Genomic DNA, 72,089 nt, shown 5'->3' on the forward strand with positions numbered 1-72,089 from the left:
ATAGGGTATTTAATCCTTTGAAAGAACAGTGTCTCCAGGGCAATACAGTGACAATACAGTGAGCTGACATTAACATCAGATATTTTATGGCCAAAATTTGGTAAAAGAATGCTATTTAGTAAAGGGTGCGGATTTTCCTGGCAACTTGTTTTGCTTTAACTTTCATAGGCCAGTAACAAGCAACGAAAGAGAAGTCTGCCTGTTTTTTCCAGTCTTTGAATATTCACACACACATATATATATATATATATATATCAGGAAAGTACATAGTTTTCATCAGGGAGATTTGTCATTTTTAGCTTTCGAAAACCAGGAAGTTTTAAGAAAGACTGTGTTCCCAAACAAAAGTAAAAAAATCCACAATTGGTAAGGTTCACAGGTGGCTACATACATTTAGGTATACCAGTAACTCAGCTGGAGAAAGCTGTGCACATGGCAGAACTGTGTTTGGAAGAGTTAAACAGCAATTTTCATTTTTTTGAGTGATACAAGCATAACATTTTTGCTATGTTTGGTTGTACCATTTCGAAAGAACTTACCATCACTGCCGTAATCATAATATTAAAATATACTGTGGACCCTGAATTTGTGAAAGGATAGACAGGCTACTTTAAAGGGAATGTAAATTCTCTGTTTGGCTTTGCCTCATGCAGTACTGTTTTACAATCCTAAAAAAATTGGTCAAAAGACTTCATTTTGAAGAAGGAACATATCATAGATAGTTTAATAAGAAATTTGTTGGTATAAAATGGAACCAACTGCAGCACTAGGTCATTTTTCAGACATTGAGAAAGAAGGTAGAAACTGGGTTTACTCACCAGAGTTGTGACAGTATTGATTAGGTGTTATCATAAGCAAACATTATGTTGTCAAGGTGAATTGACAGTCCTCTATTTTGGCAAGTCCTGCCTTTAGAAAGGCAAGTATTTTAGATTGTGGTCTTTTCCAGAGCTTCTAACACCTGCCAAACCTTCTTGAAATGTGATGGAATTAACACTGAAACAAAGAGAGAGGCAATAACATACCATAATGGGTTAAGAGTGATCCCTTAGAGAGTCATTTGGACTGGAGACAGTAGAAGGCTTCGATCTTCTCAGCTGTATGTATATAAACAGGCACCAGTGTTGGTGGAGTGAAGAAGGTTTTCTCTGAGATTTTTTGTGTCTAGTCTGGTTGAAGTATTCAAGACTGACATCCTCTTTCAGGACTCTTCTGGTCTTTTGTAAAAACATGTTGAAAAGTTGTATTACTTTGAAGAAAGAAAAAACTAAAGCCTAAAGTCAACAACACGACACAATTTGGCAGGTGAGGTGGAAGAGGTGGTAGGACTCCAGCTGCTGCGTGATATTGTTAATCTTCAGAAAAGAAGCTTTCTGAGACTTCTGCACTTGTATAGCATAGTAACTCATAAGTTTTACCAGCCTTTCCTGGTGTCATGTCCGGGGTAAATGATACAGTTTAGGAGCACATTGTGTCCTTTTGTATGTTCCAACAAGAAGCCTTTCTGTGAGCAAATGACAGACAGGCTTATATAAAAGATCACTAAATTTAAGTGGCTTCTCATCCACCTTTCTGTCTGACCTCTTCCTTTCTGCATTAAAAAGCTGATCTCGTGTGTTCCTTTGTGGCTGACACGCCAGAAGGCTGTGCTGCCATCCAGTGGGACCTGGACAGGCTGGAGAGTTGGGCTGATGAAATTTAACAAGGGAAAGTGTAGAGTCCTGCATCTGGGCAGGAACAACCCCAGGTTCCAGTATAGGTTGGAAATTACATATTAGAGAGCAGTGTAGGGGAAAGGGACCTGGGGGTCCTGGTGGACAACAGGATGACCATGAGCCAGCACTGTGCCCTTGTGGCCAGGAAGGCCAATGGCATCCTGGGGTGTATTAGAAGGGGGGTGGTTAGTAGATCGAGAGAGGTTCTCCTTCCCCTCTACTCCGCCCTGGTGAGACCACATCTGGAATATTGTGTCCAGTTCTGGGCCCCTCAGTTCAAGAAGGACAGGGAACTGCTGGAGAGGGTCCAGCGTAGGGCAACAAAGATGATTAAGGGAGTGGAGCACCTCCCTTATGAAGAAAGGCTGAGGGAGCTGGGTCTCTTTAGCCTGGAGGAGACTGAGGGGTGACCTTATTAATGTTTATAAATATATAAAGGGTGAGTGCCATGAGGATGGAGCCAGGCTCTTCTCGGTGGCAAACAATGATAGGACAAGGGGTAATGGAATCAAGCTGGAACACAAGAGGTTCCACTTAAATCTGAGAAAAAACTTCTTCTCAGTGAGGGTGACAGAGCACTGGAACAGTTTGCCCAGGGGAGTTGTGGAGTCTCCTTCACTGGGGACATTCAAAACCTGCCTGGACATGTTCCTGTGTGACCTCACCTAGGTGTTCCTGCTCCAGCAGGGGATTGGACTAGATGATCTTTTGATGTCCCTTCCAATCCCAAACATACTGTGATACTGTGAACTTGGGCTACTTATAGTAACAGCCACCAAATCCTTATTGGTCTCTAGTTGCTTGGCTCTGATCATGGGATCAGCACCAAGAAAAAGAGGTCTGCTTTTTGTTCTTCTGAATTTGCCTTGATGACATTTTTTTTTAAATTTTCAGAAATACCAGTTAGCACAAACTTCCCACCAGTATCAGGAGAGTATTCTTTGGTTTTGCTATGACGACTTAATTTAAAGCCTATTTGATACCCTCAGGTTCTTAATTTGCTGACAGAAAAGGTCACTGGGGAGGTACAGTGTTCTGACTGTGCTGTCAGAGTGCTGAATCCAGGATGGAATTCTGTGGGCTGTCCTCTTAGCAATCTGAGTTTGTATGAAGACAAGAGAAAAATGCCTTCCCAGTCTCAGTTCAGCTACTGGAATCAGTTGCACAGCCTACTTTAAAACCCTAATTTTATTTTCAGCAGTTACAGAGACCATATTAATGGGGTATGGATGCAGATCCTGGGGAAGCTCTGAAAAATAATAGGTGTTTTAAGAGATTAAGGACAAAAAGCAAGCCTGTAACTCTATCATGTAGAAGATGCATTTAAAATACTTTGCTCTCATGATTTCCAAATAATTTCTCAACACCTTAATCATCCCAGATCCACCCTGGCTGTTTAGGCCTTCGTTTATACAGGTCTGCTCAGTTTCTGATCCTTCTATTTAAAATACTACCCAGTGCCACCAGGAGGTGTCCGTGTGCTATTTATTCATTACTTTCCGGGCTGCTTGCATTTTCTTTTTTTGGGGGGGGCAGGAGACCTCCATACCACCACCACAATAATAGCAATTTTCGTTGGATCATTATTATATAGCATTGGTGTTTGCACTTCCAAACAAATTAGGGTGTTGTGTTGGGGTCCGGAGAGAGCTTTTAATTCTTTCCCTGGATGAGAGGAATTATAGATGAGAAAGACCTGTTAAGTCATCCATCATCTTCCCTCACAGTATGCCCTGTTCTCTGAAGTGTGCTGTATAATGTCTTAAAGGTATCAGTCTGTTGCTAGGGAAATGATGACTATAATGAGATGTTACACATTCTACATTTTGACCGCATTGCAGGATCAAAGATGAGGCTGTGCAAATGAAGATTTTTTACTGAAACATGTAAGTTGTGTCCTATTTGCACTTCTGTGTAACTTTCAGGATTAGTAAAAAGAGATGAGTATATACTACAAAAAGCTAAATATCACACAGTATTTTTATATTGCTTATTCCCATTTGGTCTGTGATATTTAATTGGAAAATATCTAGTGTATTTTCAGTGTAAAATAAGCAAAATTATGTACAGATCCATAGTGATCCGTAGGACATCACAAATTACTACAAGACATCCTATTGCACTAAAGCCTAAAGTATTGTGGTATTTATTACCACATGGGTATTCAGAAGCACACATTAGCGTAAATAGTAAATCTGATTTCATTTTAACATCAGATAGGAAGAAGTAATTAATTCATAACATATGATCAGCCCTGCCTGGTGATATAATGTATGGTTTAGATGTATTCCACAGGGTCTCTTGAAAATCCTGTTCCAACTAAATTAAAATCCAGTGTGTTGCAGCAGTCACAAGTACTATCTGCAGAAGCTGTATGTGAGGGAGGGCAACGTGCAGCAGTGACTCTTTTTTCTTAGCTGTATAGTCAGACTGACTAATTCTGTTTTCTATTGCATCTTGCGATCAACATGTGTTTTGATAAAGTGCATGCCATCCTTGTCAAGGTCATTAGCCTGAAAAAGATTTCCAAATACAGTGACGTGTTATGTGGGTTATAACCAAATTTCTTAGAATGTTGAGATTTATAAGTTTGCCAAATCTAATTTAGTAGTCACACTTCACTGAGGATATGGTTTTCAGGCTATCTGTGTAAAACTGCAACCTTAACCTTCCCCCTCAAATTTACTTGTAGTCTTAGTCTTTATTATAATTTGTCTGTAACTGTAACACTATTTCACTAAAAACCTGGCAAGGTCTCTTCCAAGAGTAGTTATTGGATTCGCACCAGTGACAGCAGTCCCAGGATGTTTCTGAGTAGTTCCTGACCACAATGACTCACATATGTCCTGTTCTATTGATAAAGAGAAATATTAAAGCAGCAGATAGATATCATTACTGTATATGAGTTTTTGACTTACACAGTACACATCCCTACATGTATAGCCAGCTAAATCACTGAACTGAAAAGAATGTGGGCAGTAGAAATCATTTTACAGGGAAGTAAGTCAAATGAACTAGCAGGAAACAGTGAAATACCACTGACAATGAACAGTAAAACATTCCCACATCAAAGATATGGCTCATACATTGTCTATAGATACTTGCCATTTGAGGTCCCAAGTGACAACAGAACTCTATTCAAGCAAAAGCATGGTTTTGCTGACATGCATATTGCAATACTGAGTTTCTTTGCACAATCACATCTGTGTTCTTTTTTTTTAGTGAGAAAAGCAACATACAAATAGAAGCACACTAGTAGCAGAATGGATCCGTCACCACGCTACATGGTAAAAAAAATCTTGTTTTCATTTAGCTGCCTTGGAAGCCACCATTTATGTGTTAATACTTAACTGCTTCTATATATCTGTTTGCAATATCCATGTTTGAAGAACATAATGAGACTTAATTTACATGCTAATGCAACAAAATACATGCAGAATAGATCAACTCACCTGCTAACAAATGCATTATTAGAGCCACACTAGTACTGACTACTGACAGGTAGCTTTAATACCCCAACAGTGGTTTGCAGAGCTGCTCAAGGTTTGGTCTCCCTACAAATAACTCCCATTCAGCTCTCAGATGATATGTCACTATTTCCTATAAATTACTGCCGAGTTACTTTTTAAAATTTCATCTCTCATCCTTTTGTATGTTAAAAACTAATATTTCAAGATCAAAAGGTGTTCTTTTTTTCATGGAAGTAGATTTAAGCATTAAATGGTTAACCCTTGATAGGTTTATTATTTAACAAATACAAAACATCATTATCATATGTCTTTGCCAGTGCAAGAAAGTAGTGCGGATATTTTGTAAACGTTTTTGTCTCAAGATATTTTGGGAGCACTCAAGAGGATCTGCCTTGGTCAAGCCTGTGTCAGGCTATCACCTGTTAAACTACACTCATGGATCAGCACCACAGAATTTCTTAATAGCAAACGGGATTAAAAATGTATGTTGTTGGCTAACATGTTAAAAGTTTACTTGAGGAACCCTAAGCAAATCATCACTAGCATTGGTCTTTTTATAAACACTAGGTTTCAGGGTACTGAAGCATAATGTGTCGCCTGAAAACACTGAGAAATCATTTGTACGCACATGGCATGAGTTAACAACCTGTCCCGTCCTCCATCCTAAAACATCAGCAACTCCAAGCCATAATGTAAGAATCAATGTAAGAGTATAGAGTGTGAAGTCCTGCTGCTTTCAGAAGATGGGGATGCTTTTTGTCAGCTGGAGCGCACTCTATTTGTGGTTAGCTTTACTCTCTGCTTTCAAGATGTGTTCACATTTTGCTAACTCACAATTAGATTTATTAGTCACACACAACAACAGGAAATGATTCTGTACTCTGTTATCCTAATTTGACCATTATTTTCTCTCAGATATTGGCACTACATACATAAGTAATAAAATAGCGGAGATGTACCAAACATCCATCGTGACCATCTCTGTCCTTATTTTCTCACATTCAGTACAGTATCCCTGATCATGAGGAAAAAAAGCAGGAAAGAACAGAGTTCACCCTGGGCCTGCAGAGAACAGTCAGAACATTCTTGCTACTACTTTGACTTCTATCCTTTTCCTTGATGTTAAAAGTTTCTGCTTTCCAGAGAGTATCCTGTATTCTAAGCTATCTAAGAAATCTCTTGTTAAAACCTGATGATTCTCATTTGTCTCAAGGGTAAGCTACACAGATTTTTATGCATGTTTCTGTTCTAGAGCACTGTTGAAAACAAGAAGTTGGTTCTGAAGTCAAAATATCACCCAAGTTGAACAATTTCTCTCCCTTTTTTTTTTTCTAAAACCAATACATCCTGACTGTTCATTAGATGATGGAGGTAGCTATTTTCTGCCTTGAGCTCCACCTGCCTTACTATTAAGAAAATACATCCTCCTTATATTGCTGGCCTGTCTTATTGAATTTATGTTTCCTTCCTGGCTCTATTTCTTCTGTCATGTTGAGAAATTTGAAGTAGACGCTTCTCATTGATGAAAAAGATGAAGAGGTACAACCTTTCCACTGCAAGACTTTAGTCAGTTAAATATACATAAAATCCAATACAGGAGTCCATATCTATATATTTCTAGGGTATTATATTACATAAGGGAAGCACAGGACAGAAAATAAACCAGCCAGGAAGACAAGAGCAAAACAAAGAAACATGTCAGGGCAAAAATACAGCAAATTAAGATAGGAATACTGCTGAGGTAAGGCAGACTTTGTCAAAGTTGAGGTTACATTACTTGTGCTCAGTCTCAACAGAAGTTCTCAGTCTTTTTTTGTAAAAAAAATGATGTTTCTGAAACATAAAATATAACCATTAAGCACATCTGGCATTCTTCACTATTTAGCTGAAGAAGGCATTCATACTACAGAAGTTCCAGCTTAACCACTTTGGTAGTTGCTCCCTCCTGGACACCAGATAATTTCATTACCCATTTGCAAGAAATCTAGCTCCACAAGATCTATCACTCATACCACAAAACACTTTTTCCTACTTTAAAATTGTGGAAAAAACATGGCAAGGGCAATAGCAGAGATGAGCAGCAGGTATACTGGCTTTTTTCTTATCTAGTTAATAACTGTTGTGTGGAAGGTCATAGTGAACTTTCGGCTTTAAATGATAGTTTGAGGAAATAATGGTATGTGTGTGCTTGCTGCTGTCTTTTAATATAAGATTTTTCAAGCACATGGACAACACTAATGGAAATAATAAGAAGAAATGCCAATACCTCTGTCCAGTTCTAGTTCTGTATTATTTGTGTTTCAACTAGATGAAGAATCTAAACCTTGCAAGTGCAATGCTTGTGCACATAGACATAGACTTTGTTACGGGCAACAAGAACATGAGTACAGAGCCTAATTTTTAAAGTGACAGGGCTGTGCCCTGGGTGCCCTGGGTGACAGGGTGAAGGAAGCACTAAAAGCATACAACTAAAGAGACAGTGTAAAAAAACCCAAACAAACAAACCCCCAAAACAAACAAAAACCCCAAACAACCAACAAAATAAAAACCCAAAACAAAACCAAAAAAAAACCAAACCCAAAACTTAAGGAGTATTCTATTAAGCTGATAGTCCAGACCTGACTTTGTTAGGTTTATGTAGGTTTTGGAGAGATTTTTCTAAGAAACATTGAAACATTTTACCCATCATGAGAACAATAAAACATGAAGATGATACTGGAACAGAAGCCACCGTGGCAGGCTTACAGAAAACAATAGCTAGCAAAGGGAAAAATAACTCCAAGTCTGACTCTGCCATCAGTATCCCTGTTATATGATGCAATAATACAGAAATAAAGGTGCGACTATACTTGAACTAGCTTTTTTGTAATTGCTTAAATAGTGCTCAAGATGATTTGGCACAGACTACCTACACATTTACAGAAAGTGAGGCCTGCTTAGAGATGCTATAGAAACACCCCAAATAAAGAGATCCAGCAGAGTTCAAGTGATAAAGCAAGCACTTGTACACTTTTAGGGGATGAGGAACACAAACAGCCTTTTACCCTAAAATTAACAGCGCTATTTTCCATCACAAAGAGATATGTTTCAAAAACCAGCAAAGGCCTCCATAATTTTTTTAAAAGCTAAAGAAAACAAGAGGAGAAATAGAATAACAAACACAAATTAGAGGAAAGGCTGAAATGAATTTTATTTCACAACACAAAAATTAAGAAGGAAAGTGTATTGAAATCAAGGAAAACACTGAAGGAAAATAAGGAAAACCAGCACTTTACTGCAATTACCTATTCCACTATTACCTTTTCCCATGACATTTTATTCATGTTGTTTCATGGGTCATCAATAAAGTAACATTATAAAAAGCCCTAGAATCTTATTTCCTTCTGGTGTTTGTGCTAGATTGACAGTAACTAGTCCATTACAAAGGGGGAACCAGTTCAGCTTGAAGACCAGATGCAAGAGCAAGGAGGAGAAAAATAATTAAAAAAAAAGTCAGTTTGTTAACTTTGAAAGGAACACCAAGTGAAACAAATGAATAAATAATTAATTTAAGGGTAACAGTATTTTCAAAGCAAATGGACTGTTTCTGTTACCAAGAACATAGGGTGCTTGGCAGCTAGTAAGACAGAGGCATTTGGCTTCCAAACCATAAAAGGTGAGAGTTAATATTACACTAATGAGTCACAAGCAGACTGCTGGCCTGTTTTTTATTAACACTAATAAATGAGCTCATAATACTGATCAGAAGTGTTTTGTTTTGTTTTTTCTCCACGCATCTCACAAAAGAATTTCAGGTGACAAATACTATGATACATATGGTAGAAACAAACAGCTGTGGCCACAAAGATGTTTTGTTAACTGATGATTAATATATTTAGGAAGCAATCACACTATTCATTAGTAAAAGTTTACAAACATTAAAAAGTGCATAACATTTGAAACCAACAACAACACAAAAATATATATAATATATATACTATTTATAAAGAAAGTGACATCACCACCTGTTAATAGAAGAAAACAAACCTTCTGACTTTGTGATTGGTGCTTGTGTGATTGCCACGGCTTACTTGTCAGTCACTCTTTACCTTAGTCACACAGCAGTGTGGCTGCCCCATTTTGCAGGATTCGGCCTTGTCTGTTGGGGCAGGACAGGGGAAGGAAATCAGTCAGCATAGCTACTGCAGAATAGGTTATTAATTTGTAGCTATTTTAAGTAGTCCTGTAGATGGACAAGTTATCCTGGTGTTTCAATGAAGGTCCAGTGTGGGCTGTCATTTTGGAATAGCTGAAATGGGAAAAATACAGTCTTTTGGGTGCTAGATGCCAAGTCTCTCACTCCCCTCTTCACATCCCAGGGAAAACGCTGCTGTAGCAGCTTCTAGCACTTGGCTGTACCTGGTGCATCAGTAGCAGGCTACTGGCTGTGCAAACTCAACAGCCTGATCAACTGAGGCAAAAGTAGGGGACAGAAAAAATAGCCCCCTGGCTGGATCCAGCTCATGATCCACTAGTTGGACCATCCTGCAATCTAAAACTCATTCCAGAATACGTAGTTGGCAATAACCTATGCCAGTTATTCTCCCGTGTGTAAACAAAGGCCTATCTTCAACAATGGGAACCAGAAAAATCTCTAGCACCACGGAATTTGTTTGAATTTTTACCCATATAAGCTTATAGATGTATTCTTAAAACTACCATAACAATAAAATACTTGGACTAACATTTTTAAAAAATATCTCAGAGAAAGATAAGAAATTGGGAGTAAAATTAGAAAAATAGGGAAGAATAACATAGAAGATTCAATTTGAGTCTCTGATATGCAACTAGCTACAGGCAAGTGGCAAAACTGTACCAAGGACACAAAACACGCCTAAGTATTCACATTAACAAATCGTTTTGAAGGCTCATCTAGTAACAAATTAGTGTTGTTGAGTCATTTAGGTTTAGGCATAATCAATTTAGCAGTTGACGTTTTAAATCCATCATGTGCACATCACCACATTAGGCAAAAAAACAGCCCTTTCAAAACGCGTGGTAGAAAAATTCACAGTAACAGAAATATTCTTCATAAAGCAGCTGAGAAGGGGCAGTGTGGAGCATCTAAGTCATACAATACAAAAACCATGGTAAATAACAGAGCTGTAAAACAGATGCAAAGTTCTAAAAACAGTGCTTTCTTTACAGTTCTTTTAATGGGTGAACACTTTGGCCAGAGAATTTTAAACTCTGAGGACCGCACAAGCCTTTTTTTAAAGATACACAATTAGATCCTCTGACGTTTCAAAGGCCATTTGCTACAAGGTTTACCTGTTCTACTTTCTTAAAGTGTTCCCATCAAGTAGTCATTATGAAGGGATCCATCTGATGACACTATCCCAAAAAATCAATACATGTTCAACCATTGCTTATGACAGAGGTAGAGAAAATTCTGTCTTCTGCCACAGCTTGTACCTCCATTTTTAGCATTGTGTTGAGTGGGTTCCAGCAGTGAAGACACATGCACTTTCTTTTCCACCAGCTTGCTCATAGAAACAAATTTGTTCCAGCATGCTCCTGCAGTCTGAAAACATCCAGCAGCTGCTCCAGTCGGTCAAAGTCGGATGTCAGCTTTCTTGCTTTGCTGCCTCCCCTTGGGCCTCCCCGGTTTGTTCACTTGAATTTCGTTGTGCATCTCCTTCTCCTTCTGCAATATACAAGAAAAGGACAAGTGATCCACCATGAAACAAAGAGGTCTTGCTCCCAGAACCCCAACTCTTCATTCACCATGGCCCACAGCGTTCAGTCCAACTGTTTCACTGCAAGCCACGGAACAACCTGAGGAACAGAAACCATCTTACAGCGGCACAATGAGCAGACAACTCATAAAACCTGTCTAAAGAAGGCTAAGTAGTGAATTGACAACAGTGTATAAGTACCTATATGCAAAGTATTTTATTTCACCTAAAGATTAAAGACCTAACAGGTTCACACAGCTGGAAGCTAAGTGCAAGTCAGACACAAGTCCCTGAACATGGGACTAATTAGTGATAGGTATAGAATAAAGAATAACTTTAGGCAAGGAATAATGTTAACATGTAAATTGTCTAATATTTTGTAAGGATTATGAGTAATTTGCATTGAACTAGCAGTTAAGAGAAGAAAACTCCATGGACTAAGTTATAAAGAGGTCTAAGTAGAGAGAAGAGTACCTTTAGTAGTTACTTTAATCTATAGATCTTTAGAATAAAGACAGGGCTCTCAGTAAAGATAGTTATTGTTTCTCCATTTCAAATCACACCGTACATCTGCAGCTTTATTTCTGTTTATAGAAATAAGCACCATAAACACCCAAGAAATGACATTGCTAAGGGGGGAAAAATTATTTGCATTGTGAAGAATATTGCAAAAAAGCTCAGACATGATAGCTGTGTTTTGTGCATCCACTGAATATTTAGGTGGCGAAATGCCTTAGAGGGTATTGGTAATTATCACATTCAACCTGATGAAAAGATGTATGGAAACTATAAAACAATGAAGTTTGTTCTGTTTGTTATGGGTTAAGTAATAAATAAAATTTTGTTTTGCAAGGCACTTTCTCAGAAAACTCTTTATTTCTCAGTTTTATCTGGCACATTACAAAGGATTCCATCAGGATGGATCTACATGCAATTATTTCCTATTTGACGGAAATCCCTTTTGCTCAAGTTGTCCAAACACTTTCTAGAAAGCCTCCTACATTTGTTCTGATACTGCAAGAGTCCAGATGAGTGGAATCTGATTTTTTTAAATTCATTTTTTGCCTGCTTATTACTCCATTTATTCTGACGACAAGGAAGTCTTTAATATTCCTCATACTATCTGGGCAAGTCAAGATTTTCTGAAATAATTCTTATTTAAGAAAAAAAAAATAAAGAGAAAAAAACTTGCAAGGTATTTGTGTTTAAAAGAAAAATAATCTTTGACACAAAGTCCAAACATTTCACTACCTAGATGTTAAACATAGTGCACAAACAGTCAGAGAAAGCACTAAGGGTCTAATATATCACTTACAAGATTTTCTCAACTCATTGAAAAAACTCACTAGCCTAAATCCATTTAACCTATAATACACTGTCTTGGTACTACAGACTTTCTGCTGGCAGAGCTGTCCTACCAAAAGCCTTAAAATACATTTACGGAAATGATTTTGCTTCTGTGTTCTAAGAATGCAAAAATTACCTGAGCACACTCTTCAACTATTCTTCCTTAAAAACTTGATGGCTATAAGCTCCTAAGAGTAAGAATTGTGAATCTTACACAGCATTTTGAAACCAACAGGCAATATTAAAAAAACCCAACCCAAATAATGTGACACCGTAAACCATAATACAGTTGTGTGAGTTGTAAGCTAGGAACAGTTACTAGTTCTGCTAATTTGCAGCTTTTAACTGATTTTTCTTCCTGTAACATTACTGACTCTTCAGTGTGTATAAGTGTTCCCAATGCTTACACCTAAAACATTTCTACCATGAACTAAAATCACTTCTAATCACAAATTTCTACAACTCATCTTTCATTCCAGTTTGGTATGGCTTTAATGCCTCTACTATCCACCCTTTTTTTGTAGATTACTGGACCATTACAACTTCTACAAGGAATTTTCCTTTCCAGTTTTCTGCACTGGATCCGCATTCTGTGGCATATCTGCAGACACTTCAACAAACGGCAGTTTGTTTTAAAGACTAGAGTTGCAGAGACTGGTCCTTGTTCTTCATTGTACTTTCTCCTTACTACTTTATTTAGCTACAATGACTCGTAAGAAAAAGTGAATATAAAATTCATTGGAACTGCATTCTTCACCTTGAGAGAGTTGAGCAGGTGAACTACCTGCTGATTTCCCTACTAAAGTTTTTCTTTTGCATTCTGTCTTATGATTTCTGTTGCAGTTTTCTACTTATCAGATGTACAGAGTGTTGCTTTTACTAAATTTAGATAAAATGTGTTGCCAGAGTGCTTGGAACCTATACTTTGAAGTTTGGTAAATATGTCCATTCCATAGATATTAGCATGTTGTTAGTTTATTATGGACAAAGAACACTGGAACTGTTGTTTTAGAGAGAGAGAGGGAGACAGAAAGTATTATAAAGTTATATGTATTATACATAGTTATGCAGTAAACTCTTGATTATTTGTCACTGGCTCATCAATGAGGGGATTAACCAGCACTCACTTCCAATATCAAAGAGTGAATAACAGAAAATATGTGGTCTTTGAAGAAGGTGTCACTGCCTAGTGCTGTTCAAAGCTGCTCCTGTTCTTTACAGGAAATGTATCTGTAGGCTTTTCAACATGAAATATGCCTGGGTAGCTTAATTTGCATATGTTTTATAATAACCTCTTTTTTTTTTTAATCTGTATTACCCTACTCTGCCATTACTCCATGCAGTTGAAAGCAAATGTACTTGTACTTTTGCAAAAAAATGTTGTAATAAGAGTAAAATAAAAAAAAGAATCGAAACTTGATGTCTGTAGTTGCATAATTAAGTACTACTTAGCATAAATTGTCTGACATGGACCATAAAAGAACTAAGATATAACCCCCAAACATGTGTTTTCTTCTTAATCCTGTCAGGTGTGGTGCATATATGCATCCCACAAGCACTAGTATATTCTGAAGTGGAATCTGGGATGCAAAACAGTTTTTAGCCTCTCTTTGGTTTGGAAAGACATGACAGAATAATACGCTAACACTCATACTAATTATAATACAATGCATTTTCTAATATTTGTGGTTTGGAGGGTTTTATCCAGCACCTAATAACAACAACATCGAAAACAAACAAAAAACCCCACAAATGCAAGCAAGCAAACAGAATTAATTGTGCCTAATTCAAACTGCATAACCTCCTGAAGAAGTATGCAGGGATTTTTATGTATCTACTACCTAAGATAATTTTATGAGCAACTCTATACATTTTTATGCAATGATTCAGTTACCTAAGCTGCAAAAGAGGTGTCCAAGAAAAACTAAGTAGGCTCCTGATTTATGTATTAAAAATTAATCTGATAATTATTTAAACCATTCTTATCACTGTGGTGTATGCATGTACAAAATGCATACCAACATGCATTACAGGCACAAAGTCTCATTCTTTATATAGCTTACAAGAGAACACAGTTCTGGCTTAAAATGACTCAAGCAGTTTAACTTAAAAATAAGGATTGTTTATATCTTCTCAATGGACAAAATCAAAGGCAATTTTAATAAGTGTAAATTTGAAACTGAAGAAAATTAAAGCAAACAGGAAGGCTGGCATTATGCATTTCAAATGCTACCTACTTTATAGTTTTCCAACATTTTACATGTATCCCCACATCAAAATAAATAGACACACCTACACATATACTAATAAGGCTTTTCTTTTTAAATAGAAAAAAAAATTGAAGGCCTTGCATGTATCTAGAAGCTATAAGCCCTAAACTGGCAACTGCAGAAGGAATGACTTAGGACACATGTTAGTCTGAAAGCCAAAAAAGAATCCTCCCCTCCAAACAGCACTACAGTCAACCAAACGTCACGCTGCCCACATCTGATTATCCAGTGATGATACTGCCTCTCAGAATGCTTGCCGTTGTCTCCGAGAATAATGTGTGCACAAACCAGGCAGCTGCTTATCAGCAATTTGTCCTTTACTGCATTTGTCTTCTTCTGTTGTTATTAAAATAAGCATAAGACTTATTTCCTAAGATTTGAAAAGGGCTTTCAAATATCTGTAGGATCCATTCATTAAACCCCACCCACATGACATGGAAATAATCACACAGCCATATTACTATTTTTGCCTAATGTAAGGGCCTTCAGCATACACTGTCCCTCCTTCCTCTCAACTGAACATGCACAAACAATTAAAATTTTTGTAATATTAGAGGTGAAATAAGATTTCAGATTACGTTAGTGCTAGTCACCTTAAAAGGATGACAAAGTATCAGCAGAAAGGGGAAAGAGATTATTTACCCAGAAACAAAGAGCCGAATAAAACAACAATGCATTGCGATTGCTCTGTCCTCTTGCAGCTGAAAACAAAATTAACCTTCACAATAATGTCTCGAGCAGACACACGACTGCTCCTACCAGCTTCAAATCAAAGAGTTTCCACTAAAGAATATTGTGAAGAGTTGGGTTTTGATAAAGGCTTCCTTATTTTGTTCCTTATACTCGATTTTCGATAAAATTTATCTCAACGTAGACTCCGCCACTAGGTACTCGCTGTAGAAAGATTTTTCTTTTTTCAGTAGTATGTTGTACTTGGAAATACTCTTGCGTGCACCCTTCCCATTTATGAAATCTGGGCCTCATCATAAAGAACCCCCGCTCATCTTCTGTTGTCCGAAAAAGAATATTTTTGTTGCTGAGGGACAAGTGAATAATGCGTGCACAAAAAACATGTTTTGTATACTACTATTTTCATTTTAGTTTTAAATAAATGTAAGATCAAAATGTACTCACCTGCTTTGTTTATATCAAGCTCTGATAATTTTAAGGCTAGTTCACTAGAGTTCCCACCCGGAGAGGACACAAGTATGTCGTGTAATGCATTTCTTCTACCTGTTCTTCCTGAAGCAATAAAGTCTGCATATGTAGATTCCACATCAGTCATTGCTAACAAATATCCACATAGCAGTACCTGGGTGGGAGAAAAAAGGAACAGCACTTAGAACACCAGAACAGGTAACATTATGAAATGGGAACAGAATAACTAGTAGGTTCTCACTGTGGAGTAGATTGGCTATGCAGTGAGCAACAAAAGAAGATGCCCCAATCTCAAAGTTTGGAGAAATTAGAAAATAAACAGAGTATAAAGGAAAAAAGGTGTGTGGATTTTACGCAATCTGTATTCAACAGTATTTTAAACAACTTCATTTTTTCATAGTTCATAAAGTGCTAGTGAGTACTTTATAAAAGCAATGACCTCAGCAACATAATTTCTTTACAGAGCTGTCTCTGCTTTTAATATTAGCTGGGAAGTAGGAGGTAGATAGGGGGTGGAAGAAAGTACTTTTCTGTACAAAATGCAGAGTGTAAGGAGTAAGAAAGTACAAATCAATAATGCTTCTACATGCAGAACACTGTGCTCGTATGCAGACACAGCTATGCTTTGTGTATTTTCCTTTCTGTTAGTATGATTAGTTTTGGCACTGTATGCAGACCTCTTCAGATTCAACTGATTTATTTTGGTGTGGTATTTGCACCAAAGTGAATGCATTACCACAAAGTCACTGAAATGAGTGGAAATATGCCAACAGAACAAGCAGAACAGCTGAACTGTAATGCAGAGACTAGAAAACAATGCTCTCTAAGCTAGATATCAACTCAGAACTTCTTTTCATTAGAAAATAATTATTTCTCATGTTATTATCGAATAATGTGATGGTGCGTATTAATGTAAGATCTGCCCAACACACAAGGAAACTCCTATTTCAACCTCTGCAAGAGAAAGATTTTCATCCCTTCTGGAGTATCTGCTGTAACTGCTATAGGTCTAATCTTTTAAGATTTTTTTTTTTTTCTTTTTCTTCATTTATAGAATTCTAGTCAGACACTGCGGGTAGGGGCATAAGGGCAACACTGCACAGTTGCATACAGTGAGAAAGCTTTAGCTGTTGTTGCTAAAGTAGCAGAAATGTCACATTTGCATAGTATACAAATCTTTTTAATCAGTTCCTACTGCAGTTGCTGGACACTGAAGAGGCCCCTGAAGTCATCACAAACACTAACAGTCCCAAAAGATTCAGCTTCCCCTCTTTAAATAAAAAGAAAAAACACAATTTTTTTAATAAACTTTTAATGTAAAAATAGATACATGAAAAACAGCCAACACCTTTCGCACCCTCAACTCTGAATAACTTCACAAATGCTGTCCATTCTTCATCTTAATTCTGTTTCTCACCTCCCCAACTTCAGTCAGCTGCATGGCGGTGTGCATATGATGTGTCTGAGAAGCCAAGAAAAGGGTTCTGCACCATATTTTATTTAGTCTAAATATAAGCATATCAAGTATTATTGCAAGACTGACTGACAAAAACAAATAAAAATCATTGCTATCAGGCTTTGGTGTCCATGACAAATGCTGAATGGCTGACAGGATAAGTTTACTCCTGTGAACAACCACTCTGAAACAGGAAATTGCTAAAAAAAGCCAAACCAAAACAACAACAACTACTCCCAAACAAAAAAAACCCAGAAAACACAAAACCCAAACAACAAACAAACCAACTAACCAACCAAATGAAACCCAAACTGACAAAACCTAACAACAAACACCTAGGGAATGGAAAGAGGTCAGCATTGATGGAAAGCCTTCCTGACACACATAAAATAATGTAGTGCCTCTCAATTAAACAATGTTTTCATAAGCATGAGCAACACATTAATTTATTTTATCATAGAGAAAATACCACAGAAAAAAAAATTGCTACTTTGGAAGCTGCATTATCAGTACATCGGCAATAGAGTAAGTAGAGAAGACTATGACTGAGGCAGAACAAGCTAAAGGCTGTAAGGCTGGCAAAAGGAGCAGTGTTGTACTCCATCAGCAATTCCCTGGACTGTACAAACTGCACTCCACAGAATACTCTGCTGGAAGATTACATTCTTCTTGAAACATTCCATACAACATGGAGGGCACCAGGGTAAATCTCAAGCTTATTTAATTTTAGCTATGAAACAAGCTATAAAGCCATACAAAAATGTACTTACAGAGAACTTTATTTTAAAGGTTCATTTTCTATAGGCTCAATATGGTATTACTAAAAACATTCTGATCAAAAAAGAATGTTACCAAACATACATTTATTAACACTTCCAAGTTTTACTGTCTGTTTCATCTTCTAAATGTCAAACACCATTCTGTTTTGTATTGGCATTATCTTGAGACATTACTGCATAAATATGGAACTCCACTGACACCACCCGAGAGCTCTCCTTCCAATGAATGGCTCAGTGCCCAGCAGCCTGCAATTATTCACTGCACCAGTCATTAAGGAATTACCATTCACTCCAAAAACCCTTTTTTTCTTTCAGTCTCTGTGAAAGGAATGGAATTTGCTAATAATTCTGTGAAACATAATTTGAATATCCTAACTACTCACATTAACAGATACTCCAGCATTAAAGATCGTGGCCACAGTCCCACTAGTTTTAGGTTTCTTGGTTTGGGTTTTTTTTTAAGTTGCAAAACCAATACTCTGTTACATGGTACTGAAGTGAAACAAGAGGCCTGCAAACCTCACTGCTTCTGCTAATTGAACCAGTAAACTAAAGAAAGCCATTCTGTTAGCATAAAGACTAATGAAACCTGCTGTCGTGGGGTTGGATGTCCTGGTAACTGTTGAGATACTGTCCCATCTGAAGTCTCCCGCAGCTGTGCTTTGTCTTTCCCCCATATAGAGTCACTTGGCCTGATAATGGGTTAGAGTTTGCAATACAGCCCTGGGAATTTTCATTTGGTATCTTTCATTTCCTCAGTTTCTTAATTTCATAAAGCTTCTAGAAATGTGAGTCTCTTAGACTTCTGTCTCTTTCCTCTCCCAACTCCTTCATCCCAAAGAAAATTGTGCTGAAAATTATCTGAAAACACTTAAAGAATTATGGAGGATGAGGAAGATGATTGGCATAGTTGCTATCTTGGATTTTAGCCAGTGTAACAAGACATCTCTGTATTATTAATGAATATTCTGGGTAACATATACTGCTGACCTACAAAAGGCCTACTTCTAGATCCCATGCAAGTGAAGACATTTTACAGGTAAGCATCATAAGGAGTACAATTAGTATCCTGAGAATGTAGGAGGAGAAAAGAAGGATGACAAGAATGGTATAATTTGATAGGTAGAGAAAGAATCAGTATTTGTGTTTTCAGAAAGTTCCCCGAATACTGCTTGATCTCCACAATTCATTTTCTGTCCTAAATTTTCCATCTCCATGCTTTATATAACAAATCTTATCTCCCAATTTTCTGAAGGTAACTGTCAAATTTCTACAACTGTTTTCCTTCATCTACATGCTTCAGATGTATTGAAAGAACTCAAAAAAAAAAAACAACACCTAAAAAGTTAGCGATGGCTTCACAAATGAAATTCCAATTTCACTGCACTCCATAGTCATTCAGTGAAACTGAGTGTTACACAGCAACATTGTTCTCAAGAGTCTGGAAGTGAAAGTACAGAAATTATGTGGCACACCAGCATGAATTAAAAGCCAGTTTATGGGCTAAAAGTACCTGGGTTGTCGAATTTAGCCTGTTTAAGAGACTAGCTACCTAAAAGAAGCCCAAACTCATTTAAGTACCTTCACTAATTGGTGTTTATTATTTTTTTAAAAGGAACACAGTATAAGGACGGGCACTTGACAAATTGTTTGTCTATGGGATTTGGCATATGTTGCTAGCTAGCACAGGAGAGCTGCCATTTTCTTAGAAAACCTGCAGTGTAAGACTAAGATGTACGATGCTTCATGTTTACTTCCCCTCTTTCTCCATATACACTTAATGATGGCATTGAATAAGGGATTTTCAAATAAAACTCTTCCAGGCTTTGGCTGCTAAATGTTGTATCATGATCAGCACATTATTTAAATACAATTATCTATATTCAGCTTTCATAAGGGAAGAAAAAAAAAAAAGAGAGAACTTGTCATTTAATAGCATGTCTGTTTTAGAGAAGGTGTATAATTATGCTTTTAAAATAAATTTGGGTTCCAAATCTAGCCTTAGCTTAGAGAGAGCGCTCTTTCTAGTGAGGAGATAATTCTATTCCACAGCAACCTGTACCTACATTCCCACCTCTTGCATGGTCTGCTATGTTGAAAGGGAGGAACAATTTAACAAAAGTATACTTCTTCCACAAGAGATTATATCTGTTGTGCTATACAATAGCACTCCTTGTCCACAGACACAGATAAGCAAGAAAATAGCATTAACTCTTGAAAGCCAATGAAAGGAAATATAAATGTCCATGCCAGCTACTGAACTGGACACTATTTTAATCTGCACTTTGAAAATCCCATATGTAGTTTTTTCTGTATGATGTTTCTGAAGTGACCAGCTCTACAAAATAGTAATGTAGAACAGGTCACTTACCTTTTGACAGTTAACATACTTTACTGTGAACATAGTACATGGAGTACTCCTAGTAGTACTAAGAAGATCCTAATGGAAAGTAGTGGGCAATTCATCTGGTTAAACAATGAAACAGAAAAAAGAAAATTACCACCTGAGATCTGTTTTTAAACAGAAAAAAAAATTAAGAAGCTATCTTAAATCTGCATGAAAAAAGCACTAGGAAGTTTAGTATCCTTCAGCTCATAACCTATACAAAGAGATCATTCACTAAGACAGTTAATAGGTTTTCCTTCCGCATTATCTACATTATGTTTTATCTAAAGAGATTTACAGAACTAAAACTCAAATAGTTAAATTGTTACTATGTCCTTGCTCAGGCAAATTTCATTATGCCTGTGACCATAAGGATTTAGTCTCTCATCTACTACTTAATTTCAGCTCACAAACATTACTTCAGAGACCTTGGTTCTTCAGAAAGATACAGTACAGAAGTTGTCATTCCCACAGACAACTATTGAGGTTAATGGAAGTAACTATAAATAATAATAAATGTTTCTATATTTTGAAATTAACACCTTATGCAGGAAACAAATCACAAGATTTAAGTATCCACATGGGGAATCCAGGTTAGGGAATGGAAGAGGGTGAGCTACCATCAACCATCACTACTTAAAAAGAATCACAACCTAAAGATAATACTTCAGCATTTCTGTATCTTCCAAACCTTGCCATTAATTCAAGATTCATGCTATAAGCAAGTTTGTTCTCTCAGACACTCTGTCCAGTGCCTGCCTGCACAGCCGGTCCTTTAAAGGTATCGATCAACACAATTCTCATGAGTAAACAGTAGGGTCTCTGATGTCTGTTTTGTAGAGAACTTGTTACAAGCACTGTAGTTGCTATTTTTCTAACAGACACATCTCTTCCATTCACTGCTATATACAACAGCATGTATATAGCTTTATGGGGAAAAAAAGAACAAATCACTGAACAGTTACGATCAGTAGCCTGTAAACATTTTGGGCCAAACTGCTGTGAGCCACTGTAATCCTTGTAGACAACTTCCAACTGAAGAAAATTGTAGGTTTAGCCAACTTTTTACTGGAGGTCTGATAGCAAAATAATTCTGTGAAGTACCTACAGGTCAGTATGAGCTTTCTAAACAGTGTTACAAAGGCAGTAATGTGGAAGCCATTCAGCCATTCATTTCTATCAAACAGATTTCCAATTTTTGGCAGAAGCTTAATGCTATGGAAGGGGCTAAGAATGATATTCATTGGACTAGTTTTAAAAGCCTATGTACACCTATGTAGGTAGGTGCCTATATGAGGTGATTAATCTGATCCATATTAAGCATTTGTCTTAAAATGAATGCAAGTGGCACCTCCAATGTGCTTATCTCTTTCTACTGAACGGGAAAAAAAGTCTAGAAGGTGAGCAGAGACCTTTATGATATGTGCACTAAGTTATGTGTCATTAATCCTACTCTAGATGGCCAAAAAGGGTTCTGGTCCATTGAATTTGTAAATTCAGCATATATAAAATCTTTATCCACATAAAACCTATTTCCCTCAAGATCTTTTTTTTTTTTTTTTTCCCCTGCAGATATATATCTTCTTACGTGTTACTTTACTAATACTAATGCTTTTGAGGTCAAAGTACAGAAAGAATTCATTCCCATTAAATTAAAAAAAAAAATCAAACAAGAAATAGCACAGATACATTATGCAGTACATTGTTGTATATTTTTCCAGTTAAATGGGAACAAGCTGTGTTTTTTAAGAAAGAGCTCCATGGTGCAAGGCAACCTCCATTCATTTATAAGGGCTGAAATACTCAGCTGAACTATAGATTTGAATGGCTAAACAATTTATTAATATTTTACTTGCTGCAATTCCTAACAGCAAACCATGAAACCAACATGAAGATTCATGATCTTTAGCTAGTTACAAGCCAAGAAATGTAGACCACCTCTTCTATATTAATATATGCCCAATCTGATAAAAATGCATAACTTTGTTAATGCTATGGTAAAAACTAATATGAGCCTTGCTCTTCACTGTTTTAAAATGTCAGTAAAGGTACTGGTTAGCAAGAAAGTACTAGCTAGCACTGCCAAAACTTGGATGTGCTGGGCTGGGAGAATGTGATGGAATTACAGAACCATAATATCGGCATGAAAAATCAGATTTCAGCCAGATTTTCATCCAAAGGTACTCTGGATTTTCAGCTGGGGAGATACCATCCAAAAAGGTACTCTGTCTGGAGGACAAGACCAGGAAGAAAAAAAGCAGATGGAGATGGGCAGGAAGCCGCAGTTACCTCACGGAACTCAGAATTCAGTTACAGAAACCAGGAAAGGCTGTACAACCAGAAAGTCAGCTCGGACTGTGGTGGACCCCTCCAGCTGCCCCACTAAGAGGTACCCAGTGGGCTAACTGTACTCAAGGGCTTCACACAGGGTCACTGATTTGAATGAGGAGTTTGGCTCACTGAAAAGGTATTTTATGGGAGGGGGCAAAAACCTCAGACACCTTATAATAGAAAGATAACCTGATCAAGTGCTTAACAATATTTTATACTAATTCTTTGTATGGCATCTTCGTATTTACTAGTCACTAAAAAGACTGCTTTTAAGATTGTGGTGCCTATTTACTAAGAAAACAGGTATCACTTTCCTCCTTCCTGAAGATTCCATTTTAAATATTTTAATTGTCCATCACTGGAACACAGAGTATTTCTACCACTTGCTGCTGAACCAGGATCTAACACAATTATGGTGCATACTTTGTTTCCAGGCAACACTCATGTCATTACAATACCCATTTTCCTTTGAAACTACAGTGCATGAGGTTGCCGTAGAAGACCTCCTTTCTTCTTATCTCACTGCAAGAGATCTGGCTGAATAGTGTCCTCTCTCCTATTACACTGCTCTCATTCCCAAGTTAACTAAAATTTGCATTTTGTGATGTTCTGCCTTCTGCCAATTTGATGGATGTGTTTACAGCATCTACAACAGCAGTTAGTAGGTAACAAAAGCATTTCAAAGGGGAAGAATACAGTTAGAACAGCAAAAAGAAAATGTCTAGATAACAGTATCGTGACAGCATTTAAAATTTAGGCTATATATACATTATCCTTTGTGGACAGGAGGATGCACTACCATTTTCATAGGGTTTCTTTCTAGACCTTTTAGCTAGGATTCTTCGATGTTTCAATACATTGTATACTTTGGCTATCAAGTATTCAAAGTATTTAAACGCTCCACAGTTTAGCTATCCTTAAATTCTTCCTTCATATTTAAAAAACAACCTTCTGCTTTCAAGACAATTTCCTCAAATCTTTGAGATATTGTAAGCTACTAGACAGATGCAACATTTGTTGTATTATATATCTTTTCAGCAGTTTCTGGAGGAATAGCTCAACTGTCTGCATGTGACTAGCTTTTAAAATCATGCAGTTGTGACTCATCATGAAAGTATGTGCTGCAGCATCCAGAACAGAAGAGGTTGAGCTTATTACTGATTCTTCTTGGGCAGTGGCAAAAACGGTACCTGAGTGAAGGAATTTGCCTTTTTTGGTAGCAAGTTAATCTGGAACTGCATGTTACCAAATATTAAATACTGTTTCCTATATTTGCTTTTAGTAAAATCAATTATCTGTTGCAAAAACAAAAGGTGCTGTAGTCTAACATGCTTCTGTTAAGATCTTACATTTCACAAGCAAGCTTCAGGTTTGCCAAGAATACACCAAATGCCACAATATTTTTCACAATTTGCAAAGATAAATACCTCTGGGCCAGCCTGGAGACCTGTGAACATGAGACAAGCAGCTTTTTAATAATGTATTTGAAGCTCTTTGTGCCACAATACATTAATCAGTATTTCATTCATGGTATACTTGGTCAGGTTTTGGGGTCATCAATAATAAATTAACTTTTCCATGCAAATTTTTTCCCATTGCAGGCATTTAACATCTACTTTACATTTGAATTAGTTTTCCCAGCTACCAGATACTCTACCTTTTAATTACTGTCTAGAAGCAACAAAAAGAGGCACAAAAACTAAAATGCTGTCATAAATTGTAACTTAAAAGCAGTTCAATTTATTGTTCCTTACATGATAAATTCACACTTTATATTGCATATCATTTCACTTTGGTTTCTCTTAGTCTCAGCATTACATTTTTCAAGGTTTCCATCATTTTTGCATTCTCTTCCCTTGTGTACACTGTCTGCTTGAGAGTCTACGGACTGCCTGGCTCTGTTGCTATGCAACAGCATAGCCTACTTAGGGCTTCCTGAAATAATCATCTCAAATGTGCTTTTTTTAGACTTGTTTCCAGCAGGAATACTTCACTGTTTCTTTATAATGGACCACTGATATTATTACCACGATATTAGATAGTGGTCACCTGGGAAGTTTTGGTAGCTACCTAAGATGACAAAAAACAATGTTACTGCTTGCAAAATCCAGGACATACCTCCTGCCTTATAACAGGGAGGTAAATATGTCAAATACTGCTACATGCTTGCCGGATATGCTCCAGATATGAGACCTGCATGTTTACACTGAAAAAATTAATCTTAATCATTCTTAAAATTAATCTTAATTGTTCTTTGTCTTCCTCTATTTCATTCAAGGGGAAAAAAAAGGTCTCTATTTAATGTTGAATATGCCTGCCACCAGTCAGGAAAAAATAAACCCTGTTTATATGAAGTTTATTATAAATTTAATCACCTCAATAGTAGGAACTTACATGCAAATATTCCATGTTGCAATTCATTATAAAATAAGTAAGTTGATTTCAGAACTCTTTAGGACAAGATTCCACATTGTTAAAATCACATTACAGATGCCATGAACTCGGGTTGCTTTTGGAGGTACCTTGGAGCAGCCCTTGAGAAACTGTTCTGTGAAACATTCTATCTATCCAGGCTCAAAAAGCATTTTTCTTGGTACAAACTTCTAGTGCTGCTGAAAGGGTGGGCAAATATATTTTGTTTTCTTATTGCTGGCTTATTTGGGAATCTTAAGTTAGTTAATTTCTGTACCAACATGTAGAGCAATATAAACACAGTGCTCTTGTTAAAGCATCAGTCAGCTCTAGAGGGTCGAATATCTTACAATGCACCAGGCTGAGGGATCAAAGGGAGATCTAATAGTACAAAACAGATTGTAATGAAAGGAAATATTTTACTTCATATTCTTTTCTTTTCCTTGTCCACCTTAGCATGCTCAGAAACACTTGTCTATGGAGAATTGTGTTTGTCCAGCATTGACATAGAGAGAGAAAGGATGTTTCCTAGACCCAGAGAAAACAGGAAGAAGGTTTAAGTTAAGGCCCTTGCAGAGGGAAGTCCACCAGCAGTCTTTTGAAAGAAGAAGGGCAAGAGAGCAGCAATTTAATATTGTTTGCAAGATCCTAAGTATTAAAGGTGATTTTTTTCTTAAGAAGAGTAGACTGTGGTAGGCACAGGAATGGGCTTCTCAAAAACAAACATGAGGTAGTATAAAGGGGTAATTTTCCATATCCATATGTGTAGCCGCATACATGCATAGCAGCTAAGCTATCCAAGAATATGATTCAGCAAAGCTTAATAAGTGTGACCCTCCCAGAATGATGCATTTCAAGTCTCTATTCTTTCAAACCACATAAAAAACACAGCTCAAATTAATATAAATGCTGTTTTTAAAGCACAGAGGTCAAGACCTGAAGAGCTGCAACATTTGAAAAGTTGTCCTTTATGATAAGCAAACAGTCTGAAACCTGAAACTGAAGAATGATCAGCTGGAGAAGACAAAAGCATTAGTAGGGAAACCTTTTATAATGAGGAAATCCTTTACTATGTTCAGTTTGCATTTTACTCTTTGCACTATTTATAGGCATTTAAGACAGGTCAAATAATTTCTAACATAAAAATACAAAAAGAAAGCCCTCACATTTGCCTTAAATTTGAAGGCAGGAACCTTACCGACATCTTTTGCATGTCCACGTTTAAAAAGAATATAATTAAGCAAAGAGGAAAAAAGCAAAACAAACAACCTTCTTCCTGAATAATCCTTTGTGACCCTAGGATCATTTTGAACACTTGGGATTGAAAAATCTGTGCTTTAGAGAGCTGTCCTTAACAATGCTGACAACTCTCCAGATGGAGGCTAAAAAATGGCTTGCATGTACTAATATTTAATTAGCAATTGTACTGCATTACACAATCTGTCCATGACACTCAGATTTAAGATGCATTTCTAGATGCAAACCCAGGTACCCAGATGAATATGATACCTAACAGCAACTGAGGAAGACAGAGGCAGTGCAAACCACAGTTACTTAAAATCAGTGCTAGTTACAGCTTCGAATTTGAGGGCCAAATATTGCTTTTGTCCCCAATTTCAAGCCAAACTAAAGCTCAAGTACTTAATTCTCAAGCTCCTAATATCTCTAAAAGAAGAAAGGGCCAAATGGAGGAAGATAGTACAGCAGACAATTTACAAGAGGAGGTGAAAGAAGCATATAAACACAGTAGAAATTCCTTGACTCTCACAGAGCACATTGACTTCAGCCAACCATAACAAATTGCACAATCACTTTAAGAGATGGCCTATTAAAAAAGCATACAGTGACATTTTATGCTCATGCCAAGAAGAGTTATCCAACCAAACTGACACATATTTTCTGCAGCTCAAGCTCTTAATTCTAGCTCACAATTCTCCCTTTCACAGCAGTTGCTGAGTGCTAAGAAATGTTAGAAAAGCCTAAGAAGAATTTGAACATACATTTCTTCCTACATGGATAAAACAAAAAAAAAGTACAACAAAGTGAAAGCCATGTTTTCTGTATATGTGCATAAATACACGGGTATGAGCAGAAGAAGAAACAGAAACCCTTACTACCATACAAAGAGTGCCTGAGAGGAATTCATGTTGTTAGACCACACAAGTACTTCCATACTAGACTGGAATAGCTTACCTAACCCTTCAGGGACCATATAAGCACTGAATCCCTCCTTTTTTTCTACCTGCTGGTGTATTGTGGATAATGAAAGGAACTACCAGTTGTCTGCTTACAGTAAGAATGCCCATATGAGCAGAATATTTCCTAAGACTTCCAGTTCTGAAATCCTGGCAAAGCGAAAAACCTTTCAAGAATAAGAATCATCCACAGATGTTTCTGAATACCATTTTTTTTTCCATAAAATGCAAGCTGTTGGTATAACTTCAAAAAGGAAGAAGGTAACTATATAGATGATTTTGCTCCAAATCTAAAGCAACAGAAAAACACATATATCTCATAGTCACTATCGAAGTACCTTGTTCAAGTAAAAACTAAACTTCAGAAATAAAGACAATAAAATAATTAAGTAACTGAGGACCAATGAAAAGACATATAAGCAGATCATGGTAAGAAAGCGCATAAAAATAAACCCAAGTGGACCCTGAGACTGAGCAGGAAGAAACAAACAACATTAAGTTTCCCCTGGAAAAAAAAGACAAAATAACCTCCTTTATAACCACCTATAACCTTTGTAACCATTATTCCTCCTAGCAAAGATCTTGGGATATTGACAGCCAGTTGTAAGCTTCCACCCTATCCAAATTAAAAATGTCCACCTTTGAACCTAGATGAAAGTGAGAATGACCATAACACCAGAGAAAATTAGTAGATACCATGAAGGTTTCCTATACAACAGCTTGAGTGTTCAGGGTCAGGAAACTTTGAAAATGACCTCATCTATCCATGTAAATATACATAGGTATACCTGCCGAGATGAGTACCATTAAATACTTGCTCCATCTGCATAACTACTTGCATCTAGACATACTTACAAGTAGAGTTTGTGAGTTTAGCGGATTTTGTATAAGCTGTACAAGAACTGCTTCATATTCCAAATGTTTTGTCTATTTTAAAAAATTATTTGTATCGAAAATAATTAGCTTCAAAGCATCACCTGTAATGGGTTGACCTTGGCTGGCTGCCAGATGCCCACCCAGCCACTCTCACACTACCCCTGAGCGGAGAAAATAAGATGAAGAAGCCAGTGAATCAAGATAAAGACAGGCAGATCTGTTACGTATTACCAGTGCTGGCAAAACAGATTTGAATTTGGGGAAATTAATTTACTGCCAATTAAATTATGTTTGGATTGTGAGAAATAAAAACAAGTTAAAACAACACCTTCCCTCCATCCCCCTCTTCTTCCCAGGCTCTGCTTCACTCCCTCAGCTTCCATCCTCCAGACGGGGAACAGGAGGTTGCAGTCAGGCCAGTCTGTAACAGCTCCACTCTGCTGCTCCTTTTCTCCTCTCACTTTTCCCCTGCTCCAGCACTGGTCCTTCCCATGGGTTCCAGCACAGGCTCTCCCTGGGCTGTGGTTCTCTTCAGGAAGCCACCAGACAGCCCCGGTATGGCACACAGTGCCAGGCAAACAACTGCTCCGTGGTGGTCATCTCCGCAGGTTGCAGGCAAACCTCTGCCCAAGTGCCTGGAGCAACTTTTCCTCTTGTTCCTCCTTCAACCACTGTGTTCCCTCTGCTGTTTCTTACTCTTTGTTTCCTCCTCCTCTACCTGTGTGGTGGTTTTTGTCCCCTTTCTTAAATACGAGGTGCCCCCGTCCTGGCTGAGGGCCTCAGCCGTGCCCTGCAGTGGGGCCACAGGGCTGGCTGGAACCAGCTGTGTCCAGCATGGGGCAGCCCCCGCCTCTCCTCACATAGGCCCCTGCAGCCACCTCATTGTCAGCACCTGGGCACCAACACCAATAAAATTCATATTCACCACAAGATAATAAGTGGATATAGATGGCCATGAGAAGTACTTATTATGCCTTCCTATGCCTTCCTTCAACTTCACTAATTGCCAGCACTGCTGTTCTGTCACTTTCTTTCACCAAAGTCTGGGGAATCACACAGCCCTGATAACCCCCAGCTGATAAGAGGCAGGCTCTTTCCAAGCAAAGGCCACATGGCAAGCATGTTAATATAATGAGGGACAAATAATGAGGCACTATTCTCTGCTTGCCAGTCTTCACCATCACAGACCAGGAAAATATCAGTACTCTCAAAGATCATGATCACTGTAGCCGTGACTTTTACAGACACCAGAAGCAATGTGATTTTGACCAAGACTGAAGCTCTTGTTTTACATGAGAGAGAACAAGGAATCTTTCCTCTGTTACTTTAAATAACTTAAGCATGAGATTAACTTTGACATTTTTAGGTTTCTATACCAAGAAAGGTAGAGGAGAAGTATATAGCAGCTTTTCAAGACTACAGGCTACTTCCAAGAAAGCAGTCACTGTAGAAACAAAATTAGAAGTTTTTTTCCAAGATCACCCCACATTACTCACTTGAATTAATGCCTCTCAGAAGAAGTGCCGAGGATGCAAGCATATTGCAAGAGGTGACATGTTTGTTTGTGGGTTTACTCTATGTATTGATTAGCTTGTTTAAAAAAAGTAAATACTTCACAAGAACAATAGGTAAAAAGACCACATTTGCCCATATCCAAATAACATACCAAGTTTGGGTGAATGAGCACAGTATGTAAAAACCAGTATTTTCAGTTTCCAGTGATCAGTAAGAAATACTACAAAGGACCTCATGTTTCAGAAATTAGTAAGAACCAGCCTTTTTTAAAAGTATCTTGGACTAAGTAGTAAAATCAACTAGCAAACTCAAGCTTCTTATCCCTTCTGAAAATTTGACTTAATGTAATGTTCAAATGTAGCACAGCACTCATGAATTTTGAAGATACGGTACAAACTTCAAGACCTGAAGTTGATAAAAAGCACTTTGATTTCAGCAGTCAGAAATTCACCCCTACTGTAAAAAACTTTAAGGGAAGAAAGTGGTTAGGGGGAGAAGGCAAAGACATTTTTCTCTCTACTACTAAGTAATTAGTGTCCACATTTTCTAACATGACTATTTACACTGGATTCAAAGCTTCACCGAACATGCACTTCATAGGCAACCTTTAGGTAAGTAAATTTCTACTTTGAGTGTAAGGTCTTGGAAATTTGCCATCCCAACCACCAAAAACTATCTTTTCTACTGTTCCCTTGAAAAATATTTTCCATTGCTATTGCATATCTTCTGTGTACAGCCTCCTCATGATCCAATAGGAAGAGCACCAGTATCTTCAAACAAATAGTACTGATATTTGCATAACAGATAATATTTCATATTTTTTTCATTATAGACTCCAATGAAATCAGAGCTGAACTAAAAATAGAAAGATGGGATGTATCTTCATTTCAGAAAAACTTTTAAGCACAGTCTGAGTGAAATAATATTCAGATGAGAGAGATCTTAACTATATCCTGCTCAGCTTCAGTGTCTGTCTTAAATCCTTCTTTCCAAAATGCCCTTCTTCCCCTAAGCAACTTGCTTGTTAACCCTTTGTCAAGAATATCTTTAAGCCTGACTTTCAGATTCAAGCAATGTTTTCCCCTCTTTTGTATTGTGCCACTCTTTTTGCTCAGTTTCCTACAGGGATTATTCAAATACTAATACTCAAATATTAAAATCAATGAAAATTTTAAATATTTAATTCTATTATTATTATTAATTATAAATTTTTAAAAGTTTAAACAGGCAAAAAACTTAAAGAAAAAAAAATCTGGAAGGTTAACTGAAATACAAAACCATTTTCCCAGAATTGACCTTTGGATGAAGACTCACACACTCCGAGCACTTCACTTCTTTATGAGGCACTGCTGCATCCACATGTCTTAACATGTGTCCCCTCCTTTCCACAGAGCTATTTTGCATGATGTCATTACTGGAATAACACATTTGTATCCAGACAGCAGTGATCTACACGCACCAAGATGTTTTTTTGCAATCACTAGAAATCTTTTAGCCATTTGACTTATATGCAAAATGAGGTGAACTTATCTATAAAGTCAAAGGGAAATTGGCTGTTTGCCTGAAACTCCACATCACATCATATCATGCAATGATGCTTGGCATACCTCAGTATACTACTTAAGGGACTACCAAAGCTAATAGGTTCAACAGAAAGTAAAAATAATCAAATTTTTCCTATTAAAAAAAAAATAGAATAATTTTTTTCTTTTCTTAAAAAACATACAACTGGACTGTAGAGGGTGTGTAAAGCTGAGCAGGTTCTCCTAGTCTGACAACTGAAACAGGATATTACTTGAAAACAGGATTGAAATGAAGAGCTATGTCATCCTCATGACAAAAGCAGTAGCATAGAATAAAAGTAGACAGCACATTCACCTTAGGAATACAAGCAGAAAGAAGGGGGATTTATTTAAAAACTCAAACAAACAAAACCACCAAAACAAACAAACCAACCCCAAACCAAACCGCCCATACTCCCAAGAAAAAAACCACCTCACCTCTCCCACTCGTCAGACACAACACAAAACAAATGTTTCTTACTCAATTAAGCTTATTTGAAACAATTTCAGCCAACTTTCCAGTTAAGTAATAACTTGAAGAAAAAAACAAAACAAAACCAAACCAAAAAGACCACCACACACAGAAAAACCCCAGATAAGCTAAAGAAAACAAACCACCACCTCTAATTTGGTTAAATAGAGGGTGATTACATTACCAACAAAGGCAAACTGGTTTAGTTTGATTATTAAGCATGTAATCAAATACTCCAGTGAGCTCTAATGTTACCGCAAAGCTTTTATGAAGCTGCATAGTGTTATGTCTCTCAGATATTACAACAGTAACACAACAGAGCTAAGTCTTACAACTCAGACAATTTTGCTCTCTTCAGCTTCATACTGTTTTTCCTTCAGCATTCTTCCTGTTAATCTTGGGCACTATAAAACAACAATAACAGGGCCAAGGAGTTCCAAAAACAGAACCATACCTGATACTAGATAAGGAAAAGGTTCGTTCTTGGAAACAAAAGTTTGATGAAGTACATCTAGAAGAATAAGTAGCTTTAAGTCAGCTCACATGCTTCATTAAGAAAATTACTCTCAGTATGCTATTATGAGGCTGAATATCTTTTCCCTCTAAACACACAGATGAAAACATGCTATGTTGCAAGACTATTTCTATTTGCTGTGAAGAAGTCTTTAAAATATTGTGTTGATCATGGTTAACACCAAACAGATCCACACTGAATTTAGTAGCTATAATCTATGCTAGTTTTGTTATAAGAAAGCAATAATTCTAATAGATAAAAGCAAAGTATAAACTAAAATAGTGCAGGATGATTAGACCAAAAAAACTGTGCTCTATATGAAGTGATTACTTCATGTTTTCACACTAGGAACATAGCCTGCAAACACACCTTATTTTCTGATTCCCAAAAAAAAAAAAAAAGTGTTATTTTTTTCCAGAACAAGTATTTTTCATTACCTTTCCTTAAGAAGCCTGTGCAGAAAGACTTTGGCACTTGCTGAAAGTGAATACACATCAGGAGAGGAAGCTACAAGGTCTCCTAGAACAGACTTAGTAACATTCACACAAAAGAACAAACAAAACAACCACCACAACACCACCGCCACAAACAAACAAACACACACACACACACAACAAACCAACCAAACCAGTACAAAATCATGAACTTCTACACTCTTTGCTTGATTTCTGTTGTTTCTTGTCCCACACCAGTGCAGTTTGAATGATGCACAGTTATTTATTTAAATAAATTTACTTCCCAGGTTTGGTTTCAATTTCACAGATTTCAGCACGTGATGGAGCTTTTCTTGAGTATCTTCTAGGTGGGTGAATTTGATAGACGGATAAATTTAGTTTGCAATGCCTGTTGTCACATGTCGCCAGAGTAAGGTAATTAAACAATGACAAATGCATTAACACTTAAATATGGAATTGCTTATTTGGTTTATATCTCATTGTCCTAGTGAGAATTTCACTTTGTGTGGCAGCTTTAAGGGAAACGGAAGCACAAAGAACACTGTGGTCATGCCTCACAAGTTACAGAGAATACCAGCTTGCCATAGCTCTGTTCCTCAAGTAGAAGTTCGAGAACCATATCATCTTGGCAACTGAGTATTGGATACTTTCTGTGGGGCAAGTCTCTTGCATGATCTTAGATCAGGTTATTCCTGTGAAATAAGCACTGAGTGAGTGAAAAGCTTGTCTTGTGCTAACACCTACAGCTAGAATGACTTCCAGAACTGCTCATAAATTTTACTGCACAGTCAATTAAAGACAACAAACATAATTTAAGGAGCATGATCCAGAAGTGGAGTCTTCCTTTTTTTTAGCATATAAATCACAGTCTACAGACTCATGCATTCTCTGTGCAAAACAGCACAGAACCAGAAGTAAAGCAATGGTGCTTATACACAATAAACCAGTTTAAACACACCTTTTATACTGGTGGTTCTGTCCTCTGCTTGGACATGGGTTCAGGTTCCTCAATTGAGGTTGAGGACACTCCAGAGTTCAGGTCTCCTCCCTCCTTGGCATGAGGCTATTATATGTTAGATAAGTTATCTCCACACAGAAGGTATTAAGTTAAACTCATATCCTGAGTCAGGACTCATAGGTCTGTACAGGCACACCCAGTAAATAACAGATCTCTCTAAATCGTAGAAAAACTTTGGCTGGAAGGGACATCTGGAGGCCATCAATTCCAACAACTACTTGCTCAAAGCTAAGCTAACTTCAAACTTCAGTCTGGCTGCTCAGGGACTTGAAATGAATTCTGAGTATCTCTAACGATGGAGGCTCCCCAGGCATGTTGGACAACCCGTACCAGTGCTAAACCATTCTCGCAATGAAAGATCTCTCTTTCATGTAGTTAGAATTTCTCTCATTAAAACTCGTGACCATTGCCACCTACCCTTTTGCTGTACACCTCCAAAAAAAAGCCTGCATTATCTCTATCACCTTTCCTTGAGTAGTGCAGTTACTTGTCCTGTAGCATCTTCTCCTTACTGAACAAGCTTGGTTCCCTCAGCCCCTGCTCATAGATCATGTGTTCCAGCCTCATAATGGTTTTGGTAGCCTCCACTAAGCTTGAGTTGGTATGTCAATATCCCTTTTGTACCCAGTGGTCCAAATGACGGCAATGGCACACTGCTGCATCATTCTTAGTGAGTTTAGGATCAGAGAGTCCTAGTTACCAGATCACAAACAGTCTTAGGTGAGAGTCAGATGGTATATGCATAGAAAGAGTCTGGTAAGCTGTTCAAGATGCTTAGTGTTTTTAAATAAAATAGGAAAGATTACAGTTTTGAATTCAGTTTTCTAAAAGGTACATGTATTAATAGTTTCTGGATATTTTCTCAGCTCAGGAGCCCAGTCTCATTAAAAGCACTGTAGAAGCAAAGAGTACTGGTTGACAGAAACATGGTTTAATCCATGATTAGCGAGTTTAAAAAGTTGCCACTGTCACCATGTCACAGGTGAAATAAAGCCCTCATACGCACATTTGATTCTCGCCAAGATGATCCCCTGGCATTAGTTTGGCCTGTAGTAGACTTTCTTGTTCCTGATACATAATACAAGTAACTAGATATTTTCCCTTTAATCACATATCTGCATAGAGTTTATAAAAATCAGATTTTAGCCCTTTACTTGCTGGAGGACAACAGCCCAGGTTTAGACTCAACTTGATACTTTGTGTTCTGGTACAATTCAAAACACTAACATCACAGGCCAAAGCCATTAATTTAGAAATGATTGATCTACAACACTAATCCACAAAGGATGAGAATTTTAATTCTTTGCACGGCAATCTGTCTTCTCAGCTTGTGGTCTCAGACAGAGACTACCTATATATCTGCTCACAGGCCTAAAACTTAAGCAGACTGCCTGCACGAACCAGGCACTGAAAGATCCAACTGTGAGATGAAGACAGCATGTTTTAAATCACAGTCTGTGTAATTAGGCACAGTAAAGGCCACCTTCTCTTTTGGAGAAAGACCTGTTAATTACTTTGCCGTCTGCCTTTTGCTGCTGTTTCTTGTCCTAAAGGACAAGCTGCCATTTACCTCTTTCTCTTCCCCCTGCTCAGTCTATTCCCCCTTTGGAAAAGGGAACCAATATCTACTCCTTCCCTCTCCAGATACCAATATTCAATTAGGAACATGCTGCCTGGTATTTTTTTTTTAAGCCCAAAACACTGCTACACATTGAGTAACCATTAAGATTTGATTAATTAAGGTTGGAAATAGTAGCAGTATAATCTGATACAAAATTAATGCAAAGCATTCTCAGGATACCAGCTTTAATTAACTTTACTGGAGAATTTTCACTGGTTGAATTCTCATTAGATTTGGTCCATAAGGCCAGAAATATTTAATTTCTCAAGAGAAGATGAAGTTTTTGCATATTTAACTGCTAAATTTGCAAGAATATACATTCTTTGGCCTTGAGCTTGACAAGAGCTTGAAAGAGAAACACTGCTCTGTATTTTGCTACTAACACATACACATACTCTACCTAATAAAATCTTACACATACCTCTGATCTACAAGCTGGGTAGCACACTACAGGAGACAGAATGACAATCACCATTATAAACTGGCACACTAGAGAAAGCCTTAGGAATACATAGGGCAATTAGGCATTGAAATAAGATCTTAATTTAAAATCAATTTTTGAAGCAGTAAAACAAATTTAAAGAAAAGTAGTAAAAAATTCCATCTGTTAGCAGTATCTGGAAAAAATGACATCATAATGCATTTTTGCAGTGAGTTTTCCTCATTAGAATACTGCAATTATGAAAGCCTTTGAGTGAAATTGCTTTTAAACTGTAAATTTGCAAAATAAGCTAGGAAAAAAAAAAAGGCAGTAGATGTATAGTATGAAGCAATCACTCAGACGTATGGTCCAGAGGACAGAGCTGACATTCATTGTCCTTTGAGAGAAAACAAAAAGGGGAGGCATACAATAACAGTGAGCTGGAATTGCTAGAGGCTGAAGACAAAGAACTCTACAAAGGTAACTCTTATACAGAGGTCTGGCCACAGCACTGAAAACTGAGTAATTTATAAATTAAAGGGTTTTTTTGTTATTTTGTTGTTGTTTTATATTTTAAAAGCTACTTCTCAGAGACTCATCAAATTATTTTACTTATAATTGGTGACCTTTTTTTCCACATTTCTTCATCTTGTGTTTCTCACGCCATTTTCAATAATTAATGTTAGCATCCTCTGAGTGCAACTTATACAAGAGGTTCTCTTCGTGCTACTAGATAACACACATATTGCACAGCTGGCAGTCTTCTGTTTTCACAGCAGTCAAGTCTTCATTATATCTACTACATGAAAAGTAGGGAAGATAATGTGACATTAAGTCCCCCTCTTAAATTTTAGGCAACATGCTGATGTCTGGAAGAACCTTACCCTGTTGTAGATGGAACAAGGAGCTGTAATGGAGAACAGTCTGTACCAAAGTTCAAAATGCAAAAAGACAAATAAAAAGCTCATATTGTCCAGTACAAACAAAGTAAAAAGAACCAACACACACAATGCAATCACAAGGAATTAATGAGGTATAAAACATTTAAAGGCAAACAAAACGATGAGTCACATGGAAAGAAACAAAAATGCCCAGTTTCAATGTTTCAACAGTTTCATAGTTTTTTAGCAAGAAAGCGATCCTTTTGGTGGATTTAGTACATAAATTTGCAATGAACATGAAGACACATGCATCACATATAAGTGGGCAAAAAAACCCACTAGTCATACAGGTCTTTAAGATGGCCTGCAAGAACTCATAATCCTCTTTGTACTGTCCCTGTCATTTAACAAACATGATTATTGAGCCTTATGGAGAGCTAATTTAGGGTACTGTTGACAAATTTGCTATATTTAAACAACCATCTGACTACCAACACTTCTGAACAAGTAAACTTAATTTTCATTTCTTTGATTTCAAGGTTCTATTTCAATATGAAGGTTGAAAATTTCTATGTCAAGGTAAGTTATTGATAGAAAAAATTTTTCATTGGTAAAAATATGGAAGCTGTATGAAATTATGTAGATCTCCAGATACGCAACCTGATCTAGCTGAAGATGTCCCTCCGCATTGCAGAGGGGTTGGACTAGATGACCTTTGAAGGTCCTTCACAACCCAAACTATTCTATGATTCTATCTTTATAGCTCTTTAGAGCACTTCTGAATTCTCTTTTTACTTTCTACTGGAGGAAGAACTTCCCCCTTGCTTTTCTTTGTTGGTGTGGGGGGAGGTGAGGGAGGAAAGAGTAAGATAAAGGAGCTACTACAAACATTGTGGACCATTGCAGAGACTGAGCAAGAAAGGGAAAACCAGATGTTCTTCATCAGATAGATACTCATTGGTATTTTCTGAGCAGATAAGTCTCTTGTAACTACTCAATTTTTTAGAAATATTTTCATAAGCAGCTGCTTACGGTCTGGGCCAGTAGTTATTGAACCACCACCACAAATTTGTTGGGAAGGCATTCATCATATGACAGGTATAAAAAAGTTCCACTGGGTGAGACATAGGTATGAATTTGATACATCATATATTCTGCTGTAACCATCTACCACTATGTTGCCTGGCATCTGGAACTAAATAGCAAACCTAGGAGGTAACATACAAGAGGTGTTTGAGTTGGTAGACATGAAACAGCATTAACTTCAGTTTTCACCAAGTAAAATACACTATTAAGCTTATTTCCTTTAGCTAAATGTGTAACCTCCAAAATATATAAAGCCAGTGTGTCGGGGTCTCTTGAAAATGACCTTTTTTCATTAACTATCGGTGATTTCCTTGCTATTCCAAAATACTCAACTGAAGAGTACAGGACCATCAAAGACGGAATGGTGAGCAGTTTAATCTAAATTTGGGTGGCACCGCTGGGTTTTTTTGAGCCAGTTGTACCCAACAATGTGGGACAAAAAATTTCCACTTTTTTGGTAGCTTATATAAGCACAGTAACAGAAACAGACTGTCAACTTTGTTACAGATGTTATTAGAAGATGAGACGGATACCATAGAAGTTCCACAGAAATAAATGGACTTCATCAAATGCTTGTAGAAAAGTCTCCTTTGGAGATAAAATAAATCTTTCTTGCCTGTGACTTCTCCTAAGAAGCTTGAGGAAGAAGGAAAAATTATTTCAGTTATTATATGAAGTATCTTGTCAGAAAGGCACTTCACATAATGGAGACTATAAATGACAAGCTGGTAAACTACTTTCTTTCTGAAATGGATTGTTTGAAGTAAAGCCATTTTAGCTCCCTCAACGCACCTGGCAGGACATTTGAATGTTGAGACAAGCCTCACATGTAAGTAGGTACTTTTTCTTCTGCTTCAGACAGATGAGAAACCACCAACCACATTATATTCCAAGCAATTGTGGAAATAGAAATTACTTTCCAAAACAGGTATTTCCATCAGAAGGGTTGGGGTAAGCCATACTGTCTGGTAGATCCTGCTGGAGAGGCTCCACCAAATAGAGAGGCTGAAATACTGCTCAGTGCAGGTAGTAGAGTAGTTTCTATCACTTTGAGATGAGAAGAAACTCCAAAAAAAGCTTGACTGTAGAAAAAGCAGCAAGACATGCCAGTCAGTGAGACCAAAAAAGAGATCCCAGTTACATTACAGCTGCTTATTTCATGAGTACTTTGTAGGCTTTTCATGATAAATGAAGGCATAAATGAGACCTAGGCATTCCCATTCTGTGCATCACCATTCCAGTTTCCACGGAAAGGGCGTGTGCACAGTCCAAGTAGGTGCGCTGTGGATGATCCAAGTGCAGATGGTGCGGCACACAGCTGGCATTTTTAGAGCTTATTCCAGTCTTGGTTTATTTCTCTTGTGTTCAGAGACAAAAGTATTTTCAGAGGTCGACAAAGGATCCTTCAGAAGTAACTGATTATTGTCAGATATAGTTGTGTGCAGACTTCCCAGGTGAAACCAAGCAAATGACTACAAAAGCCAGAATGTGTTTTCATTAAGTTCTACGTGAAGCTCTTGGAATAGGGAAAGAGAGACACAAAGTGACCTATGTTCTGCTTTGGTTAGGTTTTGAACAATAAAGCGCTTGAATGAAGAAGACTTGAATTAAACTTGTAAATACCTAGCCCTTTCCGTTAACAGACAAGCCACCATTCAGCAAGGCCTTGCATGCAATCTTTTTTATTTATAGAAGCACAAGGATACTGATTTCATCTGTGTCTCACTCTCAGATGTCATCCCTGTCACCTCAAATAACCAACACTTCTGGTCAAATATGTCTAAAATCACACTCAAGGGTAAGAGAGAATAAACTCTTTTCACAGACAGCCGATTATGGGGAGGTACATGACAGCCACTTTAACAATTTTTCTTTATCCTTAATAGGCTTCTTTCCTATCTCTCTTTATACTTGATCACTTGTAAACTGAAGACCTCTGATTCAAGTCTTTCAGTAGCTGCAAGGATTAAAAGAGTCTTCTCTTCTGATTCCCATTTTACATGTTAACTTCCCACAATTAATGCCTCTTTCTTTAGCTTGCTTTTAGCTTTCAAAGGCTGCTCCTGCATGAAGCTTTGCTATTTAATCCTACTGAATCTTCATGCTTCCATGAATACTTTTTCACTTAGTGATACACCAGCTGGGTTGAATATGAACACCCTCCATGCCAAGCATAACATTTTAGCTTTAAGTGAGCTAGCTAGTTGGAGAGAAAAATAGCAACCTAAAATAAAAACAAAACAAAGAACCCAACAGAGAAGCCTTTGTTCCTTAGTTTGTAAGAAGTCTTTATGCCCAAACTATAAGATAGAAGCACCTGACTACCACTCAAATACATACACATGCTGAAGAAAAGAGAGGAAAAGTTCAGAGTGGTGATCACAGCTACTTTTACTTTTGGTTACTTGAATTTTGCTATTACTAATCTTTATAAAAGGAACTACTTCTTCTCTCACACTAGTCTCACACTCGTAAGTTCCACAGAGAAGGCACTTTGTGTGGAGGAGTGAAAAACTCATCCGCTGCTCAAACTGACATATCAACATCAGTATGCATGTACAAATAGGTTAAGTCTTATACTTATCCAGAAAGACCCTCACTAGATTCACCCTCCCATTCTTCTGGTGACAGTTAACTCCTTGGTGAAAACAAAAGTTTAGCATTTTGGCCACTGTTATCAGAATGTTAATTACCTTTATAAATGAACACTACATGGGGATAATCAATAAAACTCAGGTGTTAAACTATGACTTCTCTTGGATTTTCACATCACAAAATATACACATGTAGAGAGTGAAACTACTGAAAGCCTCTAGAACTGTTACAGTGAAATCCATGATACTCCAAATTATTTCTGTATATCTCCCTTCCTTGACAAGGCCTTCAACTGTGCTCAGAGAATAGAGATAAACTAAACTTTTCACTGGAATTACTGCTCTCTGAGCAGAACAGAAATACTTCAGTAAGGGGGATGGAAAGCTGAAATTTCTTCAACAGAATGAATGGCAAATATGATTAAGCGTTCAAGAAGAGTGTCACAGAAGAAGCATTAGTTGAAAAACAGATCTCACGGGATGCATAGAAAGCTTCAACTGTTTTCATCAGTTTGAACTGAGAATAGCCAGACAAATTAGCTGAAAATCTGGCCTGCCTCAACAGCAACCACATCAAGGGAAAGTCAGGTAAACTAGAAGGCTGCTAATAGGAGAATTTATTTTCTAAACAACATTCAAATTACCTGCTGGGAAATGGCACCTAATTCCCACCAATTCCCAGACCAAGCTTTGGGCTTGTTCAGGAGAACAAGTTGACACAAGCCAAAAATGTTCCAAAATCCTTGGCAGCAGCTGAAGAGTTATGTATGAAACTGTTCTAGTACTCAGAAGTATTCACAGACACTGTTTAATTTAAAGCAAAGATTGCAACTCTGATCTTGCTGATACCCATTCCATACAAACAAAAAATCCCTCAAAAACCCCGTACCTGATAAAAAAATTAACGTAAGAATAGAATTATGAGAGAAGATGCTGAAGAGCAGCCCTGTGAGGAGACTGTTATGAATCACTACTAAGCATAGAGACAAGGGCAACTGACCCTCTCCAGCTCTCAGGAGCTGGAGAGAAGAACATACTTGCCCAAAGCATCCCTAGACATGAAAACGAGACGCTCAGGTGCTGCCTAAGGCTCAAGGAACACACAACATTCAGTAATGATGCTCAGTAATTGGCTCAGATCACACAGCCTGGAAAGCAGGGGAAACCTGGAAATTTTTTGGCACTTTTTTCCTCCCACTGCAGGAGGAAATGAATGCAACATACTACCACAGGAAGATACGCAGTCATCTGGATGACAGCCCTAGAACAGTGATAAAATTTTTTTCTTTCTAGAATTTTGCCTTGTAGTTTGCTTAAGAAATCATATGCATTTGTTTAAGGTGTGCAATCTTTTAGCATCCAAGTAAATGAGAGAGTAGTTAATAACAAATATTTATAAAATGCTATGCTACCAAGAGAGACTCAACTATAAACTCAAAATTCACTAAAAGACCAAACAAACAAAACAAAACCAAAACAAACAAAAAACCCCTTACCAAACCCCTCCCCCCCAAAAAAAACAACCAACCAAATGTGTAAAAACAGTACCAGTGCCTGGCTTAGCCAGACCAAGAAGGCTAGAGAAGGACAGAAGAACAGTAAACTTAGAGAAGATACATTTGCATAGTGTGTTGTCCCAGTAAAAATACTGCTTGAGAAGCAGAGCTGCAGTCTGTAATGGATGAATGGCCTTTAAAAATTGCTTCTATGAGGCACAAAAGTGATAGGAAAGAGAATTTTCTGCTTGGAAGGAAATGACTGCTGCAGCATGCAGAACCATGCTATCAGAAACCAGTACCTTTTTCTGGAGATTAGCATAAATAACTCTCTGATCTGCAGTCTTATCAGCTATACAACTGTGGGAAAACAATGTTTAAATAACAGCTTTCATCCCTTACTTGCAAATGCTTCCAATGAAAATGGAAGTGCTGTAAAGTCTTTTGAGGTCTTCCATGATAAAAGGTGCTACATAAATAATGCATTTCCCCAGTATCTGAGAAAAGGGCGATAACAGAAACACTTCTTGCTCTTTGGTCTGTACAGCATTTGTGTAGATGTGCAGAGTGTAGATTGAAAAGTATCTTCTTCTAGAGTGACAGTTAGCTAATGCATCATACCATACAAAATATCTTCATGCAATTCCTTTTTTATGTGCTAATTTAATAATTCCCCATTATTAGCTTTGAATATATTAAAAGCCTATTGTTACACAAACATCCAATGAATAATAAACTATCAGTGAGGAAGTGATGTTACATGCTTAAATTTCTTATACAGTATCTGGGCTCCTCCGGGTGCTTGGCTATCGTGCTCATCTTCTATAAATACCCATCCAAACTTTATTTGTTCTGGAGATGTTCTGTGCATATGTTGGGGATGGGTGAATACTTTGTGCCTGCTTTTCACCATTTAGATCACTGGTTTTGCTTTTGTAAAATTCAAGAGAATATTGCCATTGCCCCAGTCAGGCCCTAGTAGTACCACATTAGGTATAGATACAAAAGTTACTGTCCAAAAGGACATGTAGCAGTGGTGGGATTATTTTTTCTCATTGTCACTCAGAGTGAATGACACTGGCATTATACAATTTTTTACTACCTTATAATATTATAGCTGCCGTTCAACAGATCAACATGTAAACTCCCTGCAGGCAAATAAACACTATAACAACAACAAAGTTTTCAGCAAGGCATCTTAGCTATTCAGGACAACTTAGAGGGCTCCCTGTTCGGGATAAGTATTCTGCTTGGAAAACGTTTTGCTGTTTGTCTAAGAACTGAATGTAAACATTAGTAGCCTGTATATGATAAGATGGGCTTACTTCACTGACCAAAAGCTGTGGTTTCCCTAGGCTTTTAGGGCATGCTGTAATCAATTTTCATAAGCTACATCTCTTTCTCAAGTCATATAGCTTCTATATTCATGCTTACTCCACTCACATCTCCTATCATGCTTTGACTCCATGAGACCTTACAAATAACAGTTACTTAAAACACAGTCTATTTTTAGCTTGGGTTTTTTTGTTTGTTTGTTTTTAAAAATGAAGTGTTTCATTTTTTCACATGCCCCAATTCTTACATGCATTAGTGAATCCTATTCTCTTTTATTGTCTGTTTGCCATGTCTGCACTCACAAACATTAGCCCAAATTGGTAAAGCTGCCATCATTCCGCTATTTTAAAGCAAGAGTAACACAAAACAGAGGAAGAGTTTGTGGCTGAATCTTTCTTGCTCTATAGGGCAACAACACTACCATTTGCTCTTTCTTACATTGAAAACACACATTTTTGATATCAAGCTATCAACTTTTATGCCTTCTGCCAGTTCCCTCCAGTCATATAAACATATTATTGAACTGATCCCAAAATGAAAGTAAACCTAACAGGGACAGAGGAGATCAGCCCAAATGAAACACATAGTTAGTAACTGGGAAAAAATATGCATAGTAAAAACTCTAGGAAAGGAATGGAACAGAAATAGAAATTATCATGCTACTAAACAGGGTTCCTAAATTCTGACCGTTGCACTTGCAGGAAGTATATTAAAATTGATAAAGAATGAATCAGATATGGAACAGTCGATACATGTATAGAGAATAAAAAGACCAAGACAACACTGTTTTTGAGGAAAAAGAGATTGTGATAGATATGTGAAATCATGACTCATGAGAAACAGAAATGGAAACAATTGTTTAACATTTCTCACATCAGTACAGTCAAGAGGGCCTCCAATTGCATCATTAGGCAACAAATTCTGAGGCAAAACAAAGAGACTTTATTTCTTTACACTCCACATCCACTGAAACATGTAACTGCCAAAAGATACTGTGGAGGCTGAGAACATAAATCAGACCAACCAAGCACATTCAGTGAGGAGACGATGCCTCCTGCGATTAAATGTAGTACTGCAAACATTATTTATGCTCCCAGAACTGCTAATCAATGCTGAGTACCAAAAAGTAGAAGACTGTATCAAAAGATTACTCTATTTAATTTATGCATTACTTCTGTAAGCATCCTTTGTTGGAATTTTGCCAGTGGTCTTATTTTAATAGCAGTTTTATATTCTTACAGGCTACAACAATAACGATGTGCCACACAGCTTTTCTGAATTAGAAGAGGTTTTTGTCCATCCTATACAGTTCGAACAGGCCTCTGACATTCACCGGTCTAGAATGAACAAGTATTTTTTAATTTACTAGCTATACTAAACCCAAGCAATCAAGGCCATCTCCCAAGCAACACAGAAAAAAAAAGTGTCCATAGATATTTCATTAAAAAAAAGACACTTTCTAGCAGTTCCTAAGAGATTTTGCTAAACACAAATAAGACATCTTTAATTCCATTTCTTGTTATGTATTTTTTTGCAGCACATAATAGCCTTTTCTTGGAATTCACTAGCAACACGCAGATATCAGGAATACTTCTGTGCATCAAGTCAGCACCTTGGAATGTTTGAAAGTAGCAGAGTCTGTTTATCCTGATTGTCCTTTTAAATTTACATCTCAGTGAAGTCAAATTATAGTGAACTGCACTTAAAATCAATAATTTTTCTTGTGCCACCTGTGGATAGACAATTTTAAAGTAGGAATACCTTTCTAATTTCTACTTTGACCAAGTTTGGAAAAAAAAAAAAAAAAGACCAATCTAGAGAGCTACAGACGAAAAATATTAGGTAGAACTCTAGAAATTCTTTGAAAGTAAAGTTGAGAATCAAAGTCACTCATTAAATTAAATAAAGAAAACAGGGAATTGACGGGAAATTTGTTTACCTAAATCTAGTTTAGAGCTGACCTTTCCATGGGAAAAAACAATATATTAGGAGACACTCTTGATCAAGGCTCAAGTTCTGCCATTATTTACTTCCCCTTGCTTTGAAGTGTGAAAAATCTGCTTTTGAGCATTGGCCTGAAGGAGTTCACATCAGCTGAGCTCAAGACTTCTGAGTGGAGAGAATTTGTGCACTCATACGTTTTGCAGTTCTTCGGGTTGATCAACTATTCAAACAGCAGCGGTTATTTTCACAGAACACCTTGTGCAGGATTCACTGACAGCTTTCTCATTAAGCATCATAGCTTTGACTTTCCTATGAAGTTTACTTCTCTCCTACCTACAATCAACAAGTTGAGCAGACATGCTGAACAGGAACCAATTTAAGGCTGCTGCTGAAGTAATAATATCCTTTACCAATATGATCCACAGTATTTTAAGTGAGGTTTAACATGTACTATAAACAGTATCATGGAAGGACCATTAATAAGCATCTGTGCTATTTTAAAACAACAGGTGGTAAGATAGTTTCACCACAGTTATGTGCTCACCATATGTGTAAGTGGAAATTCTGTAGGAGGTAGAAGGCAAATGAGTGAATAGTTAGCAAATAGATATATATTATATAATATATATATAATTATAAAGATCTATTAAGATGTATATGATCTCATTAAAGCTGCAGCACATTTTACAGGCTAGCTAACAGCTGCCGAGATAACTTTGATGTACCTTTCGGTCTTTTGGAATACTTGCTAGAACAAACATGTGACAAAAAAAGTAGTCAAAGTAAGATAAATTAAAATTGTATGTTGGAATTAGACCTATTTGCCTATCACATCTGATGAATCACTGGGACTATAGTGCAGAAAGGGATGCATAATTGTGCAAAGAACAGCCAGTTGCTTTGAAGTACTTCTGAACACAGGGCAGGTTAAATTGCCCATGAGTCCTGTAAAGCCAAAGAACAGCAACGTAACCAATGTTTAAATTTGTTTTAATAAAGGTTACAAAACAGAACAAATTCTACTAGCCAGAACTAAACCCTGGCTGACATGGAAATTCTTCCACTGCAGCTCATCTGCAGAGTTCATGTTTTATACTTCGTTCACGCAGGGAAGAGGTTAGAGATACACTAGAATCATTTTACCACTGCAGAAATGTGACCAGCTCAGAAATGCAGCTTATCTCCAGTATGACAGGGAGGACAAAAAATACTATCATATCTTATTGGTTCTACCATAAGAATTAAAGGAAGAAAAACAAAATTATTTGATCTGGCATTTGGCTGGGACATTTGCACCAGCATTTCTATGAGAGAGTCCATTTTGTGTTACTTTCTCCTCTGATATGTTTATATTTAAAGATAACGATATATACTGGAAGCATACAGTTTTTGTACAATCAGATCTTTTCTTTTATAATGTTGTTTGAATAGTGTCATTTAGTATACAATACTATACAATATGAAGACTTTCTTGAAACTAGTTCCTCAATGCATCCCAAAACTAATACATATAAATGGATTCATGCTTGTGTTGCTGTCACATGCAGTCCTCTTCAAGAGAAAGGCTTAAATCAGCATGCTTTTGCAAGAAACATACATGAACTCTGCACTTCTATCTCCATATTCCAGATATTAAACTCAGGAGCTCATTACCTGGGTTGTGAAGTGCTAAGGTCTAATTCAAGATACAAAGATACTTAATGCCTATCTTATTTCCACCACTAATATATTATAAATGGATAAAACTCTTAGTTCTCATTTGCAATTGCTACGTTTGCAATTGACTGGCCACTCATACAAAGATCTTCTATTGACAATAATTAAAGAGTCCAACATGAAATCCATTTGCATAGTAGGTGATTAAGTTTATGCCTGGCATTTATTTCTCAGATAGAAAATTTTTCTCACCTAGAAATGTTAACTACTGCACATAAAGGGCAAGCATTTGGAAAGTGTCAATACATTTCTTCTTCAGAAGAAAAAATGGTATCACTATTGTTAAAATACTCCTGATTTTTTGCACCTGCCAAAGTACATAGCCTTACATTCATTGTATAATATCTGTCCACTCACAGCCTGCTCAAGCCTTCCTTTAAGGAATTCTTAATTTGGGGAAAATAATCCAACTCAAAGCCTAGTAACATAACTGAAAAATTACATGCTTGCTCTGGAATGTGGTTATTTCAGTTAGTTCGAACAGCACTTAAGAACATCAGCTTTAAACATTCTCATAATAATAGAAAATGTATTAACTGAACTGTTTAATTTCAGCTCTTGGAAAAGATCACAAGTGAAATCAAACCTCTGCAATTTCAAGTGCATCCAAGGTTACTAGGTTTTCCAGTTTGTTCTCCTAAGGAAAGCAGCCTTATGCAAACACACTCATCTGGCCCCTACTCATAAATCTGGTCAAAGGAACCTGCTGGTTCAAAGGCTGACTGCGGCCTAGAAATCTCAAAGATAATTAAGCTCTTACAAATTCGAAGAACTAACCCAGATGAAGAGTTCCAAAATAGCAGACCCTCTGAGGAAAAGGCAGCTAAATCTCAGCTGCTACCCAGTCTGTCTGGCATCAACCAGCTGGCCAACTAGGCTGCTCTTACAGTCAGTGGGGCTGCTGCCCCAGATTAATCACAATAAAGATGCTTTTCTTTGCTTGCCAGAGGTATGGAAGTTACTGTAACAGGAAGAAGAGTCCTGTGAGAGAAGTCTGTAGGAAGCAGATTTACATCAGTTACACCATTGAACTAAATTCACACTGATAATTAGATATACATCTTTTCTATGGACACATGCACTCCTGCGTTTTACATGATTACACAATCTGTCTTTGGAGTACACATAAGATAAAAACAAAAGCAATTCAAGGTTTCAGAGTCAAAGCAATCAGATGTACATTCACATCTATGATAGTGTATGGCTCCTGGTCAACTATTCCACCACACTGTTTTAAAAAAATGTTAACTAATAGTGTTTTGAAATGTTATTTCGGCTTGCCAAGAAGCACAAACGGCTAAATTTACTAGGCTAACAATGTGTCAGCCTTAATGAGTATTCATACTACCCTGTTTTTGCAACAACAGAATGGGAGACCATTATTGATGCTCTCTTCAGTGAAGGAATTTACTTTATACAGAATGGGCAGGTAAATGTGAGAAGTATCTGAACTCGGCTACATGGCTTCTTGCAATTAGAGGAGAAATCAGCAAATGACTACAACATTGCAACCCCTGAAATGGCCAGCCATGCTCTTTTCTAGAAAGGAAAAAAACAGTAGAGATGTCATAACTCAGACTCTGAAGTGTTTTACAGGAAAAAAAGTAAATTTTTGGTAAAGAGAGATATAGGCTTGATGGAATGAGAGGTTTTTTTCTTGCTTGAAATGGTTATGTCATGGAATGCTTACAAGGAACAAGCTTATATGGGTTCATCATTAATGACCGCGCTTCAAAGCGAAGATTTGTCTGTTGAACTGATGCCTGATACTGCGATTTGCCAGTCACCCTGTTCCAGCCTTGTGAAGCCTCAATTGTCTTTGATACACGTTTCCCATCCCTGTAGCCATCATTTGCCTTCTGCGTACCCAGCAATAGTACTGAGGCAAATACACGTATTTAAACATCTTCCCAGAAATAATGAGAACAGACCAAGCAACTGCCTGTTACCTCCCTAAGTATTACTTCTATCACTCTAGCACCATGACCAGAAGATTCAACAACTGGGAATCCCACAACTGTGTGAGCTGCTCTGTGAATACATAAGGTAACAGGATCTTTTAAGATGAACACACAAGTAAATAGACATTGAATAAAATAACCTTCAGCTTCCAATATCCTGCTTCCTTATTTTTTTTCCTTAAGGACAGATGAATACCTTCTCCTTTTCTTCCCAGAGGCACAATCATTGTTTTCACTTCCAAACCAAACCACATAGAGCCATTAACCACTACTACCTGTAGATAGTGCTCATTCTAATGACCTGCCCCTGCACGCCAACCCCAGCCTCCTGTATTGACATGCCTGCTTTAGAGCAACCTTTTTTAGAGCCAAGCAAAGAAAAAAAAAAAAAAAAAACAACTCCAAATCACTAACATATCAGACAGGGATGTAGGCCAGGCAGATTTTCCCCTCCTATTCAATTCTGAAAGACCCTTCAGCAAATGTTAAGACCTGTGTCTGTGTCACAAACAATGTGCAATGTCAACGGCCAAGCTACAATGCTGCATGTACTTCTGCTTTTCCACTTCTACAGGTGACATGATAGAAGAGCAACTCACTAATTCTTCCATTTAGCAAACAAAGGCATTCGAATTTTGCTGCTATTTTGTTTGTCCGAAACCTTGGGCTAGATGATAAAAATGGAAAACAAACAAACAAAACCAACACAGACAGAAGTCCCCGAAAAAGTCAACAGAATCCATTTTGGTAAAACGGCTGCTTCTCCAACTTCTACACTCCCTTTAGTCTCCTGTGAAGCAGCTTCCAAATCCAAGAATGTAAAGGAGATGACATCCTTTTTGCTTCTGTTCCCCTGAAATCTTCCTGCCCCAAGATGTCTTCCCCGCCACTTGAGGAACGCACACGGGGCTGGGGCGCGCAGAGCGCAGCCCTGCACCTGTCGCAGAGCCTCCGCGCCCGTCCCGCGATGCGCCACACACAAAATGCCCCCTCCCCGGGACCGGATCCCTTCGGACAAGGGTGAGGAGAGCAGCCCGGGCTGCTGAGCGGAGAGCTGGCACCGAGCCACTGCACATTTTGGCAATGAAAGATAAAATGCAACACTGTGGCGCTTCTGAGAGGGCAGCCCGCCTGCTGTTGGAGGGAAACGGGGGAGAAAGAAGGAGAAGGACGCCGGATGCCCAAGCGTAGCTCCAGACGCTGCCTGCGCGCACGCAGTACGGCGGCTGTTCCCCGGGCCGCCGGCCCGGCCTTCCCCGTGCTAGCAGCCGGCAGGCAACGGCACCGGCAGCTGGGTGAGCCGAGGCAGGCGGTTCGCAGCGGCAGCGCCGTGGCTCCCCATCCGGGCAGCGCCGCAGCGTTCGCTGCCCGCCCCCGCACACACCGCCGGCAGCTCCCGCTCACCTTTCCAGCGACCGGCTCAGCGCATCTTCCTCCCTCCCTCCCGCAGCGGCTGCTCTTGGCGGCCTAGAGCCCCTGGGCTCGGCGGAGCGGGGTGCCCGGCGCTGCCCCTCCCTCAGCCGGTGGCAGCTCCCGCTGTCACTTCACCCCCACATCCCGCCGCCGACAGCGGCGGCAGCTGCTGCTCCTAAATTCACGGCGCTCCGGCGGCATGAAGTCATCCTCCCCGCCCCCTGCCCGGGCCGCCGCACTCCGCTCCCGCCGCGGAGGGGGAGACGGCCTTTCCGCCCGAGGCCCTGGCGCTCCACCCGCACCCGAGGGGCTGGCACTCCCGCGGTGCTACACGCACCCTACTGCCTGGGAGTCTGCGAGAGGCGGCACGGTGCCCCGGCGGCGCGGCGGCCGGCCGAGGGTCCCTCCCTGGGCACGGCGGCAGGATGGGCCGCTCCGCCCCGCGCCAGCCCCCCCCCGCCTCGGGAGTCCCCTCCGCGCGCCGTGGGGAGCGCGGCGCTCCCGCCCAACGGCCGGCGGCGCGCGGCCCCCTCCAACCGCCGTCCTCGTGTCCGGCACTGGGGCGTCCCCGCCGTGCCTGACCCGGCCGTACCGGGCTAAGCGGCGAGGAACGGGGGCGGGCGGGCTCCTGCAGCGCTGCAGGGCTGGAGGCAAGAGAGAGCTTCCCCCCGGGAGAGCTTTGTGTGTGCGCGTCTCTGTTTTGAAGCAAAATCCGCTGTAATCCCTGCGCTTGTGTGTGGGCGCCCAGCTCTCGCCCTCGCCTCCCGGCCTCAAGGCGCGCAAGCGCTCCGCAGCCTGTGTCCCTAAAAATGCAGCTGTTTCTGGGGTGGGAGTTTCTTTGCCAGTGGATCTTGCTGTGTGGCTGACAGGGGAAAGCAGAGGAAAGGCACTGCGTTCAAGGTCACCAGCACACGCATCTCGCTTACCAAGGGCGTCCTGATATTTTTAAGATCCACCAGTAGGCAGCATGTCTATTTTTGTTACTTACAGAGCGCTGTGCACGTGCTGGGTAGCTGGCAGGCTCATGAAGAAAGCTGGATTCCTGTCACAGTTCACAATCCCACGAACCCATCCCATGTGCAGGGCAAGCACAGCTATGTTGCTGCATAAATAACACCGGGCAGTCCCGTTCAAACAGATACGCTTCATCAACTCATCATAGTCTGAGAGAGCTTCGTACTTCACAAGCAAGAGAGGGTTGTGTCTGGTGAAGAAAAGTCCTGCCAGACAAGCTCCGAGGAAAACACGAATGTGTGCACACAGGTGTTTCCAAGGTGCTGTGACTGCTCTATTCACTGGGTAGCCAAGTGGTGCCCCAGCAAGGTTTTGGGGTACACACAAGTTGGAAATGCTGATGTTTTCCATGGTGTTGATGTCTGAAATTACAAGACCTGCTTCAGTGGTCTGGGTATAGATAGGAAGGTTGTCTGTAGTAGCAGAGGAAAGCAGAAAAGGGGAGAGGAACCTCATTAAGCTGAGGATCTTGATCTCTGTGTCTCAGATGAAAGGTAAAAATCCTGAGCCTGAGTTCCCTTTTGGAAATTCATTGTGTTTATTTTTATGGTGCTTATGGTAAGACTTTTAACTGTGCCAGTGTCTTTCATTTGATTCCTTGTACCTGTGCACTCCTACAGTTGCACTAGTTTTGGGCTGCTCTTGTTTACTCCCTGCCTTGAACCTCTTATATGGACTGGCATTGCAAACCTGAATGTGCAGCATTGGCAGCATTTCAACAGTGATATTTAATCTCTGTTTACAGTGTGTTAGGTTAGGTGATTAAAGGCTCATCTCCACATACACAGAGGAGCCCAGAGGCACGTGGGCAGGCAGGGGAGCCCAAGTAACTGGGTCAGAGAACAGGAGCCCCTGCCCAGGCCCTCTCAGGGCTGTCCCAGGGGAGCCTCAGGCCCAGCAGTCTACCAAAAAGCTCTATGCATCGCCTCACAGGTTGAGGGGGTTACTGCCGAGGGGTACAGGACACCTTGCAGTATGCTTTATAGGAAGAGCATTTTGGGATTGTACAGGCTTATTATGGGACGTTTAGGGCAAGAACCAAAGGTGGGGGAAGGAAGGGATCAAGGTAACATGGGGATGAGCAAGTGTGGGAAAATAGTGGAATGAGGAGGTAAATAGGGCTAGTCCCGTGTGAACAGGCTGCTAGTCGGTACGCTTGTCTGGCTGTTCGCTGTGCCTGATCTGTGCAGTCTCCTGTTTTCACACTAAACTCTATTTCTAGCTCTTTTACTGGGTGAGAGGACTCCCTGTTCTGTGTGTGTGTGTACAGGGTGTAAGTGCCAGCAGCAAGAGTCACACCTCAGGTCACAGCAACCCATGCCAGAGAGAAGGACGGGATTACATCATTCATGCCATCTGTGTTTGCTTGAATGTTTGTGTCTATGCTGATGTGTGTGGTTGGCCATGTGCATATTTATATATATATATATATATATATTTGTGTACAACATGCTTATTGTGTGTGCCTATTAGGAATATGTGCTCAGACTTGTCACTGACTAGACTTGGGGAAATGGAGCCATGGCAGCCTCTCTTCTGTTGGGCTACATGGTTCAGCAGCTCCTAACACAATCATCTGAATCACCAGTGTGCTAGAAAATCCTTGATCTGTGGAAAAGTAAGAATTATTACTATATAATTATTATTATTTCTTTGTTAGCAGTAAATTCCAGAATCAAGAGAAGTAAATGCTTCTGTCCCAGGGGTATTAATTAGTACTATCCAATATACATAACTGCAACAAAAAAAAGGGAAGGGCACATGAGTGAGAGATCTATAGCATTTTATTTTAGGATAGAAACATAAAGGTGTGCGTCATTTAGCAACATTCAGAAAACCTGTTCTACTCAAATAATATAATCTTCTATTTAGTAACAATGAATAGAATCAGTTTAAAATAAATGTAAGTATAAGTATAAATTGTTTGGAATCTAAGCATTTCAGGTATAAAAGGGTACACTGTAGAGAAAATAGAAGGAACTGGTTAGTGAAATCAGTTGAACATCTGAATATGGAGAAAGCTTGTAAGTTTCTGTAATAAGTGAGAAGAACAATGTACAAGGAAGAACTCCAGACCTAACTGCAAAGGGGGTGACTTCAAACAGGAAATTAGAAGTAGTATGCCAACCAGCATATGAAGAGAAAGTTGTGTCTTAGAGGTTAGAAATAGCAAGGGTGAGGTGAGATTTGCCAACATTCAGATTAAATTAGATTGTGAAAAGAAATAATAAACAGTAAAAGGTCCATCACTTTTAAAGGTGTAAAGAAATCCTGAAATGATGAAGTTGAGCTCTTTTTTTAGAGAGGATGGGGTGAAAAAACTAGGCTCTCTCCCTCAAACTGAGTACTTTGTTTTCTGGATAATTGCTGTCTGGAGTAAAGGAAAAACAATGAAGGTGAATGAATGAATGAATGAATGAATGAATGAATGTATAAAAATTGATGTTACAGTTTTCATAGTGACAAAAGAGTGTGTTCAAGTCAGAGGAGTAAATCTCCGTCTAAATGTAATGGAAAAAACATGGCATAAAATCTTAAAACATTTTTGTAAGTCAAAAGTGGTACTCTGTTCCTGGAGATTGTCAGTACTAGTGTTTAAGAAATTAGAAGAGACATAGAAAATTTCAATTGCATGAAGTAGTTGGTGGTAGCATGCAACACTGAAATTCATGCAGAATTACAGAATGGCTGGGGTTGGAAAGGACCTCTCGAGATCATCTAGCCCAACCCACCTGCTAAAGCAGGTTTACCTAGAGCAGGTTGCACAGGAATGTGTCCAGGTGAGTTTGAATGTCTCCAGAGAAGGAAACTCCACAACCTCTCTGGGCAGCCTGTTTCAGTGCTCTGCCACCCCCAAAGTAAAGAAGTTTCTCCTCATGTTTAGATAAACCTCCTGTGCTTCAGTCTGTGCCTGCTACCCCTCATCCTATTGCTTAGCACCACTGAAAGGAATCTGGTCCCATCCTCTTGACATCCACCCTTCAGATATTTGTAAGCATTGATAAGATCCCCTCTCAGCCTTCTCCAGGCTGAACAGACCCAGCTCCCTCAGTCTCTCCTCATAAGAAAGGTGCTCTAGGCCCTTAGTCATCTTCGTAGCCCTCCGCTGGACTCCCTCCAGTAATTCCTTACTATGGAACCCATTTGATAAACTGCAGAATATAGGGATATGGGTACGGTAGATATAGTGTGTTTGTAAGCAACTAGGAATATGAAGATGGCAAAAAGTTTCCTGTTAAGGCAAGACATTGTTCTGGAGAAAAGTTAGGGGTAGCACTTCAAAACCAGTAATCTTTGATTTGATTTTACTTAGCATTTTCAGTAGTGTTCTTGGCAAGTAAGTACAAATGAATTAAATTTTGATAAGAAAGACTGTAAGAAAGACTATTAATCTACAGGATTGGAATAACATGCTAACCAGATGAGGAGTAAAATCACAGAACTGGGATGAAGTTCTAATGGAAAAACCAAACCAAACCAAACCACTATACATTAGAGACTTATCAACTGGGAATCACAAGGGAAAAGAAAGAAAAAATCGGAACTATTAGATGATCATAGGATAACTCTGAGCTAGCCATGACATGAGTTTTGGGAAAGGAAGATGTATTCTTATCACATATCATCTGAGGCTACTATAGATATGGAATTTCATTGATCCGACTGCATCTCTGCTTACCTACTGGAGTTTGTTGCAGCGACACTTCCCAGTAGAAAGTGTGTTACAATTAACAAATAGCTTTAGGGAAAGCTATTTCTTCTTTCGGATTAACCAGTGACTTGCAAACATTTATATCAAGTAGCCAAATAGTAACTATGTGGCCAGCCATACACTAATTTGAAAAATAAGAACAAATGGCAAGAATCTAGTCCATCTATGGAATAATTTGTAGGAAGTGTGTAAACAGGACAAGCATGCATGCATACCTAAGGTGTGAATTTTAATAGAGATGTGCAGAAGAAGATCACTTGATGTGTTGCTTCTGGGTTTGACTTCATTGTCACTGTAACTTAGGGAGTGTGTGTATAATTCCTGAGTTCTTGGTCTATGTTCAGAGCAGAGTAAGGTGAACTCCCATGGGCCTACTTTTCATTTCAATTTCACCTCAGCATTTAATGCGTCAAAATTATAAGCCATAGATCATATAGCAGTATTAAATAGCTTATGGGAGCTTTCTGAAGCTCTTCTGCTAGGAAATACTTCATCACACTGTTGCTCACATATACATATGTGAGTATATACTTATATAGAAGGTATATAAGACTTTTAATGAGCATTAGGACCTTCAGGAAGTTCCTAATGAAAATAAATCGCCTAGACCTGACTTAGCTTTTCTACCACTTTGCTTGGTACCAGTGATGAAAATGCCATAGACCACAAGGGTTGGTAAAAGTGGATCTGATTTAAAAGACATCTTACCAATTAAGGAATATATTATGTGGAGAACTGTTGTGTGGTTTAGCCCAGGTAGGCATCTCAGCCCCACACAGCTGCTCACTCGCAAACCCTGGCAGTGGGATAAGTAAGAGAATTGAAAGGGTAAAAGTGTGGGAACTCAAGGACTGAGATAAAAAATGGTTTAATAAGTAAAGCAAAAGCTGCATGCACAAGCAAAGTAAACCAAGGGATTAATTCATTGTGTCCCCTCAGCAGGCAAGTGTTCAGCTATCTCCAGGAAATCAGATCACCATTATGTGTAATGGTTACTTGGGAGGACAAACATCATCACTCTGAATGTCCTCTCTTCCTTCTTCTTTCCTCAGCTTGTATTGCTGACCACAAAGTAATAGGGTGTGTGATATCCCTTTGGTCAAGTGGGGTCAGCTGTCCCAACTGTGTCTCAATTTCTTGTGCACCCCCAGCCCACTTGCTGGTGGGGTGGGGTGAGAAGCAGAAAAGGCCTTGACTCTGTGCAAGCACTGCTCAGTAGTAAGTAAAACACACCTGTGTTATCAACACCGTTTTGATCACAAATCCAGACCATAGCACCATACAAGCTATTATGATGAAAATTAACTCTGTCCCAGCCAGAAGTAGTACCAGAATATAACAGGATACAAGGACAACTGCACATAGGCTTTTTATAAATTTATATTCCTGAAACTAGGAAAATTGGTTGTACTGAGTATAAAAAAAAAGAACTCTGACCTCCGATCCACTTTTTTTTCTGCCTAAATAAATAGCCTACCTCATATGGACTTGCTTATATGGCAGTTACCTACATTAGGTTCTTTTTGAATGTTCTAAAGTTCTGGTTTTGGAGTCTCTGTGGTGCAAGCCAATGTGCAGTTTCCTGGAGAACACAGATAATTCTATTACAACGAGTTTATTTATCATAGCTTGCCATAAGTGCCTTTTTTTTTTTTTTTTAAAATCTTCTAGTATTAAACTAAGTACTAACACACACTTTAATAACAGTTGTTTTCTGCTTTTCTTAAGAGTGCATTTTAATGAATGCAAGACAATGAATAAAGCGTTCTTATGAGATTTTACCAGTTTTTAAAACAGATCTGGGCAAAACTTTTACCTAAGCATTAAAAAGTGACAGAAAAAACAATTGACACATGTCACCAGCAGTGCAATGTAAGATATTGAACATTATTTTACAATTCCCATGGTGAATATAGTAAGTGAAGTCCCTACTGGATATCAGAACAGCCTTACTGATGTTGAAATGCAATGTTAAGAATGCATCACAAGAACCCTTAGTTATCCCTCCTAATTAGTTAATGTCCATCTGATCCCTCTGACACCATTCAGATGAAATAATTTCGGCTCCCATAAATAAAATTATGCACAAAATAAAAATTACTAAAGGCTTCCTACTAAGAAGAAACACTACTTTGAAGTGTTGATATTGGAAATACTGTTTCAGCAGAGGTTTTTTGAAAGCAAATAGATTAAGCTGTCTCTCCATGACCATTGTTTCAATTACCTTACTTTCTTTCTTTATTCTTTTATTACCATTATAGCTTGTTATGTATAGATATGCCTTTAAGTAAATTAAGTAAATGAACACATTTTGTTCAATTGCTTGTATTTATGAGGTGTAATGTGTATGGCAGAAATAGTGACCCAAAAGTACTGTGATGGTGAAGAAGAACATTGCAAGAGAAACTGCAATATCAGCAATACTCAAATAGACTTTCTTATAAGTAAAACCATCATCAAGAAAATATATTTAAAATAGTGGTATATATCTACGATTGTTTACAAACCATTTGGGAGGGAATAATTATTTAAGTAAATTGTGATTAATTACTTGATGACTATAAAAATAATATGAATTTAAAAGCAAACAAGTCATTGTACATTCAGTATATTAGTTTCTAATCTTCAGAACAGGAATGTTCAAGTAATATGATATGGTTGTAAACAGTTTAGAATAACCGAACTCTGTATGCAGACGCCTCTGCCAGTGTTTCTCAGTATCCTCCTCTTAATGCTGGTTGCATATTTTCTTAAAGTAGGATACTCAAGTTTTCAAGACAGGGACTGTCAATGTTTCAGTTTGTACAACATTGTTAGACACTTGCAAAATGCACTGATGATAATTTATGACACTTGTGTCTCTACTATGATGTTTTGATTTTTATGCACAAGTCCCAGTTCCACGTTAAGTTACAGTTTGTTTCAGCTGAAGGTAATGGAAGTTTTGTGTGTGTGCAGGGGTACAGCCTGGCCTTTAGTCTCCTGACATCAATAGAAACAGATGTGTTCTCCTTTTTTCCCCTTGGGGCTTCCAGCATTGTCTTAGTACAAAGGAGTCTGATTTTCTTAATGCTTTAACCTGCTTGAGTTTTCTCATTTTCCATGATCAGCTTCATTGCTTGCTTATACACTTTCTAAACTTTGTAGGAATAAAGTCCCATAGTAGCATTTTTTCTGTGCTTAAAAATACATTACTAACATTTTAACATAAAGCATCCTTCCAAGAGAGAAAAATAGCCTATAAGAACGTAATGCTGTTATAATGCATATTCCATAAGTGGAGAAATTAAGATTGTAATAGCATTCTCAATTCTCACATTAGACATAATATTTTCTGAGTGTTTGACTTGTCCACCTTAGGTTTTTCATGTTTTTGGATGTAGTATGTGGAATCTGTTATTTTTAAAGAAAAAAATACTGTCATGTGATAATTCTAATGTCTAGATAGTTCTTCAGTATGTTTACTTATGTTAATGGATATCTAGTGACCTAGTGAAAGTTGTCCCTGCCCATGGCAGAGGGGTTGAACTAGATGATATTCATTCCAACTCAAACCATTCTATGATTCAATGATATTAACATGAGATGTAGTACTTTGCCTCTTGATTCCACAGCTATTTGTCAACAGTGGAAGAGCAAAAACTGAGGAATCTTCATATATGTTGTTCATGTCCTCTTCTAACTCCTTCTTTTCATCCTTTTGGATCTTCAGCCTAATTCCCATCTTCAGGTTTCTCAAACCAGTCCCCACAGATGTTAGTTATTCTTCATCATTTCTGCAAGTATTCAACATAACTCCTCTCCAGATGGTGGGATTTTCCACTTTCTAATAATACATGGTTGAACAAAGAAATTAGAGGCTCTGTATTTCAGTCCCAATTCCTCATCACTTCACAACTTCCAAGTGTCATTTTGGCTTTTCACCATATCCCTTCAGCTCTTTCTGAAAAGCCTGAGCTGATGTACTTCTTTTAGCAGAACCCTTTCCTTGCTCATGTCTCCTTTGCATTTGAAGTTTGCATCTTCCTCTTCTGTACAGTCTAGTGCCAGATAGATAGAGTTGGCTGTCAGAGAACAAAAGGGTCAACAACTTCAGGTTTCTAGAACAGGTACCAGGTAAGTAGTTAATGAAAAGTCCCACTGACTCTGCTTTTGAGTGTGCTATGTAAGAGTGGGAGCTTAGAAGTGGTTGTTGCTAAAACTGTTCAATTATCTCTGAGCATGTGTAGTTTTCAGACCTTTAAGGATTTGAATATGTTTGAGTCTGAGTGATTAGTTCAGTTACTCGTGCAAGGCATGTGGACTAAAGAAAGCTCATCAGATTTATTTTTATTTTGTTTGGAGTTAGCCTGACAATTTTTGTGGGAAAAAAAAAAATGACACTAAAGTACATTTTGAAGCTTGCACAGTTCTGAAATTCATAGGTCAAATAGTTAAAACTGGTAAAGTTATAATCAAGAGTAAAAGAGTCCAGTGTAAAGTGATGAGTAACGCCTATAATAGTTAAGCTGTTTTCAGTATGTATCTGTGTGCAGTGTCCACATTTCATTTTTAGTTTGATGGCTTTCTGTCTTATTAAGACTCCTAGGAGTTCAGCCTGCAGTCATATTTAGTATTTAATGTACAGTCTATATGTTTTTGATTGTCATTTATACAGATTTAAAATGTTGTGAAGTTTTAATCCTGAATTTCTTTCAGATTTCTTCCCTTACACCTGTTTGTTTTAGTGGAGGAACCCACTAAGACTGGAGTGAGTTCAGGTGCTTATTGTTACGTAGAAGCATTTTAAAAGGGATTTGTCCAAAATACTGTCTGCTCCAATGTTCATTTTGCAATGCAGCAAAGAGCATCTTGCAACACAGATAAGATCTTTAATTAAAAAAAAAATACTACCAAAGCTTGCAGTGCACAACAGGGAAGAGAGAAGCAAAAATCCTGACAGCTGCCAAAACCTGGCTTCTTTGCAGATGCAGAGAATTTGACAGCAAAAATGTGCCACAGTGATCTTGTATAATCTAGGTTATCATTCACTGCTAAAACACTTAAAACCAGCCAAAAAAGATGAGAACCCTGCCTGTCTGACCAGAGGAAATACATCTTTTCCTACTCCCAAATCATGAGTTGGGTTTTAGGCAGATTTCTCAGTAACATGCCAGCACCTCTAAAACTTTGTCTAAAGCAATTTCTAAAACTGAAGAATGCCTGTTTTGACTCTGTGTATTAGCTTTTCTTCTCGTTTCACTTTCTGTATCCCTTTCTGTTGAGTATTCTTGAGAAATAAATATTCCGAATTAAAAAAAAAAATCATTTTTAGATGGTGGCTATTCTTAGTTTTCCAAATAGCAGAAGATTGTGGGTTGCTTGTAGTTTTTTAAATGTTGGTGAGTAGGTGGCAGTTAAACATATGCAGTTCTCCTGGTTTTCAAGGCATTTGCAATTCTCAGTTGTTTATTTGGGTACCATCTACAGAAACTTCATTTTGGTCTCTGGTCCTGCCTGTTCCCATGCAAGTGTAATTCTTCCTGACTTTAGTGTGGTCAGGACAACACTGGACATTTGGAGTTTTGAGTTGGTTGATTGTCATCCTTAGTAATATTTTTGCATTGGTTAAGACTTGCCAGTTTCCTGAGAACTCTTTTCATTGTTGTACAGCTGTGTATATTTCATATTTTTTTTTTCCCATCACAGTCAAAGAAGCAAATTCATTACTGATAAGTCCTATGCCAGAAGTTGGTCAGTGGTTTTGATTAATGCAGCTGGGGTTTTGGGGCTTTCTGCTTAAAAATTTTCATTTCCAAACCAAGTACTTTTGTGATTCCATATAAATACTAGTGAATCTTTTCCTCCAAAACTAATTTCATAAAATGTAATTGACTTGTAAGTGTTTTTTTATTTTAATTTTTCTGTTTCATTTCTGAGTTCATATTAGAAAATTCTGTAACTGCTTCTTGTGCCTGCCCACTCATAAACTCAGTGCCTTCATAGAACCCCACTTTTAAGTCTATCTTCTCTTGTGACTGTGGATTTGAGTCTGTTTATGTTCCTAGAAAAAACTGTGGCTATCATGAAATAGAAGAAAAATAATTTTTGGAGATGAGCTTCTTAACAAGAGGTTAATGGGATATTGTTTTGTAGGATGTGAAGAAAAAGGAGACTGGAAAAATAATATGGACTTCAGCAAGATGTGAATGGGAGGTGCAACTTTCACAAAATCCTTCTGAAAAAAAAAAAAGGATTACTAGGGAAGAACTTGTAAGATTTAGTTGGTGTTTGAATGAGCTCATATTTTATTGTGATAAACAGGGGAATAAAATTGTACAATAGGTTGAACATTGACATTTTATAATGTGTGGGATTTTATCCTACTTGTAGAGATATGTACACTCTGACAGATAAAATTGTATAAAATAAGTCTTGAATATCCACACAGGCAGTATCTTTCAGAGCTAGTATCAAATTACATGACAGTGGAGCAGCAGACCATACTCCAGCTGAAAAGAGCCTTTTGACAGTGTGTGCTAGCTATCTCAAGGCAATAAAAGATTAAGTGGGTAAGCAGCTGAATAGCACAGACTTGTAACTTGCAGTTACAACCTGAAGTTACAACCTTCAGACTTGCAGTTTGAAGGCCAAATGTATCTTACTTCTAGTTATGCTAAATCAGACCTCTGAAGCTGATGACCAAAGATACAGTTTTATTGACTTCCGTTTCATAAGCAACTACAGTTTTCATCAGTCTTTGAATGGAATATAATTAATACACATAATCCAAGTTGCCTGCTTTTTGAAATTGGAATTTTGCTAGAAATTTCAATTAAAATTGCAATTTGAATTACCATAGTAAGAAAAAACTTTGATTCTAGATCAGGATCTGATTAGGCTAGGCACAGTACAAAACCAGCCACAAAACAAAATATTTTTCTGATTTCCAAGAGTCAAAGGAATAAAGACACTGGATAGTAGGATACAGTTGGGTAATTCAGTCCTGGTCTTTGCAAATATGCAAGAGTCATAACACAGGAGCAGCCTAAGTACTCTTTTTTTTTAAAGACATCATAAAAATAAAGGGAATAGCAATGGTAATGACTTGTCCATGGCAAAGACGTCCCATCTCAGGTGTAGAATCTTCACATGTAAAACCACAAATATAGGAATGCACAGAAAAAGATACTGCAATCAAAGTGATGGGTCAGAAAATTGATTGTTGAAACTTTTTTTTTGTGATGTTGTACAAGTAAGTTATGTGCCAAAGCCAAAAAAGAACATTGTGGTAATTCCTAAGAACATGAATGAGATTTTTGCTTGCATGGTTAAATAGGAAGAAAATACCCAAAGATATTTTAGAAATGTTTTGAAGAGAGACCATAGAGTGGTGGCTGAAATGAGATATTAGAAGGACAACAGAAGGAGAGTAAGGACAGAACTTCAGGAAGGTAAAGACAGGAGTTAAGAAAGCTACTTTAAATGCCACCCTAAAAGAAGTGGGAGGAGACAAAGAACATTGCTTCACAAAAATGAAGACAGGACAAGATTGTGCAGTCAGCAGGTTAAAGTTGGTGAGGAGCAAGAAATGCTACTGGTTCTGAGATTTTGGTAGAGTGGTGGGAGGACAGAGCAGGATCTTTTTCTCTTCTAGGGTTTTTTTCCTCTATAATTTCCCTTCCATTGGTTTCTTAAAACAACTACTGCATACATCGCTGATACCATTCGTTTTTTAGTTTGCTCTAGAATCTGAGTTTTTATGGATTTGAGAGATATATTGTCACTATATTACAGGCCTTTTCAGCTGAAAGTTTTCCTTATATGTGGAATAAACTCTCAATTTTTACATGTATTTTATCTCACATATCTGTAAAAGATTCTGGGTTATGATCTTCCATTTAATTTTTGTAGAAAACATATTCTAAATTAAAACTACATCCAAAATGGAACATGCGGATGTAGTATGGGCTTTACAATACTTAATTATGAAATGTCAAATAAATTTATCAGAAAATGAGACATTAAAGAAAATCCTTTTACAAACAGCAACAACAACTTTTCTATACCTTAAGTGTTTAATGCTGGTTACCTGTGAACATTTTGCACAGATCATGTCATTTTGTTAGTTTTGCAGCTACAACACTCTTCGCTAAGCTAGATGGTCAGTTGAACCTTTAATCTTAAAAGAGACAAAACTGATAGACCAAGAGATTTGTCATTATTGCTGCAAGCTTCATTGAGAGAGAACTCTCTTGAGCAGACTTCAAGATATTGCCTAAAACTCAGAGTAGGCAATGTCTCTGTTGAATCTGTAGAACCAAAACTATAATTTCATTCCCTGGTGTGCAGTACATAAAACCCCCTGAAGTAATTCTGTCTTACAGCCTGGAGAACAGGTAAGTGGTGCTTACAATGTTGGTGTCACTAAAAAGCATACCGTGGTACTCACCTGATGCAGCTACACAAAGTGATTAGTGTATTTATCATGTATATATAGGTGTATATGTATGTGTCAGATATCTTATAGTCTAAATCACTGATGAACAAAGGGATAGAAAAAAGGAATCTTTGATTTCTGCTTTACAAATGTAGAACTGGAGCACATTGAAATTTGACCAAGGTCGAATGAGAAGTCTGTGACAAAGCTGGAAATCAACATGAGAATTCGGAGTGCCTCAACTGCTCTATATTCTGTTAAGTGTACCATGTTTTTCCCTACTCCAATGCTTATCAAAATATGACTGGTTTGTTTGTTTGTTTGTTTGTTTGTTTATTGTCTTCACTCTAAATTCTACTTGAATTGCTCTTTAAATCTGAGTTTTCCAGCAGTTGCTATTTTTGCAGCAATGAAAGGCAATATTGTAGAACTGATCTTAATTTCCAAATAAAGAGAAGTTATCAAAAGGTTTGTTGAATCCTTGTTCCTCATGACATGCGAAGCTGTTCAAACAGCATTCTGAGAGAGAGTTGATAGCTTTGGGAGGTGTTTTTTTTTAGAGGAAATTTATAATCTATTGAACCAATCTCATCTCAAACTTCTATCAATTCAGCAAAAGAAGGAACAACTATAACTTATATTATCTTCAACTAAAAACCTAAATATTATGGCTCCTGCAATAACTTTTTTTTCAACACACATAACATTTCTCTGTTGGTGAGACTTTTGCTATGAACAAGAACCCCTCTTGAATATATGATTAAGTAGTGGAACAGGTTTATATCAATTTTATTTTTTAAAAAAAGCAACCAAACCTGAATATGTGGCAAGTTACTTCATTTCACTTAGCTTACATCATCCAATTATGGATGAAGAGTTTTAATTTTAGTTAGTAAATCTTAAGGATTAGATAATTGTCTGATGGTACTCAAAGTAAGGAACTTCTGATAAAACATGATATGATTCTGTTATTTCAAGGCACAGCAAATCAGAAGGAAGGTCCTCACTTTACCATTTCAAATGGTTGTTTTTGCTAACGAAGTGTCTCCCATAATGCAAAGATTCTTTTAAATAAATGCATCACTTCAGCACTGGCAAAGAAATTTCAGCTCTCCCAGGAAGCAGAAACAAGCCTGCATCAATATTTTTGTAAAAGGTAACTGGTGTTAACATTACGTCTGTGGTTTTTGATAAGAGTTCAGCTACAAAAGGTTTGGAATCTGCTGAAAAAGTCTGCTTCAGCTTGCCATTCTAGGCAGATATGATGATTGGGTGTGAATTTAAAGCTTTTCTTAAGTTTTCTCAAAGCTTCATGAAAAATAAAATAATAACAGAGCAAAAATTTGTCTGTGTGTGCCTGTCCCTGTCAGGCCTCCAATGACTCTTCATTATTGCAGTTCTAAATTGAATACAGCCTCAGGGAAGGAAACATTTATATAAGAGGGTTACAGTGGAAGGATCTCTATCCTAATCCTGCATATGAAAAACAGGCCTTGGAGCCAGCATGTCTTCAGCTAATTAAGATGTTTCTCCCTCCAAGTTACCAGGGAGGGTTATGGTGTTCTATCTTTCCCTTGTCAGAGAATACCTTCAACTGAGAAAATTATAGTGCAGAAAGTGAAAAAATAGTCTTGCTATAATTATTATAACATTATGCAATATTTGTGTGCATGTATATGTGAATGATTTGTAAACCCTATTGCTGTATGGAACATTCCCTGAAAATATTAATTCTCCTGTGTAGCCAGGCTTGTGTTTTCCCATTTCTCTTTTTATTTACTGTTCAGAGGAAACAGTCCTTTGGGAAGGACTGTTTCTCCTGATTTTATAGGAAAGTCGTAGCCTATTTTGATAGCCAGTAACATGCAATAAAGACTCAGAACAGTGCTGTTTTTTAGGCTATTTTGCATTAATTTATGATGTGTCATATTCCATAAGCATAATTTCAGTGATGCCTGATATCTCAAATGATGTTGTTTTGAAGCAGCATGACATTAAAAACCTCTCACTTGTTCTAGAATTGGTAGCTGCTGTGTGTGACTATTCAAATCTACATTATGTGAAAGAACATAATGGAAGAATTAAGGCAAATGTTTAATTATAAAGGTTACTGAAAATCATCCAGTTGACTGTTAAAATTCAGAAATACAGCTGGTGCACTTAATCGCACAAAAGCTAAGTTCATCACTTATTCAGCATTCTTTGTCTGTAACAATGCCATGGGAAAACAATAGCATGTTTTTTCGCTTAGAATGGACTGGGCAGCTCTGTTTCTTTCCTCCCTTTTTTGATTAACAATATACGTATTGTCTGAACACTTTGCATGAGTATTTTTACAGTGGATGCCTTGTCTGTCCTGAACACCATCAGAATCTGTATTTATTGCTAACCCTTGTGTTTATCCTTAGGAAAAGGAGCAAAATAATAATGAAAAACAGACCTTTACTATCTGGTAGCAATATGCACTATAAATTCATATTTTGGCTAAAGACTTTTTTTTTTTTCCCCTGGGACACCTAGTAAAGTAAGAAAAGCTGAATTAGCGGTCAGTTCCAAAAAAATGTCTGTCAGAGGTGGATTAATAAGAGAAGTCATAATTGTGGGTTTAACTAAAAGGGGTTTATTAATGATCAAAAGATGATCAAATGGTTATTAATTGATGTTTGAATGAAAATCAAGTGGAAATCAAATGGTGATTACGCAATAATTGAATGTTAATCAAGCCATGATTTAACAATTATTTGAGAATGATTTGACAATGATTTAAATGATGATTAATTTAGCTTGTGATTAGACAATGATTTAGGCAATGATTTAGAGAGCAGTCAAATACTATTTACTACACTTCTAATAATTAACCCATAGGTGGATGTATATAGATGTCATTGGTATGCAATATATTTTTAGGCTTAAAGAAAAATGTTGCCTCCCTTGTTAACAGATTTTTGGTGCTGGGTACGGGGTCTCTCAACCTCAAGGAGTAATCTTGAGAGGTGGCCCTGCTCAAGGAGGAGATCACCACCGTGCAGCCTGCTGCCATGAAGGAGAGCTCGATGGGCTTGGAGGGGCTAGAGGTGTTTATTGCGTAAAGTAATTGACTCGTATTCAGCCCCTTGCCTTTCATGTATGTGCAGGTGTGCAGCTGTAGCAGTTTTACTTCTGTCTAGTCCCAGCTCAGGCTGTTTCTGTTAGCTCTTGATAAGACATGGCCTAGACTCCTTAGTTCCTGAGAAGATGAAGCCCAATGCGGTTCTCAGAGTGTGCACAACAGGGCTGGTTTCGCTCAGACCCTCTTGTTGGTGACACTTGAACCACCACGCTGTTCACTCATGTGGAGTGGTGCAGCCATCACACCAAGTCACAGTGCGAGAGAGCACAATGAGCAGGCAAGAAAAGTTTGGAAGTACAGAGTGATAGTTGTCACATGTTTTTTCTTCAAAGGTCTCATACTTTGAGATGTTGACTCCTCTAGGGATGCCATATGTGAACATGGCAAAAGAGTTTATATGCACTTTTATTTTTCCCAGTGAACTGAAACACTAGAATGGTATATGTAAAAGCGAACCTCTTTAAATCCTGTATAAAAGCAAGATAGAAAATGAGGATACAGCTGACCCAATGATGCAAGAATGCTGGGGGTTTTATAAAAGATCAGGTTGTGATTTGTCCCAGCTCTCAAACACAAAGAGCTGATTTTTGTTGAAGTAGTTAAAATTTGCCAAGCAAAGGAAATTTGTCAACCCACATGAAAACTTATTGAAGAAAGTTAAATTCTTGCATTGCATGAGTATGAGAGAACAAAAAACAAACAAAAAACAAGAAAACAAAAAAAAAAAAATTAAAAAAATCCCCAAACAGAAAAGAGCAAAAGCTCAGATTTGGTGTCCATGAAAGTCATGTTGCCAAAGCCACACCAAAAAGCATAAGATTGGCCAGTGCTGATGTCTGTAGAATGATAGCATAACTACAAAGGATTGTACCAACTGCAAGAGTCAGTGGAACGTATATACCACAGACAAAAGAGAACCTGCCAGCTCAGAAGAGGCCTTGGGAGGAATAATATCAGTGCAGCAAAAGACAATTAGAAAACTAAACTAGAAAACTAGCTTTAGAAAAGCATCATATTTTATTAATGGGCCCATGTTGCTGGAAAAATCCCATTTGCCTCAGAAAGAGAAAATGCATACAGTACAAGAAAACAAACCAAACCAAAACAGAAAGGCACAGCTACATTTTTAGTTTACTGTGATGAAGCTACGCATGTTATTGTAGGTAGAGTTGCACCTATTATTGGAGCATTATAGTCATAGAATCATAGAACCATTTTGGTTGGAAGAGACCCTTAAGATCGAGTTCAACCATTCCCTAGCACTAAGTCCACCTCTAAACCATGTCCCTATGCACCACATGTACACATCTTTTGAACACCTTCAGGGATGGTGACTCAACCACTTCCCTGGGCAGCCTGTTCCAATGTTTGACAACCCTTTCTGTGAAGAATTTTTTCCTAATGTCCAATCTGAACCTCCCCTCACACAACTTGAGGTCATTTCCTCTCACTCTATGACTTGCTACTTGGGAGAAGAGACCAACACCTTCCATGCTACAACCTCCTTTCAAGTAGTTGTATACAGTGATTAGGTCTCCCCTCAGCCTCCTTTTCTCCAGGCTGAAGAGCCCCAGTTCCCTCAGCTGCTCCTCATCAGACTTGTGCTCCAGACCCCTCACCAGCTTTGTTGCTCTTCTTTGGACATGCTCCAGCACCTCAATGTCTTTCTTGTAGTGAGGGGCCCAAAACTAAACACTGAAATATATGGATAAATATAATATCCAAAATATAGGGAAAAACAATTATGAAGAAATTCCGTGGTGGGGGGAAGTAGAGAAACTCAACTTTTAGAATTAAAATATGGCAACCTCTTTTTGGTCTCATTGACAGGACACACTTTAGAAGAGTAAATAAAGACAACATAGAGACAGGCTAGCTGCTTCTTAATAATATTTGCTTCTTTAGAAAATCTGCTAAATTATACTAGGAAGGTATATTGCATGGTAGAACAAAATGATGTAAAATGCTACATATTTTACTATTGCACTAAAATTAACTTTCTAACAAAGCAAAAGCCTTAGAAGTTCTTAAATCACAAGATTTCTGTCTGGTGGTTTAGGCATACCCTGGAATGCCTCTATTTAAACCACCTTCTTCTCTGACTAAGCCCTTAAAGTACCAGATTATTTCCAGGCAATTCATTGATGTATGTATTTGTAAACTAATGTAACTGATTATGTATTTTGCGTTATACTTAATAATCCTTAAGCTGTTGATGAATATCAGTTTTCTCTCTCCTTTTTTCAGTGTGCATGAGGTATTTTAAAATATATACCTTGTGAAAATAATAGAAAATACAGCTGGAATTAATGATGAAAAACTGATGCTAAAACATTCTTAGAGCTTAGCTTATAAATGTACTAAGTAAAAATTTATAAACAATCTAACCCTAACACACTACAGTATTAATTGTTTTTATTTGTTCATTAACAAAAATATTAATTCTGTCATGCTAAAATCTGTCCTCATATACTAACTTTACTATTATGTTCACAGTCCGTATAGTTGTTTGTCTGTAACAGGAAGTAACATTGAGCTGGGCTCTCATAACCTTAGTTACTATTTGACTATAATTTTTGCAAAAAAAACAGGAGCAGAGTGTAGCTGATGGAATCCACCCATTCCCCGGTTTGTGCTCTGAGGATGGTTTCCTTTTTGTAATGCAGAAACTAAAGGAGAGATGTGATAGTCTGTCTCCTTTGGTATTCAAAGGAACAGTAAAAAAATGAAAGAACTAGTACAGTCCCTAGGCAATGTCAGAAACAAGACCAAGCTGACTGTTTAGGGATAGAGCCAAAAGCACTCACTGTGTTCTTGGCCCATATCAACATTCCAAGCTCTTTATATTATCATTAACTTTGTGGAAAAGTGCAAGCCTGGAGATCCCTACACTGTTGTGGGAAAGTACATGAGGTTATATTCCTGTAACTTTATTGAAGATTTTAAAGTATAATATTCATGGTATTTCTGTTGATACATCAAATGAAGAGATGCTAAAACAGCAGTTAAAGGCCTGTGCATATGTCAAAAACTGGGGCAAAGTCAGGAGCTGACACTGATGGCACCTTGGGAAAAATTGGACTCAAATTGGTTGGTTTGTATTGTCTGAAAGGAGAAACATACTTGGCCTTTGTGGTAAAATCCTATCCCTATTGCCTATAATCTAGTGAGATGGTGGAGACTGGTATTAAAGAAGAAAAAAAAGGTGTAAAATCAGACTCCTAGTCTTTAATTAACTTTGCTAAGTTGGAATGTATGGGTAACGAAGTGTCATTGACTGATACTCAACTCACAGAACACCGAAGACAGAACACACATCAGTGTCTGCGTAGTTAGGAATTGCTGTCAGAGCTACTGGGATCTTGCAGAGGTCTCAGGAAGACTTCAAGTAAAATGGGAAAGAAGCAGAGAGATACAAGGAAAAGTGAAGAATAGAATGCTAGAAGGTCATTATGGAAAAAAAAAAAAAGCCATTTCCTCCAGTGTATTGAGATTTTTTTCTCTCATACCTACTTTTTCTTGCTCCTATATATACAAGTCAACATATGTCAAATTGCTATTTAAAATTGTTTCCAGTTTTAATAAATTTCAAAACTTTTAAACCCCAAAATAATTAATAGCTTATATATGTAGCTGAAATTACTTTGATGTTCAACCTTAACAGAATTAATGTTTAGCAAGTTTCTGAAATTTTTCCAAGAATATTTGCTGAGAAGATAATTATTTTGAACACTGCATTCGAGGTAGGAATAGACATAGACATTTTAAACTTTTTAAGAATTTGAGTAAGCCTGATTAAAGATAGGAAAATTAAGTTCTTAATTTTCATAATCTACTGAATCTAAATTAAAATATTCCTTATGCAAACAATCCATAGTGAGATTTGTCAGGCTCTAGCCCTATAATAATTCTAATAGTTTTATGAGAAGTAAAATAAATAGCAAATACTTTTTTAGATAAAATGGTTGCATTATATTAGAGTTGTTTTTTTTTTTTTTTTTAAACCTTTTAACCTTTTAACTTTGAGAACTACTGAACATTGCTAAAGTAAATTTCTTTACTTTGTTGTTTAGCTATGTTTTTTAAGGTGTATTATATCTGTAAAAGAATAATTTGTCATCAGCTTTCCTTTGGTACTTAACCATCAACTAATGCATTATGTCATTAAGGAAACAAGAATAGCTCTCAGTCCTGGAAAGTTTCTTCCAATCATCTTTAGAGAGAATGAAAATTGCCATTTCTTCTCTGGTACAAATGCAATATTGGAAAGTAAAAAAACATTTTAAGCTGCTTTCAGCTGTAGAGATAAAGGGACATACACAATATTTCTAAGTATCTAAACCAAACAAAATGACATAGCTCCCATTATCCTGAAATTTTGGAACATGAGAAAGGAAGATGAAATTTATTATTACATCATTGGCAGGATCATTTTGTGATTTATAGTGTATTTTGCTCTGTAGGAAATGAACAATTAGCTGGAAGTGAATAGTTGTTTATATTCTCCATTAATTTGGAGACAGAGTAATATCTCGCAGAGCTGATGTTAAGACTGTCACCTGGAGATGAAAATTATCTGTCAAAGGGCAGACCAGTTGAATGCCATTTGCTTTTTTTTTTTTTTTCCCAAAATTTCAGCTGTGATTTCATTGTGTTTTGTTTGTTTGTTTGTTTTGTTTTTAAAGTAATTGATAAAAAAATATTAACAATGTAGGACTATCAGAAATTGCTTTGATCTTTCGAGGTCCCTTTCAATCCCTAACATTCGGTGATTCTGTGATGTATTTATTGTTCGAAGTAGCAATAGCCAGAAAGGAAAACAGGTGTGGTTTTGGTGGTTTGTTTGTTTGTTTGTTTTTCAACTACTCTTAATGAGTTTCCTAGTTAAGAGAAAACTGGCAATAAACAAAGTTCTGTCATATGAACACTTTAGACACTGATGCTCTTAGAAAGCCATACTACTTTTTTGTTACAAATAATTCATATGAATGACTTCAAATTATATGTTGGTACTTAGTTGCCTTTGCAGCAGCCACCTTGTGAGCTTCTGCATTTTCACGATTGTTAGCAATAACCAATAAAGACACAAGCCCAAGGGCTTTTTTCCTTGATACTGTGTTCGGATAGAATTATTTGGAGGATTTGCATTGCCTGCATGCTCTCCTGCTCCAAACAGTCCTTGTGAGCAATAGAGAAACTGCTGCATAAAGTATAGTAAAAAGTATAGTATAAAATGATATATAGTATCACAAAATGTTTGTCATTACTAAAAGAGAAAAATATATTCTCCTGACAGTGTATCTTCTCCTCAGGGCTTGACTTCATAACATTTTACCAACATCATATTAATGATCCATGGGCTGGTGTAACTTAGGCAGATACAAATGAATAATACCTGGCTCTACATTGGTTATTATTGTCATGCCAATCTCTGTAATTGATTGATACTAGACGGATAGTCCTCAAACAGTGTAGTCTCTAATAGCAAGCATTTATCCTCTGATAAATACAAAAAATGAAATCTTTACTCAATAAATAGGTGAATGCATTGCGTGATCCCACCTACAGCTTTGTAGACAGCTCGGTATTCTGGAAGTGTATTTTTTTAAAAAACCCTTTTTTTTTTTAATGATGGCTTTAATAATTTCTGTTAAAAAAATCCAACAGAAGTTGAAGGATCCCTGTCTTGAAAGATGTATGCACATGAAATATTATTCAA

General features: G+C 37.8%; 1 protein-coding gene across 3 annotated transcripts; it reads right to left on the reverse strand.

Moving 5' to 3' along the window:
• Positions 1-8,350: 8,350 nt before the first annotated feature.
• PKIA (cAMP-dependent protein kinase inhibitor alpha) lies at positions 8,351-50,521 on the reverse strand. Of its 3 annotated transcripts, none has more exons than XR_014183232.1 (3): positions 15,654-15,831; positions 10,640-10,871; positions 8,351-9,473 (listed from the first exon to the last, which is right to left on the reverse strand). XR_014183232.1 is itself a non-coding variant. In XM_082044482.1 (3 exons), exons 2-3 carry the CDS (start codon positions 15,802-15,804, stop codon positions 10,792-10,794), a joined length of 231 nt encoding a protein of 76 aa, XP_081900608.1. In that variant the 5' UTR covers positions 15,805-15,831; positions 50,454-50,521; the 3' UTR covers positions 8,351-10,791. The 3 variants fall into 3 exon arrangements, 2 of the variants coding, with proteins under 2 accessions (XP_081900608.1, XP_081900607.1); XM_082044482.1 differs by adding an exon at positions 50,454-50,521 and having other exon boundaries at positions 8,351-10,871; XM_082044481.1 differs by adding an exon at positions 50,108-50,396 and having other exon boundaries at positions 8,351-10,871.
• Positions 50,522-72,089: the final 21,568 nt, after the last annotated feature.

This window comes from Streptopelia decaocto (genome assembly GCF_964273445.1).
Source record: "Streptopelia decaocto genome assembly, chromosome: 2".
Taxonomy (NCBI): Eukaryota; Metazoa; Chordata; class Aves; order Columbiformes; family Columbidae; genus Streptopelia; species Streptopelia decaocto.

What these genes read in the sequence shown, in the direction of transcription:
- PKIA (XM_082044482.1), bottom strand. Translation starts at nt 15,804, where the DNA reads ATGACTGATGTGGAATCTACATATGCAGACTTTATTGCTTCAGGAAGA. An exon ending in GCTTGATATAAACAAAGCAG is followed by an intron (nt 10,872 to 15,653) that starts GTGAGTACATTT and finishes TGTATATTGCAG; the next exon opens with AAGGAGAAGGAGATGCACAA.